The sequence below is a fragment of the Peromyscus californicus genome, unplaced genomic scaffold, assembly GCF_007827085.1.
Source record: "Peromyscus californicus insignis strain IS unplaced genomic scaffold, ASM782708v3 Scaffold_5__1_contigs__length_169319896, whole genome shotgun sequence".
NCBI classification, from domain to species: domain Eukaryota; kingdom Metazoa; phylum Chordata; class Mammalia; order Rodentia; family Cricetidae; genus Peromyscus; species Peromyscus californicus.
The window spans coordinates 136474623-136546711 of NW_026294573.1; positions in this window are offsets into that span (position 1 = coordinate 136474623).

Genomic DNA, 72089 nt, shown 5'->3' on the forward strand with positions numbered 1-72089 from the left:
AAAGTCCCACTGACATTTAATTACACAGATAAGTTGATATTTGCCTTTCCCATTTTCCTGTTTTACAAGAACATGCAAAGAACAAGAACAAGGAACAGAAGAGGATGAAAGTCCATTGACATAAAACACTATGGCTCAGCCAGCAGCCTAACATTTGTAGCTGAAGTTTTTCTGGTCCTGCCTAGCCCACAGTCAGGACAAAGCTCTCTTACCCATCATTCCCACAGCCACTCAGACCCAACCAAGTAAACACACAGAGACTTATATTATTTATAAACCATATGACCATGGGAGACTTCTAGCTAGATGTTCTTATATCTTAAATTAACCCATATCTATTAATCCATAAATTGCCACATAGCTTATGGCTTATCGGTATCTTAACATTGCATCATCTCATGGCAACGCCTGGCAGCGTCTCTCTGACTCAGCCTTCCTGTTCCCAGAATTCTCTTCTCTGCTTGTCCCACCTATACTTCCTGCCTGGCTACTGGCCAGTCAGCACCTTATTTATTAACCAATCAGAACAATACATTCACAGCATAGAGAACATCCCACAGCACTTCAACTTTTCTTTTTTTCAAAAAGGAAGGTTTTAACTTTCACACAGTAAAATTACATATAACAAAACAATTATCAAGCAAGAATTATAGCCATAATATCCAATCTATTTGTATTTGGCAAGCTTAAAGAAAATATTCTATCTATCCTATATTTGTGAGTCTAAGGTTTCATATCTAACTTATCTTTTATCATAACTAAAGAAAATTATACCTATCTAGTCTTCAACTACATCAAAGGCCTCAGAAGGATATAATATTACCTGAGAAATGGAAGAAGGACACAAGCAACGTTAGGGAGTCTTGCAAGAGTAGACAGAGACAGCTGGCAGCCTAGACAGTCACCTAATGTTCCTTTGTAAAGTTGGGGTATCTGTCTTAAGCCCACAGGCCTAGAGTCTCTCAGTCACTTTTCTCTGTGTCCTGTAGAATGCCTGGCAGTTTCTTCTTCAAAGCAGGAACCTAAAGGACCATTTTGCCAAGCAAAGTTCAGGAGTCACCTTCTTATGGGTCCTGCATGTCCAGTTGATCAAACAGTTAAGGCAAGAACAGTTTCTTGCCCAAATGGCTATTTTTGCCAAGGTGAAGATAAACTCCACATAGAGTGTCTTCGATGTCCATCTTTCTCTCTGAAGTAAATCAGTGCTGCCAGAAGCAGACATGTCTCATGGTTCAGAAAGTCTAAATTTTTAAAACATTTTAAATGCCATATTCTATAGATCTTTGAAGTGTTTGAAGATTACCTGTCTATCTGAAATATATCTATGTATACCTAGAAAACTTAACTAACATGCTGCAAGTTTGACAATCATAGAAGACTAATTATTAATCTGCATTTCTTAATTATCCATTGCAATCTAAATGAGTTACATAAATATAATACCTCCAACAAGAGAGTATATATATATATGTATATATATATATATATATATACATATATATATATAGTATAACAGAATTAACTTTAAATTTGCATCATTAAACTAAAATCTATAGCAATGTAAGACATATTTAAACAAGTTGCTCTTTAAAAGTAGATTCAATAATCTACCCTTTTATCCTATCACATCTATATCATATCCCCTTTTCTTCTTTAGAAAGAGATCACATTTATAATCAACCTGACTTAAATAAAAATATTGGTTTTTCTCAATTCCACACCAGAGGGCTCTTCTGATATGGGACACAAGAATCTCTTAACTTTTTCTTTTAGTAATATGCTTGGGTTTAGAGGAGTGAGCCAATTCCATCTCCAAAGCTAGCTTGGTATATTTGGGAATCTGGACATAGCTTCTCTTACTACTTCCTGCTAGAAGGGGGCGCTGTATCTTATGGGGACACAAAGAAAATTTTAGGATTGTGGAGTAGTCTGTGAGGGTGTATCATCTGAGCCAGTTGCCTTGAAACCATTCTGGATCATCTGGGCCATGGTGTCATCGGAGACCTTTCAGGGGGTCTTGGCTGGTCTAACCTGATGTATCTTAATCTGGAAGAAATCCATAGCCTCTGACTTTCAGTAGAAACAAAAGCAGAGCCTCCTTTCCAAAGCAACATATCCTTAGATCCAAATTTTGAAGTCAAGGTACCTTTAAAATATACATATTGGCTTAACTCAACAGCTTTTATGATCAAATGATTTTCTGCAGTTAAAAATCCCAATGACAACATAATCCAGATTCTCTGTGTAATATCCATCCTTATGTGGCTTATTTTTTTATACTACCTTTACTGTCTCTTTAAAGACTTTATTTTTAAAAACTATCTATTTCTTTATACTACTGTATATATTTCTTTTTCTCTTTCTTTCAAGCCACATACATTTTTACAAACATTGTAAAGCATTTAAAGTCTTGTTCCATCTGAATCTGTCTTATTGTTTTAAACTGCAGCATTTCTAAAACTGAAATGGCACTGTGACTGCTGCCTCCACCCCTGTCAGCTTCTCAACATGGTGGTGGTACAGTTTACCAACAGCTCTGGGACTGGAGCCATATGTACCATCTATCAGAAGCAGTTCTATCAAAGTAGCTTGTAGCCCAAAAACCTTTTTTTTTCTTGTACTAGCAAAGGCTAAACCCAGCACAGAGCAGTGTAATGTGCCACTTGTAGATGCTTCATTCCTGCCATACTGCTGGTCAGACGCACACACCAGGAACCCTCCATAGTAACTCAAACCAGCAGGCTGCCACTAATTTAAGAGAGACAACTAGAAAGCTGTTTTTAGCTCTGTTTTAGAAGCTTTTTTCTCAGGTTTTAGGTGGAAACTCTTGCCAACCTGTTGGGCACCATTTGTAGCTGAAGTTTTTCTGGTCCTTCCTGGCCCACAGTCAGGACAAATCTCTCTCACCCACCAGTCCCACAGCCACTCAGCCCCAACCAAGTAAACACACAGAGACGTATATTATTTATAAACTGTATGACAAAGACAGGCTTCTAGCTAGCTGTTCTTATACTTAAATTAAACCATATCCATTAATCTATAAGTTGCCACATGGCTCATGGCTTACCAGTATCTTAACATTATCTCATGGTGGCAGCTGGCAGCATCTCTCTGACTCAGCCTTCCTGTTCCCAGAATTCTCTTCTCTGCTTGTCCCACCTATACTTCCTGCCTGGCTACTGGCCAATCAGCACTTTATTTATTAACCATTCAGAACAACACATTCACAGCATAGAGAACATCCTACAGCACAGATTTTAGGACTTGAATTGTTTTTCACATTTGGAGGTGAAAACAAGAGTGGAGGAAGGGTTGCTACTTCTAAATAACTTTGGTGTTTTGCAATTAAATTCAATGTAGCATTTTCTAAACTCATCAATTTAAACCTTGAGCCTATTATATTTTAAAACACCATTAAATGTTATAGATAGTTTAGATTCTCCAGTCAAATCATTTTAAGGTATTACAGTTATTTTCTTGATTTTTTCTGAGGTTATTTTGTTTTTGTCTTTGCTTTTTGATAGATTTTCCAATGATGATTAAATTTCCTAAGCACCTTCTGTGATTCAGGCATTGAATGCTCATTAACACACAGGTGTACAATCTTTAAAGATGATGTCATTATATTTTACAGTAAGCATCACTGAAGTCCAGAGAGGTTAATTCAATTTCCCTAATCAGATTCTTTGCAAGTCCACATTCACATTCATTCCTGTATATGTTAATTCTTATATATCTGGTGGTAGCACCATTTACTCTTATTTTGTTCTAGCTGTAAAATTTTGTGGATTTTTGTCTTTGAGGAATTGACTATTCTAGCAGTAGAGGTGAAGTTGTTATTGTTATTGCTATTGTCCTTGTGACTGTTGGGGACTTCATTAACATATCCAACAAAATGATTCAATAAAGTTGAAATGTAAGTAAATTTTTAAAAAAAGAAATATAACTCAAATTACAAGAAGAACCAATATTTTGGAACAAATTCATCCAGAATTTTTTTTTTTAAAAAATCATTGCTAAATAGCCCTCTCTACTTCTTAAGCACACACTGTGCTAGCAGCCTATATCAGGGGGAAGTCACTTATGTAGGTTCTCTCTTTTCATAAGAAATTAGCATTAAACAAGCACCAGTAAAATAATTAGTTATCAATGTAGTAAGAGTTATGAGAAAGACTTAATAAATGCCCAACTCCTTTGGGAAGCATTTGGTGCTCTGAATTCAAACTAAGGTTGCTAGACTATAAAGAAACAAAATGCAAAGACAGGGCCAAAGTAGAGAATTCACTGGAGCATGTATGAGCCTAAGAGGCACACAGACAATTCTGAACTTCCACTCAACTGAAAAGTATGGGCAGGAATGTAATATCACACACACATTTTTGCTTCCTTTCTTCTTGTTTTGTTCTGTGGAATAAGGTCTTACTGTTAGAATTCTGCCCTCACTCCAGCTACATGACTACACATGCACAGTTCAAGAGTAAATCAAAGGGTTTTGTGTATTACATCATCACTGTACACTGGTGATCATGTACAAACTGCATGGTTGCACAATCTGCGCATGGTGATGTGGTTCTGTAATTCCATCTGTGCCTTAAAAATCCATGACTCAGACCCGACCCTTTCTCTCCCTGCTCTGCTCTCTCTTCTCCCACCATCTTCCCTCCCTCTCTCTGCACATGCTTTCCTCCCCAGGCCTGGTTGTCTTGCCGCACCCCCACTTCCTCCTAATAAAGTTCTCTGCTACTAGGTAGCCATGGCTCATGACTCGTGGTCTTTCTACACAGTAACTAGCACCACAACCAGTGCCATTTATCATTAATATCACTTACTCTGTTGCCCAGGCAGATCTTTAACTTGTGCACTCAAAGGATCTTCATCCTTCAGCCAGTTAAGCATCTGGAGTTATAGGTATTGGCTATCAGGCATGAATCAATCACATATGCATTTTTAAAATGATTGTGATGATGATGGTGTCCTTGGCCTTGCTGTGGCTAGGAGTCATATGGATGTCCATGACCTGTATTATCATTGAAAGCCTTGTGGATATTCATGGTCTATAATGTAGCATGAATCCATATTGATGTCTGTGGTCCATAGTGCTGCCAGAGATCATATTGGTGTCTGTGACCTTGCTTCAGCAGGGGGGCATGTTTATGTCCATGGCCTATGTTACCATTAAAAGCCATTGGGATGTCCCTAATGTGTATTGCTATCTGAAGCCATGTTGATACCTGTGGCTCATGCTAATAACCCAGAAACCATATGGAAGTCCTTGATCCATGCTGTCCCTGACTATAAAGGGCAAGGAAACTTCTTCTGCAGTGGTATCAATGACTACAGACTCACAGTAAGAATGAAAGACAAAGAAACAGTCTGGACCCAAAGCCCTTTAAGAGAACTCTTAAAATAGTAATAAGGAAGCTGAAATGTACCTCTTCATAGTTGATGGCTTCTGGCAGGTATCAGGGTAGGCAAGGGCAAGTTTTCTTTAAGGGCTTGCCCACTGGGAATTTGACCATGCATCACAAATTATACCTTTTTAAAATTTTTATCTTCTTTCTTATTCTTTTGTTTTATGGGAGGTCACAAGTTTGGGGGTGGACCTGAAAGTACTGGGAAGTAAATGTGTTCAGGGTGCATTATGTGAAAATTTCAGATAATCAATAAAAATATTATGTTAAGAAAAATAATAATATGGAGTGACTCTTTTCCCACCCAGAGATTTCTGCTTCTAAAACCTAGGCTCTGAGGCAAAACCTGTGCACCCATACCCATTGCTCCCCCAGTTGCAGGCAGCAGGGAAGACTTTTATGGGCAGGCTTCCCCAACAACACCCCTGATCAGACCATGAAATCTACAAGACCCACCCCCTACCTCAAAGCCACCCATCCCCCTGCAACCTCAGCTGCTCCCTGAGACACAGAATCTGCCAGCTTTGTTTGGACCAAATTGTGAGTGAATCTTCTCCCACTCAAAGAGTCCTACCTGTAGGACCTAGGCCCTGAGACACAACCCATGTCCCCCAAGTGCCACCCATTGCTGCCACAGTTGCCAGCCAGTAGGGAAGACTCCTGCAGGCAGGCTTCCCCACCAACACCTCCAATCAGACTCTGCAATCCACAAGACACATTCCCTACACCAGACCCACCAATCCCCCTGCAACCTCAGTGACTTACTGTGACAGAGAGTCTGCCATCTCTGATTAAACCAAGATGTGAGTAACTCTTTTCTCACCCAGAGAGTCCAGCCTCTAATACCTAGGCTCTGAGGTACAATCTGTGCCCTGCTACATCCACCCATCACTGCCCAAGTTGCAAGCCAGCAGGGAAGATTCCTGTGGGCAGGCTTTCCCACCAACACCTGCATTGGAACCTGCAATCTACAAGACCCACTCCCTATCACAAACCAACCCATCCCTCTCTGACCTCAGTGGCTCTCTGAGACACAGAATCTGATGGCTCTGATTGGACCAAGAGTTACAATTGGACCAAGAGCAGCACCCTCAGACACAGACACAGACATAGATACCTCTTGTACCTATTGGAGGAATAGATGGGTAGACACCAATGCAAAAATACATACAACAACATAAAGAGCAAAATGGCACCACCAGAACCTAGTGGTCCTTAAACAGTAAGACCTGAACATCACAGTGTAGAAAAAGCAGCAAAAAGCAACCTAAAAATAATTTTATTAAGATGATAGAGGTCTTTAAAGAGGAAATGAAAAATTCCCTTAAAGAAATTGAGGAAAAGACAAATGAAATTAGAAGAAATCAATAAATCTCTTAAAGAAAGCCAAGAAAAAACAAACAGGTGAAGAAACCAGTTCAAGACTTAAAAAATTAAAGCAGAAGCAATAAAGAATATACAAACTGAGGGAATGCTGGAAATAGAAGACCTGAGTAATTGAATAGGAAGTACAAATGCAAGCATAACCAACAGAATACAAGACATGGAAGAAAGAACCTCTGGTGTGGAGGATACAATAGAGGAAATAGATTCATCAGTGAAAGAAAATACTTAAGTAAAAAAAAAAATTATAACAAAAATGTCCAGGAAATCTGAGACATCATGAAAAGGCCAAACTTAAGAATAATAGGGACAGAACATGTGGATATTGCTCTATATAAATAAAACACTGATTGGCCAGTAGCCAGACAGGAAGTATAGGCAAGACTAACAGAGAGGAGAATTTAGGGAACAGGAAGGCAGGGGAGAGACCTGCCAGACACCACCATGACAAGCAAGATATAAGGTACCAGTAAGCCATGAGCCACATGGCAACTTGTAGATTAATATGAATGGGTTAATTTAAGATAAAAGAAATAGATAACAAAAAGCCTGCCATGGCTTTTTGTTTATAAGTAATATAAGTTTATAAGTAATATAAGTGTCTGAATGATTATTTTATATGTGGGTTGTGGGACTGTGGGGGCTTGGTGGGACCTGGAGAGAAGCTCTCCGGCTACAAGAAGAAGGAGAAGAATGCCAACTCAAAGGCACAAAAAATATATTCAACAAAGTCATAAAAGAAAACTTTCCCAACTTAAAGAAGGAAATACCTATGAGGATACAACAAGCTTATAGAATATCAAATAGACAAGACACCCCCCCAAAAAAAGCCCCCTTGCAACATAATAATCAAACCACTAAACATACAGAATAAAGAAAAAATATTAAGAGCAGGAAAGGGAAAAGGTCAAGTGACTTTCAAAGGCAAACCCATCAGAATAACACCTGACTTCTCAATGGAAACTCTGAAAGCCAGAAGGTCCTAGACAAATGTTATGCAGACACTAAGAGACCATGGATGCCAGCCCAGACTACTATACTCAGAAAAACTTTCAATCACCATAGACAGAGTGCACAAGACACTCTAAGACAAAAGCAGATTTAAACAATATCTATCCATAAATCCAACTGTACAGAAAGCAATGAAGGAAAACTCCAACCTAAGGAAGTTAAATGCACCCAAAAAAACACAGGCAATAGATAACCACACAGCAGTAAATCCCAATGAAGTGAAATACACATACACTAACATCAAAAGATAACATAAATTAACAATCACTGGTCATTAATAACCCTTGATGTCAATGGATTCAATTCACCTATAAAAGGACACAGGCTAATAGAATAGGTAGGAAGACAGGATCCATGCTTCTGCTGCATACAAGAAACACATGTCAACTTCAAAGACTGACACCACCTCAAAGTAAAAGGCTGGGAAAAAATTTCTATTCAAATGTATTTAAGAACCAAGCTGATGTAGCTATCCTAATATCTAACAAAATAGACTCCAAACTAAAATCAATCAAAAGAAATCAGGAATGACATTACATACTTATCAAAGGGAAAATCCACCAAGATGAAGTCTCAATTCTGAACATTTATGCCCCAAATACAAGGGCACCCTTATTTGTAAAAGAAACATTACTAAGCTTAAATCATACATCAAACACCTCACACTGATAGTGGGAGACTTCAACACCTCACTCTCACCAATGGACAGGACTGCCAGACTGAAACTTAACAGAGAAATAAGGGACCTAACAGATTTTATGACTCAAGTGGACTTAATAGACATCTACAGAATATCCAACACTAACAAAAAAGAATATACCTTCTTCTCAGCACCCCATGGAACCCTCTCTAAAATTGATCACATACTACGTAACAAAAGCAAATCTGAAAAGATACAAAATAACTGGATTTTATCAGACCACCATAGGTTATAGTTAGATTTCAACAAAAATAAAAATTACAGAAAGCTTACATTTGCATGGACACTGAATAATGCTCAACTGAATCACCAATGTGTCAAGGAAGAAATAATGAAAGAAATTAGAGACTTCCTAGAATTCAATGAAAATGTATGTACAATGTACTCAAACTTATGGAATACTATTAAAGCAGTGCAAAGAGGAAAATTCATAGCATTAAGTGCCCACATAAAGAAGTTGGAGAAATTTCACACTAGCAAATTAATAGCACATTTCAAAGCTCTGGAGCAAAAAGATGCAAACTGACCCAGGAGGAATAGATGCCAGGAAACAATCAAATGGAGAGCTGAAATTAGTGAAATATAAACAAAAAGAAAAATACAAAGAATCAATGAAACACATGGTTCTTTGAGAAAATCAAAACCACAGACAAACCCTTTTCCAAAGTAACCAAAAAGAAATAGGAACATCCAAATTAACAAAATCAAAAATGAAAAGGGAGACATAACAACAAACAATGAGGAAATCAAGAGAATAATCAGATAATACTTAAAAAATCTGTACTACACAAAATTGGCCTCGAAATATGGGGTTGTAGTCTGGTTATCTAGTATCCACTTATGGGTGAGTACACACCATATTTGTCCTTCTGAGTCTAGGTTATCTCACTCAGGACTACATTTTCTAGTTCCATTCATTTGCCTGAAAATTTCATGGTTTGTCATTGGTTTGTTGTTGTTGTTGTTTTTACTGCTGAGTAGTACTCCATTGTGTATATGTACACATTTTCTTTATCCCTTCTTCCATTGAGGGGCAGCTAGGTTGCTTCTAGGTTTTGGTTTATAATGAATAATTCTGCTATGAACATAGTCGAGCATGTGTCCCTGTGGTATGATTGAACAGTCTAAATCTAAAAGAAAAGGACAATTTTCTGGATAGATACCACATACCAAAATTAAATCAAGATCAGATAAACAATTTAAATAGACCTCTAACCCCTAAGGAAATAGAAACAGTCATTAAAAGTCTCCCAATGAAAAAAAGCCCAGGGCCAGATGGTTTCAGTGCAGAATTCTACCAGAATTTCAAAGAAGAGCTAATACCAATACTCTTGAAAATTGCTCCATAAAATAGAAACAGAAGGATCATTACTCAACTCTTTTTATGAAGCTACAGTTACTCTGAAACACATACTACACAAAGATGCAACAAAGAAGGAGAATTACAGACAAATCTCCCTCATGGACATTGATGCAAAAATACTCAATAAAATACTGGCAAACTGAATCCAAGAACATATAAAAAAAATTACCCACCTTGCCCAAGTAGGTTTCATCCCAGAGATGCAAGGATAGTTCAACATACAAAAATCTGTCAATATAAACAAACTGAAAGAAATAAACCACATAATCATTTTATTATATGTTAAAAAGGCCTTTGACAAAATCCAACACTCATATATGTTAAAGGTCTTGTAGAGATCAGGAATACAAGGAACAACCAAACATAATAAAGGCAATTTCCAGCAAGCCAACAGCCAACATCAAATTAAATGGAGACCCCATATCTGATAGAGATCTGATCTCTAAAATACATAAAGAATTCAAGAAACTAGACATCAAGATACCCAACAATCCAATTAAAATATGGGCTATATATCTAAACAGAGAATTCTCAACAGAAGACTCTCAAATGGCCTAAAGACATTTAAAGAATTGCTCAAGATCCTTAGCCATCAGAGAAATTCAAATCAAAATGACTCTGAGATACCATCGTATACGTATCAGAATGGCTAAGATCAAAAACATTGATAACAGCTTCTGTTGCAGAGGATTTAGAGCAAGGGAAACACTCCACTGCTGTTGGTGGGAGTATAAACTTGTATAGCCACTTTGGAAATCAGTATGTTGGTTTCTCAGAAAATTAATCTACATAAAGACCCAGCTATACCACTCTTGGGCATACACCCAAAGACTGTTCAATTATACCACAAGAACACATGCTCAACTATGTTCATAGCAGCATTATTTATAATAAACCAAAACCTAGAAGCAACCTAGCTGCCCCTCAACCAAAGAATGAATAAAGAAAATGTGTACACAATGGAGTACTACTCAGCAGAAAAAGAAAAAAAAAAAACAGAAAAAGAAAAAGACATCATGATTTTTTTTTTGTTTGTTTTTTTTGAGACAGGGTTTCTCTGTGTAGCTTTGCGCCTGTCCTGGAACTCACTTTGTAGCCCAGGCTGGCCTTGAACTCACAGGGATCCACCTGGCTCTGCCTCCCAAGTGCTGAGATTAAAGATGTGCACCACCACCACCCAGTTCATCATGAAATTTTTAGGCAAATGGATGGAACTAGAAAATATCATCCTGAGTGAGATAACATAGACAAACATGGTGTGTACTCACTCGTGAGTGGATACTAGATAACCAAACTGCAATCCAGAGCTCCAGAGAAGTTAACTAACAAGGAAGATCCTTAGAGGGATGCATGGATTACCCTGGGAAGGAGAAATAGATGAGATCTCCATGATTAAATTTGGGGGTGGGGAGCATTAGAGGGCAGGGTGTGGTGATAATTTATTTGTACTGAAATGTGATTTTGTTTGTATGTTAATAAATATAGTTTGCCTGGAGGTGAGCAGATGCATAGTGAGGTCACACAGTGAGCCATAAACAGAAGTCAGGTGGTGTTAGCACATGCCCTTAATCCGACCACATGGCAGGCAGAGTCTCTGTGTGGTCAACGACACAGCCAAGGTTAGTGACATGAGCCTTTAATTCCAGTACCAACCATAGAGACCTGGAGGTCTGTATAGACAGGTAGTGACAAGGAAGTCATGTGGCTGGGCTTAGAGCCAATGGGAAGACAGAAGAGGAAAGCAATAAAAACACAGGTTAGATGGGAAGAAGCTCTCTCTGGGGAAGGATGGTGGCAAGGTGGTAAGATAAGGCTAGTCATGGCTATTCGCTAATTCTCTGATCTCTTTGACTATTACCTCTGTATTGGGCTCTGTATTTCTTATTTAATAAGACTGTTTAGAAATTCATCTACAGCAGGGGATGGGCAATGAGGAAATAAGGAAATAGGATGGTCAAGCTGGAACAGGGACAGAGTGGGAGATCAATAAAAGAGATACCATAATAGAGGGAGACATCATGAGGATAGTAAGAAACCAGGTCCTAGGGAAATAAAGATGATTCCAGCTTAGACTACTAGCAGTAATGGAGAGGGTGCCTGAACTGGTTTACCCCAGCAATCAGATTGATGAATACCCTAACTGTTATCATAGAGACTTTATCCAGCAACTGTTGGAAGCAGATGCAGAGATCCACAGCCAAGCAACAGGCCGAGCTCCAGGAGTCAAGTCAAAGAGAGAAAAGAGGGAGTCTCTGAGCAAGAGGCATCAAGATCATGATGGAGAAACCTACAGAGACAACCAAACCAAACTAGTTAGAACTCATGAACTTCAGACCAATAGTTGTGGAGCCTCCATGGGACTGGAGTAAGCCCTCTGCATAAATGAGACAGTTGTGTAGATTGATTTGCTTAAGGGACTCCCTGGCAGTAGGGTCAGGATGCATCCTGGTGCATGAGCTAGCTTTTTGGAGCCCACTACCTATGGTGAGACATCTTGCACAACCTTGATGAAGGGGGCAGGGGTGCTTAGACTGTTGTATGAATTCTAAAATGGTCTTTTAATGAAAAACCCAGAACCAGATATTTGGGTAAATGCTAAAAGAGCAGATAGACAAAAAAATCAAGGCACAGCTACTTCTCATCTCACCAACTCCAGGAACCCTCTGATTGAATGTCTCTGAGTCCTCAGCCAAAAGGGGGCTTCAGCTAAAAAAAGACTTGAGTTCCTGTCTCCTCATCTCTTATAAACTGTTCTCAGTCCAGCTATATTACTTCCTTCCTAGTGTTGGAATTTAAGGTGTATATGCTTCCCAAATACTGGTAGCAAAGGCATGAAATTTCAAGTGCTAGGATTAATGGTGTGTGATTCTCAAGTACTGGTATTAAAGTTGTGTGCCACCACTGCCTGGCTCTGTTTCTCTCCTAGACTGAATCAATCTCATGTAGTCCAGGGTGACTTTGAACTCACAGAGATCCACATAGATCTCTGTCTCCCAAGTACTAGGATTAAAGGTGTGTGGCACCACTGCCTGACATCTATGTTTAATCTAGGGGATTGTTCTCTTCTCTGATGTTTAGGCAAATTTTATTAGGGTACAACAAAATATCACATTTCCCTCTTTTTGTCTAAAATAATAAAATGTTATATTATAAGAAAAACTATAATACATATATATAATACTTATATATACAATAAGTATAAACAATATATACAGTCAAAATTTACAGTAACAGTGTCTGGTCCATTAACATTTGACAGAATCAGAGAAAATATTCCATTATTTACCCTATTTGGGGGAATCTAAAGTGTTGTACCTAATTTACTTTCTATCCTAACTTGTATTACCACTGAAAGCTATCTTTTGAGGTCTTTCAAATTTATACACTTTATACCTCTTTAGTGAGTTTCTTTTTCTTTGTTAACAAAGAAAACTATAACTGTAACTATCTAGTCTTCAACTCCATTAGAGATCCAAGAATGAAATAATATTACCTAAGGAAGCAGTAAGTACAAACAAGTGACTCCAAAAATTGTGAGAAATGACAGAAACAGCTGGCTACCTGGACAGTCACCCAAGGTTCCTCTGCAATGTTGTGGCATCCATCTTCAGCCTTCATGCCTAACATATCTTACAGACTCATCTGTGAATCAGGATTTTCTGAAGGGCTGTCCTATTTTGTATTGGCAAGGTTTGACAGTCCTTTCTTTTGTGCCCTGCTTGTCCATTTTGGACAGCATACTGTCAGCAATCAAGGAAAGGACACTTTCTTGCCCAGTGGCCACAAAGAAGCTAAACTCTGTATGGAGTTTCCTCAATGTTCATCATCTTTTCTGAAGTAGATTGGTGCTTTCAGGAGCAGACATGTCTCATTGTCATAAAAAAAAGAATCTATGTTATTAAAACATCTTTAATGTCATATTCTGTAGATCTCTGAAGTGTTTGAAGATGACCTGTTTATCTAAAATATATCTGCTTGACCTTGAAAACATACCTAACCTCACTATAAGTTCAACTGTAATGGCTAACTGCTAACTTGCTTTTCTTTATTATCCTAATTAGTGAGTAATAACTTTCAAGGACTAGCAATGTGCATTTCATTGTTAAATGAGCTGTATAGATACAACACCTTGAGCATATGTACAGTGTGTTGTATCAATATTTATCTCAAGTTTGTAACAATATAAAAATTTGTATACAATATATACAAATACAATCCAATATAAAATATTTGAAAGGAGTACTTGCTTTTTAAAAGTAGATTCAACAATCTACCTTTTTATCTTATCATATCTATATCCTCCCTTTTTTCTTTTCAGAGTAGATTCAATAATCTACCCTTTTATCCTATCATATCTGTATCTAATCAATTTTTTATCTTATCATATCCATACTCTCCCTTTTTTCTTTTCAGAGCAGATTCAATAATTTACCCTTTTATTCTATCATTTCTATATCTTTTTTTAGAATAAATTCAATAATTCACCCTTTTATCCTATTATATCTATATCCCTTTTTTTTTCTTTTCAAAACAAGAACCCTGAATCTAACCTTCTTTGTTTAGCCTTTTTCCTGACCAGTAACAATTAACACCTTATAACCAACCATCCTAAATAATGATAATTATCCAAAATCCACTGCATAACCAAAAACCACCCACTCCACCTCTTGGGAATGTGAGTATGGTGTTCTTAAAATTACTTCCTGCTATCTTGGGGTGAAGGAATCTTTATGGGATCCTGAAAAGAAAATTTTGGGTTAATTGAAAGTCCTGGGAGAGGCAGTTGTATCATTTCACCTAGCAATCTCAATATTGTCTTGATCAGTTTGTAGTCCAAACCTGACCTTTGGGTGGTGTTTGTCAGCTTAATGGCATTATCATTGTCTATGTGGAGTTGTCATTGTGGGATCGCATCATCTTTTCAAAGACTTCAAAAGTCACCATTAGGCATGGTCATAGTTCACTGCAGAAAATATTTTTTGTGGGATATTTTTTCTGGATGATTTGTCATTTTTCTTCAGACGTCTCATTTGTCCAGTGTTCTTGAGATTTCTTAGCCTTTATTCTCCTGAAAGACAAAAACAAAACCATTTCTCAACCCTAATTTTGAAGAGGTTCCTTTTTGGCAAGTTATATCTGATCAAATAAAAAGCTTTTGTTATATAAGTTAATTTAAATTGAATTGTCATGCTGGTTGATGAAATCTTAACCCCTCTAATTAAGAGGTCTCTTTTGTTCAAAGCATACCATAATTATTTTGATGGTATCCATAACTTTTCTTCTCCTGTGGAAACAAAATCAAAACCTCATCCCCAATGTAATGCATATCCTGGTTTCCATTCTGAGATCATCACATCTTTAAAGTACACAGGCTGATTTAATTCTGTAGTTTTTTTCCTTTATCTAATGCCTCTCCAAACCTGTTGTTCCTTTCTCATTACCATTGAGAAAATTCAAAGTTAAAAAACCTTTATGAAATCTATTTCTGGGGGTCTTTATTACCCCTTTCTGGTTTTTTAGGGTATCCTTTGCAGTATTATTTGATCTATCTATGACTGCTTGGCTTATAGGATTGTGTAGTATACCTGTAATATGCCTTATATTGCAATAAGCAAAAAATATTTCATTTTAGCAGAGACATGTGCTGGAGCATTGTCAATCTTAATTTGTACAGGTATGCCCATGATGGCTATAACCTCTAGCAATTGCATGATTACAGAATCAGCATTTTTGGAACTCAGAGCAGTTGCCCATTGAAATCCTGAATAGGGAACCCCCTGTGACACCAGTGAAAACCAGAGTCACAAGCCCAACATGCACCTAGTGGGAACAGGTAAGGCCTCATCTCTGGACTTGGCAGAACAGGTCCCTAGCCTCTAGGCCTTGGGGGCACATCCTGTGCCTCTCCCCCAAGCCATTGGAGCCTCCATGGACCAGCCATCTGCTCCTTCCCCCATCCCCTCACCAAGAAAATAGCCCCTTGTGAAACCAGTGAAAACCAGAGTCACCAGCCCAACATGCACCCATTGGGAACAAAAATCAGTCCCTTGCAACACTAGTGAAATCCAGAGTCACATGCACAATCTGCACCAATTGGGAACAGAAAGCAGCCCCCTGAGAAAATGGAGACATAAGCACATCCTGCATCAATTGGGAACAGCACAGATTGGACCAAGAGTCCAGATTAGACCAAGAGCTCCCATTAGACCATGATTATCAGCTAGACCAAAAGAGGCTCCTCAGACACAGAAAGCACTTGCATGGAGTGGAGGAAGAGATGGGTAGATGCCAGTGCAAAAATACAGTCAACAACATAAAGACCAATATCTAGAGAACATCCCACCCTAAAACAAAAGATATACCTTCTTCTCAGCACCCCATGGAACATTCTCTAAAATTGACCACATGTGGAGCCACAAAGTAAATCTCAACAAATTCAAAAAAATTGGGATAACCTCCTGTATTTTATTGGATCTCCATGGTTTAAAGTTAGATTTCAAAAACAAAATTTACAGAAAATCTACAGTCTTATGGAAATTGAACAATGCCCAAATGAATCACCAATGGATCAAAAGAAATAAAGAAATTAAAGACTTCCTAGAATTCAATGAAAATGAAAGCACAACATACCTAAACTTATGGCACACTATGAATGCAGTGCTAAGAGGAAAACTCATAGCACTAAATGTCCACATAAAGAAGATGGAGAAATCTCACACTAGTGACTTAATAGCACACCTGAAAGCTCTAGAACAGAAAGAATCAAACTCACCCAGGAGGAATTGATGCTAGGAATTAATCAAATTGAGAGCTGAAATCAATGAAATAGAAACAAAGAGAACAACACAGAGAATCAATGAAACAAAGAGTTGGTTCTTTGAGAAAATAAACAAGATAGACAAGCCCTTATCCAGACTAACCAAAAGGCAGACAGAGGGCATCCAAATTAACAAAATCAGAAATGAAAAGGGAGACATAACAACTGACAATGAGGAAATCCAGAGAATCACCAGGTCATACTTCAAAAACCTGTACTCTACAAAATTAGAAAATCTGAAAGAAATTGACCATTTTCTGGAGAGGTACCACATACCAAAGTTAAATCAAGACCAGATAGACTATTTAACTAGACCAATAAGCCCTAAGGAAATAGAAACAATCATTAAAAGACTCATAACTAAAAAAGTCCAGGGCCTGCTGTGGGATGTTCTGTATGGCAAATGTGTTGCTGATTAGTCAATAAATAAAACACTGATTGGCCATTGACTAGGCAGGAAGTGTAGGCGGGACAAGGAGGAGAATAAAGCTGGGAAGTGGAAGGCTGAGTCAAAGAGACACTGCCAGCCGCCATGATGAGAAACAGCATGTGAAGATGCTGGTAAGCCACGAGCCACGTGGCAAAGTATAGATTTATAGAAATGGATTAATTTAAGCTGTAAGAACAGTTAGCAAGAAGTCTGCCATGGCCATACAGTTTGCAACCAATAAAAGTCTCTGTGTTTACTTGGTCGGGTCTGAGCCGCTGTGGGACTAGCAGGTGAGAGAGATTTGCCCTGACTGTGGGCCAGGCAGGAAAACTCAAGCTACAAGGACCAGATGGTTTCAGGGCAGAATTCTACCAGAATTTCAAAGAAGCGCTAATTCCAATACTCTTCAGGTATTTCCACACAATAGAAACAGAAGGAACATTACCAAACTTTTTTATGAGGCTATATTTACCCTGGTACCCAAACCACACAAAGATGCAACAAAGAAAGAGAATTACAGACCAATCTCCCTCATGGACATTGATGCAAAAATACTCAATAAAATGTTGGCAAACTGAATCCAAGGACACATCAAAAAAATTATCCACCATGATCAAGTACATTTCATTCCAGGGATGCAAGGATGGTTCAATACATGAAATCTGTCAATGTAATGCACCATATAAACAAACAAATAAAAAAACCACATGATCACCTAATTAGATGCTAAAAAAGCCTTTGACAAAATCCAACACCCCTTCATGATAAAGGTCCTACAGAGATCAGGAACACAAGGACAATACCTAAACATAATAAAGGCAATTTACAGCGAGCTGACATCAAACTAAATGGAGAGAAACTCAAAGTGATTCCACTAAAATCAGGAACAAGACAAGGCTGTCTTCTCTTCCCATGTTTATTCAATATAGTACTTGAAGTTCTAGCTAGAGCAATAAGACAACAAAAGGACACCAGGGGGATACAAATTGGAAAGAAAGAAGTCAAATTTTCACCATTTGCAGATTATATGATAGTGTACATAAGTGACCTCAAAAAAATCTACCAGGGAACTCCTACAGCTGATAAACATCTTCAGTAATGTGGCAGGATACAAGATTAACTAAAAAAAAAAAATCAGTAGCCCTCCTATATACAAATGACAGGCTGAGAAGGAAATCAAAGAAACATCACCCTTTACAATAGCCACAAAAAATATAAAATACCTTGGAGTAACTCTAACTAAGCAAGCGAAGGACCTTTATGAAAAGAACTTTAAGTCTCTGAAGAAAGAAATTGAAGAAGATATCAGAAAATGGAAACATCTCCAATGCACATGGATAGGTAGGATTAACAGAGTAAAAATGGCGATCTTACGAAAAAACAATCTACAGATTCAATGCAATCCCCATCAAAATCTCAACACAATTTTTCACAGACCCAGAAAGAACAATACTCAACTTCATATGGAAAAACAAAAAACCCAGGATAGCTAAAAGAATCCTGTACAGTAAAGCAACCTCTGGAGGGATCATGATCCCTGACTTCAAGCTGCACTATAGAGCTACAGTAATACATCTTGGTACTGGCATAAAAACCAACATGTGAACCAATGGAATTGAACTGAAGACCCTGACATTAATCTGCACAGGTACAAACACCTAATTTTTGACAAGGAAGTCAAAACTATACAATGGAAAAAAGAAAGCATCTTCAACAAATGGTGCTGGCATAATTGTATGTCACCATGTAGAAGACTGCAAATAGAACCATATCTGTCACCATGCACAACCTTATGTCCAAGTGGATCAAAGACTTCAACATAAATCTGGTTACTCTGAACCTGATAGAAGAGAAAGTAGGAAGTAGTCTTGAATTCATTAGCACTGGAGATCACTTTCTAAATATAACACCAGTAGCACAGACACTGAGAGCAACAATTAATAAATGGGACCTCTTGAATCTGAGAAGCTTTTGTAGGGCAAAGGACACAGTCGATAAGACAAAATGACAGCCTACAGAATGGGAAAAGATCTTCACAAACCCCACATCTGACAGAGGGCTGATCTCCAGAATACATAAAGAACTTAAGAAACTAGACATCAAAATACTTAATAGTCCAATTTGAAAATGGACTATAGAGCTAAACAGAGAATTCTCAATGGAAGAATCTCAAATGGCTGAAAGACGTTTAAGGAATTGCTCAACATCCTCAGTCATCAGGGAAATGCAAATCAAAATGACTGTGAGATACTATCTTATGCCTGTCAGAATGGCTAAGATCAAAAACACTGAAGACAGCTTATGTTGGAGAGGAAGGATGTGGAGCAAGGGGAACACTCCTCCACTGTTTGTGGGAATGCAAACTTGTTCAGCCACTTTGGAAATCAGTATGGCGTTTTCTCAGAAAATTGGGGATCAATCTTCCTCAAGACCCAGCTATACCACTCTGGGGCATATACTGAAGTAATGATCAATCATACCACAAGGACACATGCTCAACTATCTTTATAGCAGCATGATTTGTAGTAGCTAAAACCTGGAAACAATCTAGATGCCCCTCAATTGAAGAATGGACAAAGAAAATGTGGTACATATACACAATGTAGTACTACTCAGCAGAGAAAAACAATGACATCATGAGGTTTACAAACAAATAGATGGAACTAGAAAATATCATCCTGAGTGAGGTAACCCAGACTCAGAAAGACAAACCTGGTATGCACTCACTCATCAGTGGATACTAGATGTGGAGTGAGGGATAACCAGACTGCGACCTACAGCTCCAGGGATACTGGCTTGTAGGGAGGACTCTGGGAGGGACACAGTGATTGCCCAGCTAGGGAGGGGTGGATAAGATGTACGTTAGCAAGCTGGAAGTGTGTGGGGGTAATGGAGGGTAAGGGATGGAGGAATGAGAGCTTAGGTGCTGTGGATATCATTTTGTATAAATTTGGGCAAGAAACTGTTCTTGCCTGGACTCCTTGATCGACTGGACATGCAGGACCCATAAAAAGGTGACCACTGAACTTTGCTTGACAAAATGATCCTTCAGGTTCCTGATTTGCAGAGAAAACTGCCAGACATTCTACAGGATACACACACACACACACACACACACACACACACACACATGACTAAGAGACTCCAGGCCTGTGGGCTAAAGACAATTGCCCCAACTTTACAAAAAAAAATTAGGTGACTGTTCAGGCTGCCAGCTGTCTCTGTCTACCCTACAAGACTCCCAAAAATTGCTTCATCATTTTCCCATTTCTCATATAAAAATATATCCTTCTGAGGTCTTTGATGTAGTTAAAGACTAGAGATAATTATAATTTTCCTTAGTTATGATAAAAGATAAGTTAGATATAAAACCTTAGACTCACAAATATAAGATAGATAGGATATCTTCTTTAATTTTGCCAAATAGACTAGTTATTAGAAACAGACTAGATATTATAACTATAATTTTTGCTTGATAATTGTTTTGTTATATGTAATTTTACTATATTAAAGTTAAAACCTTCCTTTTTGAAAAAAAAAGAAAAGGGGAAGTGCTGTAGATAGCGTTCTGTATAAATAAAACACTGATTGGCCAGCAGCCAGACAGGAAGTATAGGTGGGACAAGCAAAAAAAAAATTTCTGGGAGCAGGAAGGCTGAGTCAGGAGACGCTGCCAGCTGCCGCTGTGAGTACATGTAAGGAGCCATGTGGCAAGGTATAGATTTATAGAAATGGGTTAATTTAAGATGTAAAAACTAGATAGCTAGAAGCCTGAGCCATTAGGCCAAACAGTTTAAATAATGTAAGAGTCTGTGTGTTTATTTTATAAGTGGGCTGCGGGACAGCCAGGACTTGGTGGGAGCTGGAGAGAAACTCTCCAGCTACACTTAGGGGAGCGGGAAGTTTGAGCTCGATCAGGAGCAGAGTGAGAGAGCAGGGAAGGAGATACTGCGATGGATGAAGGCACCATGGTAATAGGGAAAGGCAGGGTGCTGGGGGAGGTCCCCAGGAATCCACAAAGATGACTTCACCATAGACTACTGGCAGTGGTTGAAAGAGTGCCTGAGCTGACTTACTCTGGTGATCAGATGGCTGACTATCCTAATTGTCATCATAGAACCCTCATCCAGTCACTGATGGAAGCAGATGCAGAGGTCCACAGCCAGGTCCCAGGAAGAGCTCCAGGGCTCCAGTAGATGAAAGAGAGGAGGGATTCTATAGCAAGAGATATTGAGACCATGATTAGAAGGAGCTTAGAGACAACTAGCCAAACTAGTGGAAATGCATGAACTGTGGACAACTGGCTGAGGAGCCCCTGTGGTACTGGACTAGGCCCTCTGGATAAGTGAGACAGTTGTTTGGCTTGAACTGTTTAGGGGACCCCTAGACAGTGGGACTGGGACCTGTCCCTAGTGTATGGGCCGGCTTTTTGGAGCCCAATGCCTATGGTGGGACACTTTGCACAGCCTTGGTGCAGGGAGGAGGGGCTTGGACCTGCCTCAACTGAATGTACCAGGCTCTGCTGACTGCCCATGGGAGACCTTGCCTTGGAGAGGGTGGGAGTGGAGGATGGGTTTGGGAAAGGGCTTGGGAGTGGAAGGAGGGAGCATGGGGGAATCTGTGGTTGATATGTAAAATGAATAGAAAATCTCTTAATTAAAAAAATGAAAAAAAAAAGAAATCCTGAATAGGTATCAATGGTGTGGTATATATATTTTAATTTTCCAAATTCTACAAAATGAAACACATCCATCTGCCAGATTTCATTCCTTTGATTACTTTTGGTTTACTTCATGCATGTAGTGGAGTTTGATTGCATAAAAAACAAGTATAATTTATAATTTCCTTGGCTTGTTGCCAGGTTATGAAAAAATCCTTTTGCAAATCTTTATTATTGACATGATTTTTTGTGAAATTCCAAGGCCTCCAGCATGTTTCCTATAAATAGTTGATCAGTATCATCATTACCTTGTACTAGAGGGCCTGACTGATTGATATTTTCCATGTAAGTTTTTAAATTTTTCCTCTGTTTATGTGGTAAGAAGATCCATTCTAAGATAATATCTTCCCTCTGCACTAATATTCCTGTAGGAGAATGCTTAGAGGGTAAAATAACCAAAATGCAATATGCATCCTGTATTTTGTTTTCCACCAAAGACAATTTTCTCTCAGCTTCAGATGATAATTCTCTTGGACTACTTAAGTCCCTGTCACACCTATGGTTTTGAATAAATTATTCAGTTCATCATTTTTTACCCCAATAGTGGTCCATAGATAAGAAATGTCTTCTAGTAATCTTTGAAAGTCATTAAGATTTGGTAATTGATCTCTCCTAATTTGTACTTTTGGGGTATAATTTTTTGTAGACCTATTTTATGTCCTAAGTAATTAATAGAATCTCCTCTTTGTATCTTTTCAGTAGCAGTTTGTAATCCCCAGCAAGGCAAAATTTACTTTACTTTTTCAAATATTTTTTTCTACAGTATCTACATTTGAATCAGCTGGTAAAATGTCACCCATGTAATGGTAAACTATAGATTGAGGAAATTGTTTACATATTACATGCAATGGCTGTTGTACAAAAATATTGGCACAGGATTGGGCTATTTAACATTCTCTGTAAGAGAACCTTCCATTGATACCTCTTGACTGGCTTGGAATTATTATAAGTAGGCACCGTGAAGGCAAATTTTTCTGTTTTTTTTTTTCTTGAAACGGTATTGAGAAGAAACAGTCTGTTAATTCAATAACTATAAGAGGTTATCCATTAGGTAACAAAGAAGGCAAAGTATTTCCAGATTGTAGAGAACCCATTGGTTGAATTACCTTGTTAACAGCTCTTAGATCTGTTACCATTCTCCACTTATCAGATTTCTTTTTAACAACAAATATAGGAGAATTCCAAGGGCTGGTTGATTCTTCATTATGTTGAGCATTTAACTGCTCTGGTACCAGCAGTTCTAAGGCATGTAGTTTCTCTGTTGTTAAAAGCCATTGCTGAACCCACACAGACTTGTCTGTTAACCATTTTAAAGGTTGATGTCTTTTAAAGAGCAGCAGCTGTTGTGCCCTGTTCTACAATCTGGATGGTCAATGACTGTTCTTTATATCTTCTAATATTTGTTTTCAGAAACATATGTTAGTTTATGATTTCTTTCTGAGATTGGGGGGAAATGTTCATCTGGGTATGACATTGCTGTAACAAATCACATTCCCATAAATTTGTAGCTATATTAGCCACATATGGCTTTAAATTTCCTCTCTGTCCTTCTGACCCTATATATTCAATACACCTTGCACTCTGTTTCCCTTGATATAATGTTCCAATCCCTGAAAACTGAACATTTATCTCTTGAATAGGCCAATCTGGATGCCAAGATTCTGGTGCAATTATTGTTACATCTGCACCTATGTCTACAAGACCTTCAATGATATTGTTTATTTGTATTTTTAATTTTGGTCTTCTTTCATTTATAGAAGTTTGTCAGAAGATTCACTTTATGGTTTCTTCCAAATTTTTTGCTCTCTCTTCTATAGCTTTTCTATCATCCAGAGAAGTATGGCTTTTTACAATAGGCATTGGGTTCTTTGTTTTGGGAAGGAGTTACCTCCATGATGACAGGAAAGGACTATAGCTGAAGTTTTCCTGTGTCCCACCCAGCCCACAGTCAGGACAAATCTCTCTCACTTGCCAGTCCTGCAGCTGCTCAGACCCAAATAAACACACACAGGCTAATATTAATTAAAACTGCTCAGCCATTAGCTCCGGCTTCCTAGTGACTAGCTCTTACACTTAGACTCAGCCCGTTTCTGTTAATCTGTATGTTGCCACATGTTCCAACGCTTTACCTGTGTGCCATTACATGCTACTCCCTGGATAATGGGCTGGCATCTCCTGACTCAGCCTTCCTCTTCCTAGAATTCTCCTCTCTGCTTGTCCCACCTATACTTCCTGCCTGACTACTGGTCAATCAGCATTTTATTAAACCAGTGAAAAAAAGCATTATTCCACAGCAAAGGACTGAATGGAATTTGACATAGGAGCCTGTGAGAGGCCCCTCAGGGAGTTTCCCAATGGCAAAGGCAAGGGATTATCTTGTCTATCCTTTGTTGATCTACATTCATTACTTCAATGTCTACCTTTGCTACATCTTCAGCATAATCCAGAAGGGAGGGCTGTTCTGTTGGGATTATTCCTTGAAAAAAACATTTTTTTTCTAAGAATGTCCCAATTATAGTTCCTTTTCAGGTGACCTTGTTTATTGCAATTGAAACATTTGACATTACTATTTTTTTCAAACCTCTGGAAATCACTTCTCCTATCCAAGTATCAACATGATCATGAGATTCAATGTTTATTATGTCTTGGATTCATTCCTCCAATCTGCTGATCTTGCCTTTAATGACATAATTACCCTTTTTCATTGTGCATTAGCATTTTCAAAAGCTAGAGATTCAATTATTATTTGTCTAGCTTCTGAATTTGTTATCATTCTATTCACTGCTGATGTCAGTCTTTGTAAGAAATCTGTGAAGATTTCTTTTAGGCCCTGTATGACTTTAATAAATGACTCAATTTTCTTTTCTACTTCTTCACTTCTTTCCCAAGCATTCAAGGCTGACATTCAGCATAAAGCTAGGGTGTGGTCATAATATAAAGATTGTCTTTAGCATAGCCACATTCTCCAGGAAGTTGATATTGAGAAATTTCTATACCTCTAACTCTACTTTGTTGTTCAATGGTCTAAACCTCAACCTTTCACCAGGTACTCCATTGCAATTGGGGACCACACTCTGAGACTGCTGTAACCAAATCTCTCCAATCTTGAGAGATAATTCTATTACAAGTTGATCACAAGTTTAACATTTGCTTCACAAAAGATGAATGGATGCCATATGAGACTATCAATTCCTTGAATCTCCTTAAATCTAACATTCATACAGGAGTCCAATCAGCTCATACACAGTCTTGGGGTTACCTATCATTTGGCAGTTCATGTAGGGTTATTGAATAAATTAAGGTTGTCTGTTTGAAATCTTAGACTGTTTCTCTGTAACTTTATAATGCAATGTTGAGATTGGTTCTCCTTTAAATTTCTTTGTCTGGTTCTGAATATCTCTATGATCTGTTTTAGCAGGTTTTTCTAAAACTTTTGTCTTGGCACTCATATTAACTAACTTTAAATGATAAAACAGAAGGATCAAACAAATAATATTTATAATTGACAGCACATAAATCCCATCAACATTAATTATCCTCTCATTTAATTTTCAGACCATTTTCAGACCATCAATGGTATTATAAAACCAAACTCCCTCCACTGTAAAAATGTTTCCTATTTTTTAATGTGAGAAAATGGTTTCTTTTAACTAATTTCTCCCTTTAAGAAACCTCAATTGACTCACCAAATCTTCCAGCAATGACGATTCAGATGATAGTGTGGCAGTAGCCCAAGGAGGGGTCTCAGAGTAAGCCAAAGGGAAAAAACTAGAGAGACAGCTTTCTGATCTTGGGAATGTGTAAAAGCACCTAGTTCTGGTGTATTTGGAGCCTGAGCCTGGAGAGTTTGCTGCAGAGAGGCTGTAACAGAAACAGCCTGTATAATAGGGATTCCAACCCAGGTTGGGTGGAAACTCTGGCCACATTCAGCTTGGACCTGAGCCAGGGACTGCAAAGCTATAGGCAAGTGGTTTTTTTGTGAATTTGTGCCCCAAAAGTTGGATGCCAGATGTTGTATGAATTCTAAAATGGTCTTTTAATAAAAAAATCTGGAACCATGTATTGGAATAAATGTTGAAAGATCAGAGACACAGGGAAAAGCCACAGCTACTTTTTACCTCACCAACTCCATAAATCCTCTGACTGAATGTCTCTGAGTCCTCAGCTGAAAGGGGTCCAGCTGAAAAGGGGCTTTAGATGAAAGGGGCTTGAGTTCCTGCCTCCTCACACCTCATATACCTTTCTCAGCCCAGCCATATTACTTCCTTCCAAGTGCTGGGATTAAAGGCCTGTGTGCTTCCCAATACTGGTAGCAAAGGCATGAGATCTCAAGTGCTGAGATTAAAGGCGTGTGATTCCCAAGTACTGGTATTAAAGGTGTATGCCACCCCTACTTGGCTCTGCTTCTCTCCTAGACTGAATCAATTTCATATAGTCCAGGGTGGCTTTGAACTCACAGAGATCCAGATGAATCTCTGCCTCCCAAGTGCTAGGATTAAAGGTGTGTACCACCACTGCCTGGCATCTATATTTAATCTAGTGGCTTGTTCTGTTCTCTGATCTTCAAGCAAATTTTATTAGGGTACAACAAATATTACCACACTGAACCTGCCTCAGTTGAACCGGGCTTGGTTCATTATCCATGGGAGGCCTTACCTTGTTGGAAGAGGGAATGGTGGGTGGTTTGGGGGAGAAAAAGTGGGGAGTAGGAGGTGGCAAGTGAGGGGGATCTGTGGTTGGTATGTAAAATGAATTAAAAATTTCTTAATAAAAAATAAAATCAATGTTGTTCACTAAGAAAAATAAAAATGAATAAATAAGTAAATAAATAAAACCATAGCTTTGTTATTGGTTCAGTGGAAAAAAAAAAGAAAAAAATTACAAAATATTTCTCATATAAACCTGCCAAATTCCTTTACTAGAAATGTAGGCAGAAAGACTGAGGCAAAGTTTTGCCTTTAAAAAAGTTTTGTTGTGAAATTATCAGCCTTTTTTTGTTTCTCTAGGAAGGATGCAAAAAAAAATTATCCTGACAAAAGACTTATGGTTTCTAAGAGGTTACATATGAGGGGATGAGAGTAGAGTGATTTTAAGAGTAGTGTAGCAAATCATGACACAGACAAGAGTGCTTCAAACTGATGGGGACTGACAGACCCTTACAAGATGTCATAGGCAGGGCATTACAAACTGGAGTATCTATTACCATTGGACGTGGAACTGTCTTTTCCACATTATGACCACTGATCTGTACTTTATTAGATAGATGTTGAGGCATACATGATGTCATTAACCAACCATGTATTCTTAGATGATATTATATAATTTGGATCTTGATTATCCCAAAGGCCTTTGGGAATGGTCTCCAAGAAGTCACTTTTGGAAGATCCCAATTACCACTGTTGTTTCAGAATATTTGTTTACATTGTAAAGATGTGTCTCTGCCTAAGGAACCTTATGATTGGCTTAATAAAGAGCTAAATGGTCAATAGGCTATGCAGCAGAGAATAGGTAGGACTTCTGGGAAGAGAGAGAAAGAAACTGGGTGGAGGAGTCTAGGCACAGAATTTCAGCAGCCTTGGAGGAAGACAGATGTGCCATTCTAAGTAGGGGTAACCAAGTCACATGGCAAGATGTAAATTTAAAAAGTATGGGTTAATTAAATTACAAGAGCTGGCTGGGAAAAAGCCTAAACTAAGGCCAAACTTTCAAAATTAATAAATCTCCAGGTCACTATTTTAGGCTGTAGGTCCAAAGATAGTCCAACATATAAACTTATCACACACTGGAGGTAGAGCATTACCAGAGTCCTTTGGACAGGAGATCCTGGAACCTGTCTCCTTCTTCACCTTCTCACTTATTGGCCACTAGGTAGATGATTTGCATTCTATCACTCCTGACCTGATGTGCTACTTTACCACACATCCACAGTGCACATAGCCAATCACTGACTGAAAAAAGAACTAAGTTGATGATCTCAGTTACTTGTTATGATAGGAACTGATGATATCAATCTTTAAATTTCTGTATTAGAAAAGAATGACCTGCCTTGTCTGTATACCCTGTGAGTTTTTCCTATTATTTCTTTCTAATAAGTTTTTAGAGTTGAAATTGATGCTTCAAAGGACATAGGATCATTGAACAGTGCCACAAATTACATAATACAATGCATTTCATATTTTCATGTGAGTGTGAGACAGTGACCATTTTATTTTATGTCAGTGTTTTTTAGTTCTCTGATCTTTGCCAATTTGATGGCAATTTTTCCTCCAAAGATTGAGTAGTTTGAGAATCTTGCATTCTTTCTATAACTGATTCTGTCTCTCTCCCCCTCCCTTCCTCCTTCCTTCCCTGTTCTTCAATTGGAAGTTTGATTTTGTTACAGAAAAGGCTAAAGCCTTTTGTTCTAAAGACAGTGACCTCTTCTGGTCACAAATGTATTCCAGGTCATCCCACCTACTTTGGTAGTTGTCTTTGAAATTTGTTCCATTTTTTGGAATTCTGTTAAAATGTGTATATGTAAGTATGTTTTATGTGAGTGTAAGGGAGTGTGAGTGTATGAGAATATGTATTTGTGAGTGTTTTGAGAGTGTGCATGTGTAAGAGTGTGAGTGTATGTGTGTCTCTGTGAGTGTGTCTACATGTGTTTGTGAGTATATGAGAGTATATATGAGAATATGTGTATGAGAGAATGTTGTGTATGTTTTCATGTGAGTGTGTATGTATGTGTGAGAGTTTACATGTGAGTGTGTGGGAATGTACATGCCAGTGTGTGTGTCTGTGAGTTTATGTGTGTGAGAAAGAGTGTATGTGTGTGTGAGTGTGAGAGTTAGCACATGTGAGCATGTCTGTATATATGATTGTTCAGATATAAGTATCAGTTTTTGTGTGAGAGAGTATGTGAATATGTGAAAGTTTGCATGTATAAGTGTGTGAGTATTTGCATGTGAGTGTATGAGGCTATGTATGTGTGGGTATGTGAGCGTGTAAGAGTGTGTGTCCATGTGCATGTGATGTGTGAGTGTGTGTGTGTGTGTGTAACTGAATGTGTGCACACACTCATCTGTGCATTCATGTGTGGAAGCCAAAAGTTGATATCATGGATCTTTCTCAATGTTCTCCACCTCATTTTCTTAAGGCAGGCTTTCTAAACAAACCTGCAGCTTGTCCGTTTGGCTTGACTGACTGACAGTAAGCCCCCAGGATCTATTTACCATGTTTCACTGAACACTGGGGTTATGGACTCATTCAGCCACACCATTTGGACATGAGTACTGGGAATCAGAACTCAGTTCCTTATGTGTGTGCAGCACACACTTTACACATTACACTATCATCCCTGCCCCCATCAAAGAACTTATAGAATCAAACTGCTAAATCTTTCTTGATTCTAACTTTCTCAATAACTTAAGAAAATCTATTTGGGCCTTTTGAATTTAGAAGGAAATTTTGCTAATAACTCCATAGAGACAAAATGGTCAAAGTAATATACATGCATGGCTAAAAGCAGACCCGTGAGTGACTGTCACTTCACTCAGTGTCACTGGTACCATGGTGACCTGTTTCTGCTATTGTTGGGTTTGGAGGGGGAATGTGATTTCCCTCTCCTGCATGTGGCATCTGCAAGTCCTTGAATATTTCTGGTTTGACATATTTCCAAGGTTTGTTTCTTGGCTTCTGGATTTATGGGACTTGTACTATATAGTTTATTCACTGTGAATGCTTGCATTTTTGAAAACATTGCATATTATTCTCAGATATGATAGCTAATCTTGTAAGAATTACCCAAGAAAGAATTCTAGATCACAAATGCTTTCCTGGACTTATAAAAATTCAATAGAAATGCTCTGAATATGTGTCTTTCTCTAAGTCTATACCCATGTCACTGTTACCTTAAGAGAGTGAGCATGGCCCATATACATCTTCTGGTTCTGTGTTTGTCCTGTAGCTAATGTGTTGTGTTTGTGGCTTCTCCTGCCTCCTTCTTTTTAAGGAGCTTTGACATAATTTTGTCTTAAAATTGTATCGATTTCTGCTATATGTTTAGAAAAGTATTAGAAAGATGACTAGGAATTCACTATTTCATGCACACCAAGAAATATAGACACTGTCCTTCAGAATAAAAGTGTCCTTTGAAAAAAGGCATCTTTGAGAAGGGATTTTTATAATACATCCAGAATTAAGAATATTGTATTTCTGTAAAAATAACTTTAAAGTTTTAAAAGTTTGTAAGACAACATATTTGTTGCCATGGTAATAATACATAAATCAGCATCTGTGTTTACTGAAAATACCATTAGTTGCAAATGTTCTTTCTTAAGCTAGAGAAGGATCACAGGCATTGCTTCTTCATGTTCATGACAGCTGGGGAGCCCAGGTTAATGGAAAATTAGGAAGAGATAATTAGAAACATACACTAGACTCTCACCCCCAGCTCTGCAACAGACCACCCACTGCAGCCTTCCCTTACCCCTGTGTTGATGTATTGTGTGCCCCAATATACCATGTCCCCCAATAAAATTTAACTGAGACCAGAGAAAAAAGCCAGCCACTATATAGAAGTCAGGCAATGGTAGCACACACCTTTAATCCTATCACTTGGGAGGCAGGGATCTGTCTGGATCTCTGTGAGTTCAAGGTCACACTAGGCCAGGCATGGTGATATATGTCTTTAATCCCAGCACTAACCATAGAGGTCTGGAAGTCTGTACAGACAGACAGGAATTGACAGAGTTGGGCAGGAAGAGGAAATGATATAGCTGGGCTAAGAGAGCCAATGAGAGAACAGAACAGAAAGGCATATAAGTGTGGGTATACAGGAAGTAGTTCTCTTTAGAGACTGAGGTGTAAGGTGAGATTAGCTTGTGGCTCTTCCTGTTTTCCTGATCTCTCAGGTTTCAACCCTGATATCTTGCTCCATGTTTTTTATTTAATAAGACAGTTTATAAATTTGTCAACATCCCCATCTCCTGTGCATCTCACAGATCTTCTGCATCTAATCACTCACTGTTATATCCCACCCTGGAACACAGCAGGCACTCCTGCTAACCCAAAGGCCACTCTTTCTGCTCCTCCAGATCCAATCACCCCATCTCATCCCCAACTCTGAAGCAGAACACTTGCTGTGGTCTCACTTTCCTGTCATATCCTATCACCAATGGATCACAAAGATCTTCTCTTCCAGACTTTCTTCCCCCAACTCATCCCATTATTCCAGTCTCCAATACTAGCAGGCATTCCCAGGAACACACCAGCTAAGTAGGTCAGGGAAACAGGTTCATAGAAAATTTCCTACCAGGCAACACACAGCCTTTACATTCCCCTAAAATCCAGAAAGGAAATGGAAACTAAAGAACAAAACAACCCCTCAACAAAAACAAAACCAGATATCAGCACATAGACCTATAATCATCCCAATCTCAGATGCTTAGACCCCAGTGTAAAAGCACAAGGACAATGTCTACATTAGAGCCCAGAAACTTTACTCCAGAAGACCCTGAAGATTCCAACATCACCCAATTCTCTTCATGAGGCCACAATTACCTTTATACCCAAACCACATAAAGACCCAACAAAGAAAGGGAATTACAGATCAGTTTCCCTTACGAACATAGATGAGCAATACTCAGTCAAGAACACATCAAAAGATCATGCTCAACAATTATGTAGGCTTCATCCCAGAGATACAGGGATAGTTCAATATATGAAAATCAATGAAGATAATCCACTATATAAACAGACTGAAAAAAAAACATATGATAATGTCATTAGATACAGAAAAGGCCTTTGACAAATTCAACACCCCTTCATAATAAAAGTTGTGGAGAGATCAGGAATACAAGGGACATATCTAAACATAGTAAAGGCAATTTACAGCAAGTTTATAGCCAACATAACTTAAATGGAGAGAAACTCAAAACAATTCACTTTTAAAAGAAAGGAGATATTAGTGGTTGCATCTGCCTCTGCTCTGATATTGCCTTCATATACTAAAGGGTTATCTCTGGCTGTGGCCCTCCAAGGGCAGACAATGCCTCAATTATACTAAAAATGTGTTGCTACTGCTTTAAAGAGAACTTGAGAACTGTTTCCTCTTCCTTTTATTATACATTATAAGGAAGGTAGTCTATTGTTTGCTGAAAATAATAAAATGTTAAAAATTCTATTTACAAAAGAAAATATTGGATTAATCCTTTAAATTTGTATATCTTGTGGTTTAAAAAAGGGTTAAAATTTGTTTTGAATACTTCAGATGACTTAGCAATGTCTTTTGCTGTGTACCTTTTTCTAATGGATAATCATTTTCCTTCCAGTAAACTTACTTATTTTGCATCAAAATATGCTATTCTACTTCCTAAAATTATTTGTATATGCCATAAAAGATGGTACATAGGCTCCCTGGTTTCTAGAGATGCTTCACTGATTTTTATCCACCTAGGTACTTCTGTACAACAGATGGAATTACACATGATTTACATTGCTTTACAACATCACCCTCAACCTCTAAACTTATACTCTGAATAACAATGTTTTTTGATTAACAATCTAAAACAATGTGGATAACTTCATCAGGCACCTCTATTTATGATTTATTACAGACTCAAGAGAATCCACTTTATTTTGGCCATAATTAGGCCACATTCTAATCTTCTAGGGCCTTTGTCTAAGGGAAGTGCAAAGGCAGATTCTCTTTTAACACTATCTCTTTTCCTAGGAACTAACAACCTAAGGGAAGAACAAGAATCTCATACATGCTTTCATCAAAGTGTTTCAGCAGTGAAAAATGTTTTTCCACATGAACTGTGGACCAATAGCTGAGGAGCCCTCATGGTACTTGACTAGGCCCTCTGGATAGGCGAGACAGTTGTTTAGCTTGAACTGTTTAGGGGGCCCAGAGACAGTGGATCAGGTCTCATGAGCCAGTATTTTGGAGCCTAGTGCCTATGGTAAGACACTTTGTGCAGTCTTGGTGCAGGAAGGAGGGGCTTGGACCTGCCTCAACTGAATGTACCAGGCTCTGCTGACTCCCCATGGGAGAACTTGCCTTAGAGGAGATGGGAATGGGGGTGGCTAGGTTGGGAGGGAAGGCTAGGGGGTGGGAGGAGGGAGGAGAGGGGAATCTGTGGTTGATATGTAAAATGAATAGAAAATCTCTTAATAATAATAAGTAAAAAATGTAAAAAGAAAAACATTTTTCACTAACTAAAGAGCAGGGTTGCTTCTGCATGGGACTGACCTAGACTCTCTGGATATATGTGACAGTTGTGAAGCTTGGTCTACTTGTAAGACTCCTAATAATTGGAGCAGGGGCTGTCCCTAATGCTTTGTGTGGCTCTTGGGAACCTATTCCTCATATACTGAATTACCTTGTCCAGTCTTAATACAAGGGGAAGTTCTTAATCCTACCATAACTTGATATGCCATGCTTTGCTGATATCCATGGGAGGCTTGCCCTTTTCTGAACAGAAACAGAGCAGGAGTGAATTGGGTTGGACAGAGTGGAAGGGGAAAGGAATAGGAGGAGAGGAAGAAGGGGAAACTGCCAGGATGCAAAATAAATAAATTAAATTAAATTAAAAGGGCAAGCTCGTTTGATAGTTAAGGAATGCCCTTCTTGCATGTGAGTTAATGCCATGCCTCTAACCACTTAAGTCATGACTCCCCAAGGATTGTTGCCAAATCACATTTGGCACATAGATGTTAATCATATCCTTAGCTTTGGGAGGCTGAAATATGTTCACATCATTGTGGGCACTTACTTATTGCTCTTTTTTTTCCTGTACACATACCAGAAGACACAGTTAAAGACATTATTACTTTTGTACTCAGAACTTTTGCTGTTTTAGGCCCCTGTAAAATGTTAAAAATTGACAATGCTCCTGCATACACTGCCAAGACTTTTCAGGACTTTTGCTAGCAGTTTGGTATAACCCATATCACAGGCATTCCATGTAGCCCTCAGGGTCAATATTTTATGGAAAAAGCTAATGGAAACTTAAACATTTAAAAATAAAGGAGGTGGAGAGCGTAGTATGACTACTTCTTACAATATTTTATCTTCTATTTTATATACTTTAAATTTTTTTAAATTTGGGCACCTAGTGGCTGCAGAGCGTTTTTTGCCCCTCCAGAACAATTCATGGTCATGGTCCTTTGAAGAGGTGTATCAGGTCAATGGAAAAACCAACCTCCAATAATTTATTGGAACCAAGACTGTATTTGTGTTTTTTCCTCAAGGTCCTGAAAAGCTAGTATGGATACCTGAAAGAATGACTCAACCTGTGAACATTGAACAAAGAGGTTCCAAGATCTCTGCAGAGACTACATCTGAAGCAAAGGAAGAGAAGAGGGTGACACCCAGCCATGTGCCACCATTGCCTGGCCTTGATTAAACCTTTTGTACTTTTACAAATACAAAAGAGAATTATCTTTTCTACATTCTTGGAAACTTAAAATATTATTAATATTTTCACAGTCTGATAGATAAAAACTGATATTTCATTATAGTAGTTTTGATAGGCTATTTAGTCAGTACCTGAGGTGGGACACTGGTATTTATTCTGTATATACCTATCTGTATATATTGGTCTATTGGTTGGCTTTTAAATTTTTTGTTGATTACATAACATACTTACATATGCTGTGCATGCTGTATGGTACAAATGTAATTACAAATAATAAAATCAATTATCTAAAAGGATGAATAAATGTTCAAAATAAACTAACAATATTGAAATTATAGGAAAAATGTTTTCTTAGAATTTGCTCTAGTGCCTTCCAATTTCCAACAGAGCTTAAAAGTTGATGATGGTTATTTTTAACTTTCTTCAAGTGTGCTCATTTGAGAGAGAGAATGTGTGTATGTGTGAGGGTGTTTGTGTATGTTTATGTACATGTGACTGTGTGCATGTATGTACATGCACATATGCATATGTTGATTTTTAAAATCTCTGACAGCTTCTTTTGCTGTGTTCTGTGAGCTTCAGTGTGTACAGGACAGTCTATTGTGCAGCACTGCACATTTCCACCCGCCGTGATGCTTGCCCCTGCTCCTTGTACCCTTCTACAACACAGGAGAAACTAAAAGAGCCTTTCAGATTGTTTTCAATGAAACACAGCCTCGCTGAGTTACTTGCTGGTGTTGAATTCATAATGTTCTTATCTTCATCTTCCAGGTCTGGCTTGGAAAAGACTTTTGAAATTGGTTATTAATCATGAGCTATAAAAATGTTAGACAAAATTCTGCAGAGGAGATATGCTTTACCTCTCACATGGTTTAAGTGTTTATTAGTGCCTGAATGAAAAGTACTACAAAACACAGACTCTCTGCCTACAGGTGGTACTTGCTAGTATGATTTATCTTGACTTGTACTAGTCAGAGTTCTCTAGAGTAACAGAACTTATAGAATAAATCTCTATCTATCTATCTATCTATCTATCTATCTATCTATCTATCTATCTATTTATCTATCATCTATCTATTATCTATCTATCTATCTATCTGTCTGTCTGTCTGTCTATCTCATGTGGATGTATGTTACTGGAATTATTTACAACTTGGAGTCCAGATAATCCAACAATGGCTGGCTGTGACTGAAAAATCCAAGAACCCAGTAGTTTCTTAGTCCACAAAGCTGGGTGTCTCAGGTGGTCTTCAGTATATGTTGGAATCCCAATGAAGTAAGCTCTAATACCAGTGAAGGAATGGATGTGCTACCAAGGTGAGGAGGGCAAGCAGGCAAGGAACAAGCACTTCCTTCTTCCTTGTCCTTATATAGGCTTGCAGCAGACAGTGTAGCCCAGATTAAAGATGTGTCTTCCCACCCCAAGATTCAAATCAAAGTTTTATGTCTTCCTTACATCAAAGGTCCAGACTAGAAGTGGATTTACCCACTTTCAAACTTCTAAAAATAAGCTCTCATGGGTGCGCTCTCCATTTCTGGTTCTAGGAAAATGGCCATCATTTTGATGGAGGATTTCTAATGTAGTAATTTTACCTTCTTTCTCCCTTAAACCTTGCACTGTCCTGATGAGCATCGTTCAGATACCTTGCCCAAGAAGTAAATGCTTGCTCACTCCCAATGTGCAAAAGAAGATGAGAAATATAAGAAAGGAAGTCAGCGATTCACTGAAGCCACACTCCCAGCTAAGCCCTAGCCTCAACTTGTTTCACTCTGCTCTGGCACCCTGTGTTCTAAAACATTCTATAAGCCTGACTGACTCTTAAATCCCTTGGGCATGATCCAAGGCTCCTGGGAGCTCACAACCCTTCTCTGGAAATTTTTGCAGTCTTCTCTGTGTTAATCTTTATAGGTTCCATCTGAAAGGTTTTTCAGGCTCTCAAGTAATCCCACTGCATTGCCCTGGTGAGGGGGAGAGGTGTCCAGCCCCTGTCTTTCGCATGAAAGTCACATGAGATTCCTTCATAAAAATGAATTTAGAAAAATATTTTATAAATAACAAGCAAAAAAATGTTGTAATGCATCTTAAATGTCTTTCTCAGCAAGTTATCACAACTATACTATAAGCCATCATTTTTGTTGCAAGGTAAGCCTACCAGAGATTACCACATAGCCACTCTTAAAGCCAAGAAGAGTATCTTTGTTGTTTGCCCAAATCATGCAGCCTGAAGTATTACAACTTTTTGTCTTTCATGCACAAAAACCACATCCTGGCCATAACTCTTTAGTTAGCAAGAAGCAAAATTTCAGAAGCCAAAAAGCAAGGTTAGTACATTTACAGATATTCCTGAACTAAGGACAAGGTCTCAGTTTCCATTCAGGCAGGTGTTGGGGTCAAGTTGATGATCAGAATGGTACCACTCACATGGCATCAGTTTTGCTAAGGTCTTGGGTCCTTTTACATTTTCACAAATTATACCACATATTTTTGTATTAAGAGCAATAAAATGGCACTGATTGGTACACTTAAAATATGACAATGAGACTTAACAACAACAGCAGAAAGAAAGAGTGCCAGTAGCCTAGAGCAAAAACTGTGGCAGGGCATGTGGACTTTGAAGTCAGAACAAACCTGTCCAACTCATCTTGAATCTGACCATTTCATATGTGTGACTTTGAACAAGTTTCCCAAACTCTCCAAGCTGAGTTTCCTCACATTGGGAAAAACAGTGATAGACAATAAGGGCCCATGGTGAAAACTCCAAGTGGCTCAATGTAAGAGACTATGAGTACAGAGTTTAGGACCTTATAAGGGGATGTTTATGAGGAGCCTGCCTGACTCCATTTTAAAGATAGGAGCCATTGTGCTCTATTTTTAAAAATATGTTTCTGTTTACTGTGAGAGTTGAGTAGCTCTGTTTCCTGGAAACTGACATTCCCCAACCCATGACCTTGATTTGTTTTTGAGAACACCCTGACCCTGACCCTCCTTGACTCTCCTAATCACAAGGTGGGTGATAACATGATAGTTGTTTTTTTAGTTTAGTTTTTTTTTAAATTTTGTTTCTGTATTGCCCCATTGTCTCCCAAAACTGCTTGTGATTTTACTCCTTTAAAAGCCCAAGAGAGGTGAGTTCAGGGTTACTCTCTTTAGCCTGGCTTAGGAGGGAGTTGCCAGCCTGATCTTGGTTGTGCCTCAATGAAAATTAAGCTTGCTCCAAATTCAGCACAAACTGTGGTAGTGGTCTTATTCTTGCCATTGGGATTACAATTTTCTGGAGGCCCTGGTGAGATTCAGACCACCCACCCAAATTTTAAAGCTGACCTTCATGTCAGAACTCAAGGGCGATGGGCTGCTTCAGGAGGCACATGCTTTGAGATTTTCCAAAGCTCCAAGGCTGCCTTTAGATTTTGAAATATAGGAGTGAACTGCCATGCTGAGAAATGCAGCAAGCATCTATGGTGAGTTATAATCTGGTTCTGTTTTGTGGGATCCCTATCTGGGATATGAAGGTGGGTCAACAGACCCTAATATATGTATAGTGATATGTCACCCACCCATCTGGTTCTGATTCTTGTTGGAAAGTTTTGTTTGTCTTTTTGGAAAATTTTGTATATTTCTCAAGAAAGTTGTGTATTTTTGTTTTGTTTTTGTTTTTATTTTTCTTTCTTTCTTTATTTTTTTTTTGGAAAGTTTTTCTCTCTGTGTTTTCTGGTGTGTCCATGAATGTTTTGGCCGTTTCTCCCAAGAGTTGTGTCTGCTTGTTTTGTTGGAAAGTTTTGTCTATGTTTTCTGTTGTGTATGTAAATTTTGTTGCAAGCTCAGAGCTGAAACAGAAATGGTTTGGCTATTTTGGCTGTCTCTGCTGCTGACAGCAGCCAGTCAACACCCACCCACCATTGCTGTGGCTGCATTTATGGCTTGGACTCAGAATTGATCTTTCAGCTCTGGTCACTGGAGTAGGGTTAGCAGGAGTTCAGATGTCTTTTTCATGTAGATAATTTTAAAATTGTTTTATGCTATTGTTCTTTATTGGAAAGCTGGCTCTAGAGCTGAATTATGTCTCTTCCTTCTCTAGACTCAGGTACACATATTTAAAAGTTTCCTCTATGTCCTAAGTCAGCCTGAGCCCCTGACACAGTGACTGGGAGAAGAAAGCAAAGCAGAACAACCAAAACAGACTTGGTTTCTGTGAACATTCTGTACCTTGAGATTTATAAGTTTATTTTGCTATATATGGTTAAAAATCTGTAAAACCTGAAGAAAAAGTTAAAACTAGTAACCCTGGTAACTGATAATTAAAAATCTGTTCATGGGTAATTTTAAAGAAACTAATCTATGCATGGGTAATTTTAAATGATTTCCTTTTGGATTGTCACCATTTTCAGTTAGTCACATAGCTGATTGTCATTTTGCTATGGTTAGAGAACGTGGATATCATGTGACTTCACCATCTTTGGGCAGTCACATGTCTGGCAGCCATCTTTACTCGGGTTAGAAAAGATGGATATCATGTGGGTTCACCACCATCTTGATTAAAGGTGACCACATGGAGTGGGTCTACCAAAGAGGCAACAACTGGTCTCCAAGAGAGTGTGGATTGGGACAGATTGTTGTATGATAATTCCTGTCCTGTCCTGAAAAGAAGGTTTATAAAAGATAGGATTTAAAAGCAATACTTGTTTAATGTGGTATTGAAGCTGCACCTCAATGCTTTTATATGCAAGAATGTACCTTGCTCTGGCAGCTAAACTTTGTAATTTAAGAAGCACCCAAGTGATAATGGTTTTAAAGACATGAAGGGATCATGGGGAACAGCTGAGGTTTGCAAATATATGGCAAAGCTTGAGTTCCTAAAGAGAGCCCAATTGTAATGGTGGACCTTTGCAGTTTTGGAAATGCTAATGCCATATGATAGTCACCAAAAACACCAGCCACAATGAAATGGAACAGTCTGAGATCTAGAAGGCAGGCTATATATATGCTGTGGAGGGTGGGGCCAAACCTCTAGAGAAAAGTAAAAAAATTATGAATGAATTCCAAATATTGAGCTTTGAATTATTTGTACTTTTGGAGCTTGGTTTTGCCATGTGGTTGTGTCCTGTTTTCTCTCTCTTGAAACAAGAAAGGATACTTTATTTTTGATATTTCAGGAAGACAACTGAGAGATTTTAAACTTTTTTTTAAAATAATTTATTTAACTTTATTTAATGTACATTGGTGTGAAGATGTCAGATCCCAGGGAACTGGAGTTACAGACAGTTGTTAGCTGCCATGTGGGTGCTGGGTCCTCTGGAAGAGCAGCCAGTGCTCTTAACCGCTGAGCCATATCTCCAGCCCCCAATTTTAAACTTTTTTAAGAGGAAATTTTGAAGTCTTACAGAACTTTAAAACCTGAAAATTTTTTAAGGAACAGTTTTTAAAATATTTAAATTTTCAAGGCTGTGGGACATTTTAAGTTTACAAAATATTTTATGTTATTAATATTTTAACTTAAAAATAAATAAATAAAAGGCTAAAAATTAAGGTCATAGCCATAAGCACCTAACAATAGACACCAGAAACTGGGATATTCATTTCTTGTGCTGCAGCAAGACAATGACCTAAGCAGTCTGGCAAAGGGCTTGGAGCAACTTCTCAGCCTACGAATCTTGGCCCTTTGGGAGTTGGAAGACCTTTTCACAGGGATGGCGTAGGACCTCCTGCACGTCAGATATTCACATTGAGATTCATAACAATAACAAAACTGCAGATGGGAAATAGCAACAGGAATAGTTTTGTAATTAGGGGGTCATCACAATGTGGGGACCTATATTGAAGGGTTGAAGCACTGGGAAGGTTAAGAAAAGCTGGTTTAGAGAATGTATCCTTATCTAAGATATGTATGTATGTCTAGCCTCCTTATCTTTGCTAGCTTTTTAAAGCTTAAGCTATTTTGATAAACTGAGTCATATAAGAGACTGTTACATTCTGCAATGGTGTACTATAAAAAGATCAGAAAATTTTCCTGTCTCTCTGTGGAATATGTTTATGAGTCAAAAGGTTTATTTCGATACTAAGAGGAGCTTCAATTGACATATTGTTTTTTAAGACTCAAACTTAACAGAGATAAAGCTATAAAGTCCTTTTCCCAAGGTCAGGCATTTAGACAAAGCTCCAATTCTCTCAGGAGCTTGGAGGAAGTCCCTGCTTGCTAAAAGTGGAGCCACTTTCCTTATGTGTGGCAAAAGGAACTTAGAGCTCTTCCATTAACATATGGCTATGGTGCCTATTAACTTGTCAAGGCCAATGCTAGCCTCTAGGCTCCCTCAGTTCCTGCTCACAAACCCTGTTCCATAAAGTCCTAGTCTTATGAAAGCTAATAAGTTATTGTAAACTGTTAAGGAAAATCTGACTAAATTAAAGTCAGAACAGCAGCTGCCAAAAAACATTGGATTATGGAAGGAACTGCTAAATTAAACCAGCCTATATATTTTAGGATGTCTTAGCCTCAGAGTAGAAGTTGGAAAACGTGTTACATTGGGGAAAAGGTTGTGTTTTTGTTTCCACAGGAAATGAAAAACTATGGATTCCTTCAAAATAAAGATCAGGTTTGAATGAGGGAGACCTCCTGAGGATCTTGGCAGCAGATCTGAGGGAGGAAGCCAGGAAGACCAAAGGACAGGTGACATGCATGCTGATTGATCCTTCTGCATGGGAACAGTTCTGAGACTGGACAACAAATGTTACAACTAGTTTTCCTAGGATAACTTGACCATTATCCCAATTTTTTAAAGGTCCCCTGGAGATGTCATCACCCCCAAACAATAGCAAACATTCTAGAGAACATGATCATGACCCCACATTCCCAAGAGGTGGGATGGAAGGTTTCTAGTCATTTGGTGGGTGTTTGTCATTGTTTAGAGTGGGTTGGTTATAAGTTATTATTGGTTATGGTCAGGGTTCTTTTTCCAAAAAATGGGGGAGGTTATAGAAAATGTTAGATTATTGCATCTATTTTTAAACTAAAAACAAACAAAAAAAAACTAGTCTCAAATATTTCACATTGGTATAGATTTTATATATTCATACAAATTTAAGGTTAATTTTGTTATACTATATATATGTTTCTACTCTTATCTATTGTATTGTGTCTATGCGGCTCATTAAAATGTAATATATAAAGAAATACAGGTTAATAGTCACCTATAATAATCAAACTTGTAGTCATGTTAGATATATTTTCAAGGTTAAGCCTAGGTTTGTTTAGCTCAGATATCCTTAATAGATAATGGTCCTCAAACTTGTTAGAGATCTGGTGACTATGGCATTTCAAATGTTTAATGGTAAAAGCTTACTATGTCAGATAGAGACTCCCAGATCCTGGAAGTGACCCAGAGGTCTTCAAAGAAGATGATGGGGCACTATGAGGTCTCCACCTGGATTATGGCAATGCTAACCACTGGGCAAGAATGCCCCAATACAGAATCTGCTGCCAGGACCAAACCCAAACTGTGGACAAGCAGGACACTGAAGAGTTGATTTCTTCACTTTGCCTAGACAAAGTAAGATCAGTCTCCCTCATGTTCCTCCTTTATAGGAAGAACTCTCACTTTTTGGGCCTGGCAGCTGAGTACTAATACTGTCTGATACCTCTGCATACAATGCTGTGGAGACAACATGAGCCTGGGATGTCTATTTAGGTAATGGACTAGTATCTGTCATTTTAATTGTTGCACAGGCCATTTTTATTATACTTCAGGTTATAATTTATCCTTCTCAGATCTCTGATGGCATTGACAGCTAGGCTAACTATAACTTTGTCATCTTAGCAGCATCAGGCAACCAGACTCTTCCACAAGGCTATACCCAGCTTGTTAGCTAATTTCATATGTAAATTTCAAGCCTTGCTTTTTCTAAAGCCTCTTGGTCTCCTGTAGAGAAAAGGTAAACAAGTTTGCCTTGCTATCAGCCTTCATATTAAAAGATAAACAGGTTTTAGATGTAACTTTCCACTAAAGGCACTTGATTTGAAATGACTGCTCTCAGTAATACCTGCTTGTGTATCTAGTAAATGACTAAATGAAAAAAGGATTAAAGTCTATGCAAGTTTTGAGGATCTAAGACTGTTTTAAGACATAAAGTTCTGAGGACAAGAAAGTCTATGTGAGTTTTGAGGGTCTCAAGTTTTGAGGGTCTAAGACTGTTTGGGGATATATAAAGGTCTGAGGATGTGAAATCTTATGAGTTTTGAGAGTCTCAGAAGATGATTTGAGATATATGAATGTAAGTTGTAAAGATATAAATAAATGATTTAAGATATGAGAATTGTTTCAGATTTCTTTCCCCTTCTTTGCTACAAAAAATCAGAGCTTAACATTGATATGCTAGTAGAGCAGTGACTACTTACTGTTCAGTCACAAGCTGAAGATTTTGTATTTCTTTTGGTTGTCTTCTAAACATAGACTTAAAGATACTTTTCATTGAGCTCAAAACATTTCAGTTCAATCTGTATCTGGCTCTCTGGACAGAAGAAAATGTTCATGCTCTTTAGCCCTTTTTTTAGGCTAGGACTCAAAGGTATGAGTCTACTCCTGCTGTTTTAAAGATACCTATTACCTGTTTTTTCTACAATATGTATTTCATACAGATTGGTAATGATACTATATCTAAAAATTTTGTTTCTTTTTGTAAACTAAAAATTCATATAAGCTTGAGAGTATTGAGAGAGCCATAAAACATGGATCTACTTCTTACAAGTCAAAAGGATTCCAGGTAAGTAGAGCCTAAGTTTCCCCACCTGTCTATTCCTGAGGATGGCATTTCTTTCTCTCCCCTGGTCTTGGGACTCCTCTCTGTCCTCAATTACTAGGACTATGGGCCTGAAAGTTCCAAATGTAATGTTTTCCTGTAAGTTCATAAATTTTAACTTCTTTCTCTAGTCTATATCTATATTTCCACTTGGCTGATAGACATATCCAAGCATCAGCTTTTGAGTATAACATAATTCAAACTACAGGCCCTGGACTTGCTAAAGCCTGATGTGGACCAATCCAGCTTATGTAAATGCTCCCTATCTCTTCAGCTGGGTCATCGAACCAGATGCTTCTGATAAATGCCCCATTGCCCCCTTCCCCCAACAGGGTATCATGTTAGATCAAAAGGAAACTCCTGTCAAAGAGGACTTGAGATGAAACAAAGAACTGGTCACCATTCTCACTTCCAGATTCCTTCTAGAAAGAAAGTCAATTGGTCACCACATGGCCTTTGGCCATTCTTTTTCTGCTATTGTTGTTGGTTCTTGCATCAATGATGCCTTAACTAAATGGTAATTCCTGTCTGGGTAAGATCTCTTCCTCAAAATTACAATGATTCCTTGCATCTACTAGATCCCATTATAGTTGCTGCTTTCTGTTACCTATCCCAGGACTTGTCTTTGTATTACAAAAAGAGGTTTGTAAAATAGCCTGTCTAATTTTAAAAACTAATACTATGGCAAAAAATATTAGCAGAAATTAATCAAGAAATGGGAGAACTGAGAACAACTGTTCTTCAAAATGGAGCTACTATAGATGATCTATTACTTAAACATAACCCTGGTTGTCAGTAATTTAATGGAATATTCTGTTTCAATATCTCTGATTTCTTTCATACTATTGACAACCAAATTGATAATCTGTGTAAAAAAATAGACAAAATCTCTCAAACAAATTTAGACTGGCCAATATGGATAAAATAGTTCTCCCAGTACCCTCCAACGTGTCACTAGCTTGATCACCCATCAGATAAACAGTTCTAGAATCATTGATCATATTATTAACACATTTTCCTATCAAAAATTTGACAGGGAAACATTAGTCAAGGGGGGAGTGGGGAACCTGCCTAACTCCATTTTAAAGGTAGGAGCCATTATACTGTATTTTAAAAAATAAGTTTCCATTTACTGTGAGAGTTTAGCAGTTCTGTTTCCTGAAAACTGGCCTTCCCCATCCCATGACCTTGATTCGTCTTTGAGAATATCCTGACCCTGATCCTCTCTAACTCTTTCTGGCCCCTCTTAATCACATGGTAGGTTATCACATGACTTTTTGAGTTTTTTTTTTTTAATTTCCTTACTGCTCCATTGTCTCCCTTCTATAAAACTGTTCGTGATTTTACTCCTTAAAAGGGGCCCAAGAGGTGGATTCAGGGCTGCTCTCTAACCCAATTTAGGAGGCAGTCACTGGCCAGATCTTGGGTGAATCCCAATAAAAATCAAGCTTGCTTCAAATTTGGCTCAAATTGTGGTAGTGATCTTATTCTTGCCATTGAGATTAATAATTAGTGTTAAAATGATGTGGATGAGAGACAATGCAGATTGCAGCTTGGTGTGAAATATCCAAGTGGTCTTGATAAAGAGACACAGATAGGCTCTGAGAAGCGCAACCAGTGTCCCTGTATGCAACCTAGCTGGCTAGTTTCCATGAAAAGCACTCTCCTGTGAGTAATATATGCTCCTCACCACTGCTCTTTCACATATCCTTATTTTTAATGCAGCTAAGTATAAGATAATTTCTCAGAAAACCTAAACTTATTTTTAGGATAGACCCTAAGCCACTCAGTAGACAAGAAGTTAACTAAGATTAAGCAAGAATGATTAAAATTACTCTTTGGTAGCTGTAAAAGCAAGAGCTGAGTACAGCATTTGAGTGAGACATCTACAAAGACAAAGGTAGCAATACATCCCAATAATTGACAGCTAACAGACAAGTTGGTCAACAACTAACACCAAGTTGTGTTCAATCACTGTTGACTAGGTGAAGAGAGTGAAGTCCTCTGTCTTCTTGGACCAGAAAAGCATGAATGGAATATGAGGTATTCTAATTGACCATAATAATGTTGCCTCAGTGTTTGGTCACAATCCCTCAAAATGCAATAATTAGCTTGCCTTAGCAACCTACTCTAGACCTCTAGAACTTTTCCTTCCTTCTATACAAAATCTTTATATCTTAGGCATGTCCTTCAATTTTCCTTAATTTCGTTTGTTTACATAATTTTCTAATAAGGTCTGTTCTCATTTCCCTTCTCCCCCAAACTGTCTAGTAGTTTGAAAGAGAATGGGCCCCAAAATGGAGTGGTACTATTATGAGATGTGGCCTTGCTAGAGTAGGTGTTGTCTTGTTGGAGGAAGTGCATCACCAAGAGGGTGGGCTTTGAGGTCTCCTATGTTCAAGCTACTGCCAACGAGATGACTACTTCCTGTTTCCTGCATATCAAGATATATCACAGCACCATATCTGCCTGAAAATTGCTATGCTCACCACTATGATGATATGCACCAAACCTCTGAAGCTGTAACTTGCCACCTCAATTAAATATTTTTCTTTATAAGAGTTTCTGTGGTCATGGTGTCCCTTCACAGAAATAGAAACCCTAACTAAGACACTCTCTAATCTATAATCTTCATCAGCATGTGACAACAAACTCAGAAGACACTGTCCCATTTCAGTCTTTAGTGACTGTGAATATTCAGCATTCTAAGTCCTTTGGTCAAGCAAAATCGGTCCAAGAAAAGTCCCATTGCTCTCAAAAATTATACATTTCTTAGGAAAATTTGAAAACTTCAGTGAAAGAATTATGTAAATTACTAAACCATAAATTACAAGAAATATTTTCCTGATCCTCACACTGGATTATCATTTGTGTGTGTGTGAGTGTGTGTGTGTGTGTGTGTGTGTGCGTGTGTGTGTGTGTGTGTGTGTGTGTGTGTGTGTGTCTGTGTGTGTACTCATGTATGTGTGTGTATGTGTATATGCATGTATATGTGAATTCCACATATAAAATTAATAGTAATACCTTGCAGTGAAAATATAAGCTGTTAGATTGTCAAGTACAGCACCAATTATCTCTAAAAGTATTGATTACTTATATCTTTGATACCTTGGAAAATACGTTTCCCACTGAGAAGCAAAAGCAACAGTGATACCAGTGTGCCTTATGTCTAAGTGACCTTGTACTTGTGAGTCAAAAATAAAAAAAAAAATATGGTTCGTAGAAAACTGTATCCTCTTTTCACACTTCCTGTCGCATAGCCAGTTTTGTTTTTGTTTTTGTACTGCTTTGGTTTCATTTGGTTTTCAGCTATAGGCATGTGGCTATGTTTTCCACATTATTGGGAAGACCCTCAGTTTGGTTGGCAAGCTTGTTTTTTACATTGTTTTCCAAGTACACATAAGAACTTATTACATCCCTTTCCACACTTCATGGAACTAACCTCCTCAAATTATTACAGTAAAACAAAAGTGAAAGATAAGAAAGTCAATGAACAACACACCTGCCAACATCTGTACAGTAATGAAACACACTGATTAAAAGAGCCAGGTTTAGCCGGGCAGTGGTGGCGCATGCCTTTAATCCCAGCACTCAGGAGGCAGAGGCAGGCAGATCTTTGTGAGTTCGAGGCCAGCTTGGTCTACAGAGTGAGATCCAGAAAAGATGCAAAGCTACACAGAGGAACCCTGTCTCGAAAAAACAAAGAAAAAAATGCCAGGCTTAGTTTATGTTTTTCATTATGATATATAAAATTGTATTTTCTCAAGACCCAGTAGTCTTATAAATAAGAAAGCTTCAACTATAGCGTATTAAAAATGGTTTTTGTATGAATAGCCACTACATTCTATTTAAATATGCACATCAGACAATGCAAGTCACAAGTGAATGTCACTTCTTGAAATATTACAACTATTTTGTAGATTATATAAAACCAAATAAAATTATAACTATAATTTGCATTTAATGTACACCAATGAATTTTATAAATTTCTCCTTTCCATTCTGTTTTTATTCTTTTCCTTTATCCACATTTATCTTTAAACCACAAAGAATCTAATCTAAATGTATTAGTTCTAGATTGCCAATCCCAGAGGTTGTGGAGGGGAAGAATAGCCTCCCCTACTGTGTGTGATACCACATGACTCATAAATGAAAGTTACAGGCCCTAGAAGTGATCTGTTTAATTTATACTTACGTCTTCAAGTAAAGTCAAGAAAAGATTTTGTGCATAACAAAAGCTCCATTATGTCGGCTCCATGGATGAGATCATAAAGCCTGAATCACTAAGTTCATTGTGAGGCCATAATAAGCAAGGTGCCAGGAGAGTGTCTAGCACATAGCAAAGATAAAAGGCAGCTGATGTTATATTTTTTCACTGCAAACAATTTGCCAGGAATTAAACAATAGAGCTGCAAATAACAGACTAATTGCTTATAATGCAATGCCAGATAGACTAAGCAAATCGTTTAGACTCATGTGCTATACTTCATTCTCAGTCAGACTGACATAGACCCATCTTTACATTCTAAGGTTATTCCTTATATCATTGACATTGATGTAGGATAAAATTTCTTATTTAAAATGTGGAATTCAGTGGAATTTATATATTCACACAGTATGCTATCATCACAGTATGATCTTAGAATGTTTCCATCATTCCCTAAGGGAATGCCATATGCAGTAGCATCCATCTTCAATCTTCCTGATCCTAACCTTAGAAAAATATTAATTTACATTAATATCTTTTAGTCCCAATTATCTTCTAATATGTCTATGCTCTAGTCCTGACTCTACAGAATGTCTGTATTGAGTACTTAGTGAAAATGTAGCCACATAGCATATGATTTGGTGATTGGCCTCTTTCCTGATATAATGATTTCTTAGTTTACCCATGCTTTATTACCACCTTTTCTATACAGGTAATTCATTACTATTTATGGTAAAATAATATTCCATAGTAGAGCTATACCATGTTTTATTTGTTATCTTTTTTTCAGCTGATGCCCTGTTAGGTTGTTTTAGCTATAGTAATAGTGCTGGGGTTTTGTATATATTTAATTTTTAATTGATTTAAATTATATTTTTAAATTTTGTTAATGTGGCATTATACTTATAGATAAAATTGCTACGTCTCTTGGTAATTGTATACCTAATATTTAAAGGAACCACCAAACCTTCTTCCAAGTATTTGAATCATCATACAAGCCCATCAGCAGTAGACTAGGGCTCCAACTTTTTTAAATCTTTGCCATTGGTTTTCCTTAATATATATCTAATGAGTGGGGAGATGTATTTTTGTTGTTGTTTTACTAAATCTCAGTCATTCAATTTTACCAATAAAGACCTGAAAGCCAGATGCTGGAGTGAAAGTTTGCTCTCTCTGAGAGGCAGAGAACACCCTTCTGACATTCCTCCTCTGCCAACGTCACAGGAAGAGATCTTTTTCCTATGCCATCTCAAACAAAACTCTACCAACTGGATGTCCCTTCTTTTGACTTCCTGTACATCTCTGTCTCTCTGTTACTCTGACTTCCTCTTCTCTCTATAGTTATCTCTGTCAACTAGTTCCTTGTTCTGCCTCTTGACCTAAGGTTGATTTTACTTAACCCTGTTTCAAACAGGAAGTTCTTGGATTCAAGGCATATGCTGGAGTGAGACATACCATAGCTAGAAGCAGATTTTTCCAGTAAATAATGCAATCTCAGAGTTCATAGTATGATCAAATACCTTCCAACATTTCCCCCTTTTGGTTTAAATAAAAAGGAAAGGTTTTAGCTCTAACACAATAAAACTGTTTACAACAATGAAGCTATTCTGTCAAGCTTTCCATAATGACCATCTTCGCTATGTTTGGCAGTCTTAGGACTAAGTATTTCTGAGTTCAGTGTTCTGTAAGATATTCCAGTCAGTCTTATATGAACTCAGTGATTTGAATGTCCTGAGCAGTTTTGTAGTCTGAAACTGATCTTTGGAGGGTGTTTATCAGCTTAGTGGCCTTGCCACAATCCAGGTAGATTCCTCATTGCAGGACTCCATCATCTTCTTGAAGTCCTCAAAGGTTGTATTTTTCCTGGGACACCTGACAATACATCCTTTTTCTTCAAACATTTCACCTGTTCAGTGCTCTCCAGATCCCTTAATTTCATGCTTTCATTCTCCTGGAAAGATAAAATCAAAACTGTGCCCCAACCCCAACTCTGGGTGTTTCATTTTTTGACAGGTTACATTTTTTCTATGGTAAAATATTTTGGGCAACAGAAAAAGTATTATCTTTTAATTAAAAAATTCTTTTGAAATTTTGAAACTATATATACATTAGCATATGTAGATAAATATAGCCTATATTTCCCTTTCTCTTCATATATAAATTTAAGGTTAAATTGTATTTATTTTTTAGATCACAAAGGACATTCACTTTGAATTTTAGTCTGCATTTTGCAAGTGGTTTTAAATTTAAATCACTGTAATTATTATAAGTAATTCTTACCTGCCTCTCAAGTATTGGGAGTAAAGGTTTGTGTCTCCTAAGTGCTAGGATTCAAGGTGTGAACAATCACTTTGCTATGAATTCCTTGTAGTAGTTATTTTCATAGGGTTGTCCTAGTTTAATTTGGTTCTCCATTTTCCCTTAGTTTTTAGTGTTAGGGGTAAACTTTCAAGTTTGTTGAATATATAATCTATCATTCTTCTTGACTTATTCTGAATTTGTTTCCTGGCAAATTTTGATATTCTAGGCTTAATTAAACATGATGCTGATTTGTCCATTATTTCATTGTTTTCAGACATTTTGTCAGTCTTGTCTGTATGAACTTACATAAAAATTTGATATCTTTTTAAGTTTTGCCATTTCCATTCATGCCTCTCTCATGACCAGATACCTTTGCTATTTATCTACCAGTTAGTAGGTTTTCATTTTGATGACCATATAGCTATACCATTGCACATGCACCATAAATTGAAAAAGAAATAGATTTTTCCTTTTTCCTTTCTTAGATGTTTGTCTTATAGACAATAGTGCTGCTATTACTTTAGCATGTTGTACTAATTTGATGGTTCTTTCCTCAGTAGTAGCCATTCCATGCCCCAATTTACAGGTTGCTGCTTTCCAATACTTTGTGGTTGATGAACCATCAGTAAACCATGTGTTAGCCAAATGCTGTGACCATTCTCTTGGTTCCCGCTGTGCAATGGTGCCTCTTTTAGGGGAGGGGTGATTTTTAGGGGAATGGGGATTATAGGCAACTGAGCTGTTTCCTCAATGTGAGAAGGTACAGACCCATTTGCTACCACCTCCTGGTCACAACGAAATTCAAATAGTTACCAGTTCTACTATGATACCTTGCCTTCCATGGCTAAATCTGCAAAGGGCTCTGCCTTCAAATAGATCTAATCCATCATATTTAGGGGCACTCCTATGACCATAGGCTTATTGGCAATGACTAAATATAAGGTTTTAAATGCCTCATAAGATGTCCAGATTTGTTTCTCAAAGAGAGAATATTTATTCTCCATATATGGAAAGTGTTTTTGATAGAAACCAACAGACAAACGTTGATGGACTACTTTTTACTTTATTTAGAGTTCCCAGTTGCCAATTCACCAAAAATATGATATCCATAATTAGGTATCATCTAGTTCAATATTGATTAGGATTGCATGCACAGAGAAAAGCTTACTGGCAGTAACAAAAGCTGTTCGTTGTTCCTGTCCCCATTGGAAAATAGCTGATTTGCTAGAAAAAGTTAGCTTCCATATAGAGGGTTTTTATAATAATCTGTAAATATGGTAGGTAGTTTCTCTAGTATGCAAACATACTAATTGGGAACTGTATCTGAGTTTTGTCCCTAGGTGGTGGGATTAAAGGCACGTGTCACCATGACCTTGTTTATTGTAACTCTAAAATTTAGAAAACAACTAACTTATAGAGATCCCCCTATCTCTGCTTAGATTGAAGGCATGGGCTACCACTGCCCTGATCAAATATTTCATCTTAGCTCCAAATTACTCCAAATCTTAGAGATTTAGAAATCAAGTTAGAAAAATCATTCTTTGAATTTACTTAAAACATTTTGAATTGTTTAACTGTGCTTTCAATATCAAATAACAAAAATATCCTTTTTATTTAAGAAGAAAAACCAAAAGCTGATGTTCAAGATGGCATGGGCCATGTTGCAATCTAGAGTTTAACATTCTACCATGAAATTAAGACTCATGATTTAAGAAAACCAATTTTACTTTTATGCCAGTAAGACAAGTATGCCTTTGGTAAATTATCATTCAAAAATATTATTATTTATTTTCATTTTTTCTTACCTGATCAAGTAACAGGCATTTGTTAGTCTTTATGAGTTAGTCTGGATTGAATGACCAAGCTGTCTCCTGTTCTAATTTAATGTATATCAATCTTGATGGCATCCATGGTTTTTCCCTGTGGAAACAAAAACCAACATAACACATATCCCTGTTTCAATTCTAAGGTCAACATATATTTAAAATATACAGATGATTTAATTTAGCATTTTTTCTACTATCCAAGGTCACTCCACAGCTGTTCCTTTCTCATTAGCACTTAAAAAAAACTTAAAGTGAATAAAGCACTGTGCAATCTGTCTCTGGGGATCTTTTTACTCCTTTCTGTTTATTAAGCAAATCTTTTTCTATTTTAATTTTTTATTTAAACTTTCTTTATTTTATATACCAATCCCTGTCTCCCCCACACACCCCTTTTCCAGCTTCCCCACCTCTCCCCATCCCACTCCCATCCCCTCCAGATGAGAGTAATGCCTCCCTTGGATAGTCAACACAGGCTGGCATAACAAGTTGGGAACAGACCAAGCCCCTCCCTCCAAATCAGGGCAGGGTAAGGCATCACACCATAGGGTATGGGCTCTAAAAACCCAGCTCATGTACCCTGGATAAATTCTGGTCCCATCACCAGGGGACCCACAAACACATCAAGCCACACAACTGTTACCTACATTCAGAGGGTTTACTGTGGTCCCATGCAGGCTTCCCAGCTGTCAGTCCAGAATCCATGAGCTCCCACTAGCTTGGGTCAGCTATCTCTGTGGTTTCTCCATCATGATCCTGACCCCCTTGCTCCTATAATCCCTCCTCACTCTCTTCAACTGAATTCTAGCAGCTTGGCCAAGTGCTTTTCTGTGGGTCTCTGTATCTGCTTCCATCAGTCACTGGATGTAGGTTATATGATGACAATTAGGGTAGACACCAATCTGAATACAGGGGAAAGGTTAGTTCAAGCACCCTCTCTACCACTGTTATGAGTCTTAGCTGGGGAGATCATTGTGAGTGGAAGGCTAGTTCAAGCACCCTCTCTACCACTGTTATGAGTCTTAGCTGGGGAGATCATTGTGAGTTCCTAGGGACTTCCACAGCTCCAGATTTCTCCCTAACACCTTAATGGTTTATTCTGTTAAGATATCTCTTATTGCTCTCCCTCTCTGTCCCTTCCTCAACTTGACCACCTCGAACCCTCATGTTCCCACCTCCTATCCCTCTTCTTCTACTCCCTCATCCCAGTTTACCCAGGAGATCTTAACCTTTTCCCCTTCCTGGGGTGATCTGTACATGTCTCTCTTAGGGTCTTCCTCTTTACCTAGCATCTGTGGGGTTGTGGATTGTAGCCAGGCTATCCTTTGCTTTGCATCTAATATTCACTTATGAGTGAGTACATACCATATTTGTCTTTCTGGGTCTGGGTTACCTCACAAAGGATGATTTTTTTTTCTAGTTCCATCCATTTGCCTACAAATTTCATGATGACATTGTTTTTTACTGCTGTGTAATATTCCATTGTGTAATTGTAACACATTTTCTTTATTAATTCTTCAGGTGAGGAACATCTAGGTTTTTTCCAGGTTTGGGCTATTGTGAATGATGATGCTATGAACATAGTTGGGAAAATGTCCTTGGGATGTTGTTGAGCATCTTTTAGGTATATGCCCAAGAGTAGTATTTCTGGGTCTTGAGGTAGGTTGATTCCCAATTGCTGTGACCTGAATAGACTGGGACTGAGAACTAGAGAGGGATGTCGAGGTTAAGCAGCACTCAGGACACACCGTGGTTCGTCATTCAAAGAAAGCCCCTTTATTGACTATCCATCAGCCTTATATACCCTGCTACTTCCTACTCTCCATGGGGGGTCAGGGTACAGTCCTCAGGTTCCCATTCACATCCCAGCAGCTCAGCCAAACAGGAAAACCACAAGTGAATCAGCAGAGAGCTGATTCTTGAAACAATGTTCCAGCAATAGCTATATCGTAAACATCCTGTGACTTACTGACCACAGGAAAAGAGGAAGAACAAAAGGGCACCTTAGGGCAACTTATGGCAAGCAAACAGGCTATGCACAAGGCCTGTTCAGCATCTGCTGCCAACATGTCCTCTCCTTTTCTTTTTTAAAGCACACAGATAGCCCCTGTCTTAGGTCACCTGTAGCACCCTGTCTGACTTACCCGTCCTCAGGGAGGCTCTTCTATCCCCTGTCTGAGGTCATCAGCATGGCACAGGAGTTGCCCATCTTTTCCAACATATGTAACCACACCTGAGCAGATTCAGGGGGCTGCATAGCTAATAAAGCTTGCTTGGTTGCCCGTTGGCCTCAACTAAACTGGAGACACCATCAGTACATGATAAAGAATCCGAGACCAAGACCCAATATACACAGGATAAGTAGGGAAACAGACCCTGACCACCTAGTAACCCATCCAGCAATTTTTTGACATAGCTTGCCACCAAACATTTTCATCAATAGGAGTGACTGTAGTTTCATTAATACGAACAATGGCATGAGCTAATTGCAAAGTAAAATTTACAAAAGTTGCATTTCATGGCCCTCTTAAGTAATCATTCAATTCTTTAACCTTAGCAGATGCATTCACAACAATATGAGGGGTTACACGTATTTCAGAAAACCCATAAGCACATAACATATGTTGTCTAATTGTCCACTTAAAGTCTGTTGGATGTCCAAAGCACCAGCCACTCTTTCCGACAGGACATTAATAGTAGTAGCCTGTCGCACTCCCTAGGAAATAGCCAATCCAGCTGCAATGGCTGCAACAGCCGAATTTGCAATGGCAGCAATTATAGCAGCAGTTATGCCAAGGTCCCATCTGCTGTGATGAAGTTGCAAGGGAAATTCTGCTGCATTCTGTTCCAGCGGCATCATGACAAAGGCAGGAATTCTCACTACCACAGCATGTGTGACATTAGGACTCCAACAATTACTTAGGCTGCAATTCAAAGCTGAACAATTTAACTCCTCCCCTCCCACACCCGAGCCATTCCAGAGAATAAAGAAAAAAATTGGTATAATTGAATCCTGCAGTAACGTTTCGAGCAAAGCATAAGGAATTACATAAATTCATGGTGACATTTATGCTTTGCACATCATGTTTAACATTACTAGCTGCAGTTCCAATAGTCCCATTAGAGGCAAAGACAGCAGGAAACACAGAGCTTTCAATACTTACTGGCAGCAAAACTGGAGGATTCTTAACCAGGCTCCATGAAGGCACTGTGTAGACCCAAGGGCTAAGGACCATCAGCACTGTCAGAATCATGAGGTTCTTCATGTTGAGATTTCTGTGTCTGTTCCACAAGCCGAACACAACGTTCTGGTATCCAGATTGGTTTCTCAGCACCTGGAGGGTATACACAAACTGCTCCCCTCACCCTAGCCAATAGCGGCACCGGGGACTGCCATGTGCCAGTGGAAAGATCCTTCCACCTGACCAGAACCTCAGAGGGAGAGGGGCCCGAAAAATGCCGTTGAGCAGCAGTATGTCCCCATGAACATCCACAAGCAAAAAATTTAAAATAAATAAAGTAATGGAAAGGAATAATTGTGGTCCCTGTACATCCCTATACATCTCACCTTCTTTTGTTTACTGCAAATAAGTCTTTAAATGTTAATGCGCTTGTTCAATTATTGCTTGTCCTTGAGGGTTATAGGGAATGCCAGTTTTATGAATTATATTCCATTGTGAACAAAATTTCTGAAAATTTTGGCTGGCATAAGCTGGCCCATTATCTGTTTTAATACACTGTGGAACTCCCATATAAGAGAAAGCAGCCAAAAGATGTTTAATTACATCTTGTGCATGCTCCCCCTTGTGAAGGGTGGCTACTATATAATGAGAATACATGTCCACAGACACATGTGCATATGATAAAGTTCCAAAACTTGAAATATGTGTGACATCCATTTGCCAGATATTGTTGGGACGTAGGCCATGAGGATTAACACCTAATGATGGTACATGGATGAAAGGAGCACAAGTGGCACAAGTAGATACAACTTTTAAGGCCTCAGTGCGAGTACAGCCAGTACGATGCTGTAAAGTTTGCACATTGAGATGGAATTTCTGATGTAATTGAAATGCCTGATCAAAGGTGGTGACTACACAAGTGAAATGAGTAGCTACATCTACAGTGGCATTGCCTTCTGCAAGCGCCCCTGGAAGACCAGAGTGCCCTTGAATATGGCCCACAAACAGAGAATGTTTTCTAGCCCAAATTAACCTTTGAATGGTCTGTAATTGAGAATGTACTGTGGACTGTTTTCCAATGTATGGAGTGGTTTCAATACTATGCATCATTTTGGCCACATAGCAACTATCAGTATAGACATTTATAGGTTCTAAAGAGTAAACTTGCAAAGCCAATTGTAAAGCTGTAATCTCAGCTTGTTGTGCAGACATGGAGGGCACTGCCACCCACGTTACCTCATCCCCACTGATAGCCACAGCAAAACCTCCTTTAGATGCATCAGTAAAAATTAAATGAGCACCCTTAATAGGTTCCTGTTTTACAATATGGGGAAAAATAAAACTATATACTTTAAAGCTTTCTATAAGTTTATGTTTTGGATAATGATTATCTATATAGCCTGTGAAAGCACACAAGAAAAAGCAACAAGCTTCATGTTCTCTTTGCAAATAAGTTAACACTTCTTGTGTATAAGGGAGTACAATGCACTCAGGAGATTTTCCAAACAAGGATTCCCCCATATATTTAACCATAGGAATTGAATTACTAATTCATAATATGCATTCAAAGTTTTAGATGGGGATGCAGATAAATGCACCCAAAATATGGGCCCTGTTTGCCAAAATACTCCCGTAGGTGAAAATTCAGAGGGAAGAATTAGCAATAATAAGGGTTTGGTATAATCTATTTGTTGCACTTGGAGTTCTTGTAGTGCTTGTTCTACCTTTCCTAAAGCGACCTTGGCTTCCACTGATAGGGTCCTTAAGGAAGTCAGAGAAGAATCTCCTTTTAAAACATCATGGAGAGGCTTAAGTTCTCCGGTGGGTATTTAGAATGAGGGGTGGAGCCATTGAATTTCCCCTAAAAAACCTCTGCTAATGATGCAATGTCTTTAATTCTGCAATGTGAAATTGTAATTTCTGTGGAAATATCCCTACAGAATTTATAGTATATCCCAAATATTGATAAGGAGCCATATTTTGTACCTTTTCTGGGGCAATCACTAATCCTGCAGCTGCAAGTGCTTGTTGCAAATCTGCATAAACTTGTAATACACAGTCTTGGGTGGATGCTGCCAATAATATATCCTCCATATAATGTATAATATATACATATGGAAACTTTGCTCTAATGGGTTGTATGGCATCTGCAACATACATTTGACACATAGTAGGGCTATTAGCCATTCCTTGAGGTAAAACAACCCAATGATACCGCTTATATGGTTCTTTATAATTAATAGAAGGAACAGAAAATGCAAAACACTGGCAATCTTGGTGGGCCAAAGGAATAGTAAAAAAAGCAATCTTTCAAATCTAGCACTATCATATGCCAATCTTTGGGAAAAGCAACTGGGCTGGGGAGGCCTGGCTGCCCCCATTAACTGCATAGTGGCTTTTACTGCACGTAAATCTTGTAAAAGTTTCCATTTTCCAGACCTTTTCTTGATAACAAAAATGGGAGTATTCCAGGGGGACGTGGAAGGGACAATATGCCCTGCCAACAATTGTTCCTGCACTAACTCATGGGTGGCCCTCAATTTTTCTGGTGGTAAGGGCCACTGATCTACCCACACAGGCTCATCAGATAACCAAGTAATAGGTGTGGGAGAAGGCCGCACACCTGTGACCCATACTAAAAATGCCCTAAGCCTCTCCGATCTCCAGGTAGTCTGATGACCTCATTGGCAGCAGTAAGAGCAGCAACACAACCCTGCTCTGCCTTTCCCAGTCCTTTTCCTGGTGTCCATCCCATACCCATCATTATGTTATTAATGAATGGATTTTCTCCCTTTAGAGCTTGAGTAGTAAGAACCGCTCCCATGATTTTTAACACATCTCTTCCCCACAGGTTAGTAGGTAAACCTAATACAACTTAAGGTTGAAAATGTCCTTCATGCTCCTCCTGATCACTCCACTTCAGTATGCAGGCACTTTTCTGTGGTCTGGTCTGACCTATGCCCTGTAACACTGCTGTAGAATCCTCCAGAGGCCATCGTGCAGGCCAATATTCTTTGGATATAACAGATACATCTGCCCCAGTATCAAGAATCCCCAAAAAAGATTTACCTTGAATTTTTAATTCTAATTTAGGCCTAGAGTCTAGGTGGGCTACCCAGAACACTTCAGGAGTACCAGTGGACCCGAAACCTCCCTTGCCCTGGGCTACACATAAACTTCTATTTTTTGTAGAAACAACAGGAAGCAGAAGTAGCTGAGCTATACGCTCCCCTTGTGGGATCACTAAGACCCCCTGTGTTGCCTCTGCCATGATTTTTATCTCTCCCTCGTAGTCATTATCTATCACTCCAGGCAAAATCTTTATGCCCTTCATATTCGCACTACTTCTACCCAAAAGCAGTCCCACAGATCCTTTTGGTAAGGGGCCATAAACTCCAATGGGTAGTCCTTGAGATCCCATTTGAGGGGTTAAGATTGCTCTGGCGGCAGAACTGAGGTCCAGTCCTGAACTTCCTGGTGTTCTTCAACTGAGTTGGCCAATTGAAAGGGGTTGTTTTGTGGAATGAATCGGAGGCAACCACTGCCTGGGATTACTGTTTGGGTCTGCATAGCTCCATACACTCTGGCTTTTGGGGCCCGGAGAGGGCCCCATCCCCTGTTTCCCAAAGTTAGTGGGTTACCCTGTGCGTCAAACTTAGATCTACATTCACTACTCCAGTGCCGACCCTTTTTACATTTGGGACATATTCCAGGTGACTGGTTTGGATTGTTTTGTGGGCAATTGCGTTTCAAATGGCCTTCCTGCCACACTGGAAACATCCTTTAAGTTGAGCACCTCGGCCATTCATGTCTTGCAAGCCATGTCTTATGGCAGCAGCTAAAACTTGTCCAGTAATATGATTACCATCTATGTCTTTGCAGACACAAAGCATGTCATTCAAACTCTTGCCTTTGCTCCCTCTTAATGCTTCTTTGCAATACTTATTTGCATTCTCATATGTCAACTGTTTAACTAAAGGCATAGCCTGATCAGAATCTCCAAAGATCTTTCCTGCCAATTGCAAAAGCTGTGACACAAAATCTGCATAGGGTTCTGAAGGACCTTGCAAGACCTTTGAAATTTGTTCTCCTGCAGCAAGGCTTGGCAGAGATTTCCAGGCTCGGACAACTGCATTAGCTATTTGAGCATACGTGCCAGGGTCATACATTATTTGCTGTTGAATATCAGCATATTGCCCTGCACCTGCCAGCATGTCATAATTCCTCTGGGGTTGAACAGCCTGCGCATTAATGTGTGCCAGCTCTAAGCATCTTTCATGATTCTCACTTTTCCACAAGAGATAATCTCCTCCAGACAAGGCAGTATGGCATAATTGCTGCCAATCGCTAGGTGTTAAATAACTAGCTGAAAAGGACTCAAAAAGTGTTGCAGTGAATGGAGCCTGCGGACCACAATTGCTCACTGCTTCTTTTAATTGTTTCATTTCTTTAAATGTCAAAGGTACATGATTCCTGATGGCTTGTCCTGCAGCATTAACAGTTTCGGAAATGGGATAAGCCTGCACAGTATCCTGCCAGATAACTCCCCTCTGTTTCCCTTCCTCCTTATCACCCTGATTGTCCCTATCCAACCAGTATGGATTATGAAGAGGCGGACGACAGCAGATTGGAGCCGAAGGCTCTTTATGTTTTACTTTCGTTTTCTGCAGCCCCCGTTGTAATTCTTTGATCTCTTTCTCTAACTGCTCCTCCTCATCCAACAACTCATATATAGACTCAAGGTCACTCTCATCATCTTGAATTGCAAGTTTCTTGTGGGGTTTCATAGCCTTCTCTTCCTCTTTTTCCCCTTTTAAAGATTCATTAGTTTCAGCTTCCTGGGCAGTGGCAAAACCTGCTCACATTCTGCTAATTGTTCCTTCACTTTCATCTTGTCAGTTAATAATGCATCCTTTACCAGCCTCCAAAGAGAAAAGGCTGCAATAGGAAACTCCTCTGGTCCCTTGTCCTGCAATACCTTCTGTAGATCACATTTCACCCGCTCTCAATCAGGGATATTCAACCCTCCTCCTGTCAGAAACCATGGCTAGCTTCAGCTACAGTGTCCACAAATGTCAGTGTAGTACTATACTTAATACCTGTTCCTTGTTTCTGCAACAGCTCTCTCAACTCAGTGGCCAACTGAGCCTTAGCTGTGGAATTCCCCATGGTACGTACCCTATTTTACTCTGTTACATCCAGTCCTCCCCCTTCCTTTGTAAAGGTGAGCCTCATATGCTTACCCCTTCTTTCCAAGTCTGAATGGAACCTCCACTTGACACAACCCGTACGGCCTGAGACCGAGAACTGGAGAGGGACGTCGAGGTTAAGCAGCACTCAGGACACACCATGGTTCATCATTCAAAGAGAGCCCCTTTATTGACTATCCATCAGCCTTATATACCCTGCTACTTCCTATTCTCCATGGGGTCCAGGTATGGCCCTCAGGTTCCCATCCGCATCCCAGAAGCTCAGCCAAACAGGAAAACCGCAAGTGAATCAGCAGAGAGCTGATTTTTGAAACAACGTTCCAGCAATAGCTATATCATAAACATCCTGTGACTTACTGACCACAGGAAAAGAGGAAGAACAAAAGGGCACCTTAGGGCAACTTATGGCAAGCAAACAGGCTATGCACAAGGCCTGTTCAGTGTCTGCTGCCAACATCAATTTTCTGAGATACCTCCATACTGATTTCCAGTGTGGCTATAAATGATTGCATTTCCACCAGCAGTGGAGGAGTGTTCCCCTTTCTCCATATCCTCTCCAGCATAAGCTGTCATCAGTGTTTTTGATCTTAGCCATTCTACAGGTGTAAGATGGTATCACAGAGTCATTTTGACTTGCATTTCCCTGATGGCTAAGGATGTTGAACATTTCCTTAAATGTTTTTCAGCCATATGAGATTCTTCTATTGAGAATTAGATCTGCATCCCAGTTTTTAATTGGATTATTTGATATTTTGATGTCCAGTTTCTTGAATTCTTTACATATTTTGGATATCAGCCCTCTGTCAGATGTGGGGTTGGTGAAAATCTTTTCCCATTGTGTAGGCTGCAGTTTTGTACTGACAGTTTCCTTCACCTTACAAAAGCTTCCCAGTTTCAGGAGGTCCCATTTATTGATTGTTCCTCTCAGTGTCTGTGCTACTGGTGTTATATTTAGGAGGTGGTCTCTGGTGCCAATGTGTTCAAGGTTACTTCCCACTTTCTCTTCTATGAGGTTCACTGTAACTGGATTTATGTTGAGGTCTTTGATCCATTTGGACTTGAATTTTGTGCATGGAAATAGACATGGATCTATTTGCAATCTTCTACATGTTGACATCAAGTTATGCCAGCACCATTTGTTGAAAATGCTTTCTTTTTTCCATTGTATAATTTTGGCTTCTTTTTCAAAAATTGGGTGTTCATACATATGTAGATTAATGTCAGGGTCATAAAGTTGATTCCATTGATCAATGTGTCTGTTTTTATGCCAATATCAAGCTGTTTTTATTATTATAACTCTATAGTAGAACTTGAAGTCAGGGATGGTGATACCTCCAAAAGTTCCTTTATTGTATTGGATTGCTTTGGTTATCCTGGGTTTTTTTTTTTTTGTTGTTTTTCCATATGAAGTTGAGTATTGTTTTTTTTTAAGGTATGTGAAGAATTGCATTGGAATTTTGATGGGGATTGCATTGAATCTGTAGATTGTTTTTGGTAAGATGGCCAATTTTTGCAATATTGACCCTATCTATCCAAGAGCATGGGAGATCTTTCCATTTTCTGATATCTTGTTCAATTTCTTTCTTCAGAGGCTTAAAGTTCTTGTCATACATGTCTTTTACTTGTTTGGTTAGAGTTACCCCAAGATATTTTTATGCTATTTGTAGTTACTGTAAAGGGTGATGTTTCTATAATTTCTTTCTTAGCCCATTTATCATTTGTATATAGGATGGCTACTGATTTTTTTTTTTAGTTAATCTTGTATTCCACCATGTTACTGAAGATGTTTATCATTTGTAGGAGTTCCCTGGCAGAATTTTTGGTTTCACTTGTGTATACTATCATACCATCTGCATATAGTGAAAGTTTGGCTCTTCCTTCCCAATCTGTATCCCCTTGTTCTCCTTTTGTTGTCTTATTACTCTAGATAGAATTTCAAGTACTATATTAAATAGTTATGGAGAGAATAGACATCCTTGTTCCTGATTTTAGGGAAATCACTTTGAGTTTCTCATCATTTACTTTGATGTTGGCTGTTGGCAAGCTATATATTTCTTTTATTATGTTCAAGTATGTTCCTTATATCCCTGATCTCTCCAAGACCTTTATCATGTAGGGGTGTTTGTTGGATTTTGACAAAGGCTTTTTCAGAATTTAATGAGATCATCAAGTGGCTTTTTTCTTTCAGTTTGTTTATATGGTAGGTTGCATTGACAGTTTTTTGTATGTTGAACCATCCCTGCATCTCTGGGATGAAGACTACTTGATCATGAGGGATGATTTTTTTAATGTGTTCTTGGATTTGGTTTGCCAAGACTTTATTGAGTATTTTTGCATCAATGTTCATAGGGGAGTTTCGTCTGTAATTCTCTTTCTTAGTTGCATCCTTATGTGATTTGAGTATCAGGGTAACTGTAGCCTCATAAAAAGACCTTGGCGATGTTCCTTCTGTTTCTACTGTTGGGAACAATTTCAGGAGTTTTAGTATTAGCTCTTCTTTGAAGTTCTGGTAGAATACTGCACTGAAACCATCTGGCCTTGGGCTTTTTTTTCCCTTGGGAGACTTTTGATAGCTGCTTTGATCTCCTTAGGGGTTACAGGTCTATTTAACTTGTTTATCTGATCTTGATTTAATTTTGGTACCTATCCAGAAAATTGTCCATTTCTTTTAGTTTTTCCAATTTTATGGAGTACAGGTTTTTGAAGTATGACCTAATATTTCTCTGGATTTCCTCAGTGCTGTTATTATGTCCCCCTTTTCATTTCTGACTTTGTGAATTTGGATATTCTCTCTCTGCTTTTTGGTTAGTTTAAATAAAGTTTTATCTACCTTGTTGCTTTTCTCAAAGAACCAGTTCTTTGTTTCACTCATTCATTGGATTGTTCTCTTTGTTTCTGTTTTACTAATTTCAGCTATCAATTTGATTATTTCTTGTTATCTCCTCCTCCTAGGTGAGTTTGCTTCTTTTTTTCCTAGAGCTTTCTTTTTTTTATTTTATTTATTATGTATATAGTGTTCTGTCTGCGTGTATGCCTGCAAGGCAGAAGAGGGTGCCAGATCTAACTACAGATGGTTGTGAGCCACCATGTGGGTGCTGGGAATTGAACTCAAGTCCTCTGGAAGAACAGCCAGTGCTCTTAACCACTGAGCCATCTCTCCAGTCCTTCCTAGAGCTTTCAAATGCTCTATTAAGTCTCTAGTGTGAGATTTCTCTGTAGCTGTAAGTTTTTCTGTGTCCTGCCTGGCTGAAGGTTGGGACAAATCTCTAACACTCACATCCTCTAAGTAAATACACAGAGGCTTATATTAATTATAACTGCTTTGCCATTAGCTCAGACTTATTAGTGACTAGCTCTTATGATTAAATTAACCCATAATTCTTATTTATATTTAACCATGTGGCTTGGTAACTTTTCTCAGTTCTGCCTTGACATCTTGCTTCCTCTATGTCTGACTGGTGACTCCTGACTCAGCCTTCCTCTTCACAAAATTCTCCTTGTCTGCCTATCCCACCTATATTTCCTGCCTGGTTACTGGCCAATCAGCATTTTATTTATCAATCAATCAGAGCAACACACATTCATAGCATACAGAGTGATATTACACAGCATTTATCCAACTTCTTTATATGGGCACTTAGTAATATGAACTTTCCTCTTAGCACTGCTTTCATAGTGTCCCATAAGTTTTGGTATGTTGTGCATTCATTTTCATTTAATTCTAGGAAGTCTTTAATTTGTTTACTTCTTCCTTGACCCAGTGATGATTCAGTTGAGCATTGTTCAGTTTCCATGAGTTTGTAGGCTTTCTGCAACTTGTATTGTTGTTGAAATCTATCTTTAAGCCACGGTGATCCAAAAAGATAATGGAGGTTATTCCAATTTTTTTCTACCTGTTGAGATTTGTTTTGTTTCTAAATATGTGGTCAGTTTTGGAGAATGTTCTGTAAGGTGCTGAGAAGAATGTACATTCTTTGGTGTTTTGTTGAAGTGTTCTACAGATGTCTATTAGGTCCATTTAAGTCTTAACATCTATTAGTTCTTTTATTTCTCTGTTAAGTTTCTGTCTGGCAGACCTGTCCAGCAGTGACAGAGGGATGTTCAAGTCTCCCACTATTAGTGTTCAGGGTTTTATGTGTAATTTAAGATTTAGGTATGTTTCTTTTACAAAGGTAGGTGCCTTTGTATTTGGGGCATAAATGTTCAGAATTGAGACTTTATCGTGGTGAATTTTTCTTGTGATGAATATAAAATGTCCTTCTCCATCTCTTTTGATTAATTTTAGTTTGAAGTCTATTTTATTAGATATTAGGATATCTACACCAGCTTGTTTCTTAGGCCCATTTGATTGGAAAATCTTTTCTCAACCCTTTACTCTGAGGTAATGCCTGTCTTTGAGGTTGAGGTGTATTTCTTGTATGCAGCCAAAGTATGGATCCTGGTTTTGTATCCATTCTGTTAGCCTGTGTTTTTTTTAAGTGAATTGAGTCCATTGATATAAAGAGATGTTAATGACCAGTGATTGTTAATTCTTGATATTTTTGGTTTTGTTGGTAGTACTGGTCGAGTGTGTGTTTTTCCCTTCTTTGGGATTTGCTTATGGGATTTGCTTATGTCTGTGCTTTGGTGGTTGCAGCTGACTTCCTTGGGTTGGAGTTTTCCTTCTACTTCTTTCTGTAGGGATGGATTTATGGACATGTAGTGTTTGAATCTGGTTTTGTCATGGAATATCTTGTTTTATCTATCTATAGTGATTGAAAGCTTTGGTGGGTATATTAGTCTGGGCTGGCATCTGTGGTCTCTTTGTCTCTGCAGAACATCTGTCTCAGATCTTCTGGCTTTCAGAATTTTCATTGAGAAGTTGTTTGTAATTCTGATAGGTCTGCCTTTATATGTTTCTTGAACTTTTTCCTTTGTTGTTCTTAATATTCTTTCTTTATTCTGTATGTTTGGTGTTTTGATTATTATAAGGGTTATTATATTTTGTGGTCCAGTCTATTTGGTGTTCTGTATGAGTCTTGTACCTTCATAGGCATGTCATGTTTCAGATTGAGAAAGTTTTCTTCTACTATATTTTTGAATATATTTTCTATGCCTTTGAGTTAGATTTCTTCTCTTTCTTTTATCCCTATTATTCCTAGGTTTGGTCTTTTCATGGTATCCCAGATTGGCTGGAAGTTTTGTGTTAAAATTTTGCTGGAGGGCTACAGAGCTTAACAGAGAATTCTCAACTGAAGAATCTCAAATGGCTGAAAGGCATTTCAGGAATTGCTCAACATCCTTAGTCATCAGAGAAATATAAATCAAAATGACTCTGAGATACCATCTTACACCTGTCAGAATGGCTAAGATCAAAATCACTGAAGACAGCTTATGTTGGAGAGGATGTGGAGCAAGGGGAACACTCCTCCACTGTTGGAGGGAATGCAAACCTGTGCAGACACTCTGGAAATCAGCATGGCAGTTTCTCAGAAAACTGGGAAGAAGTCTTCCTCAAGACCCAGCTGTAGCTTGAGAGTTTTCTCTCTGGGTCCTGCCAAGCCCTAGCAGTCCAACAGCCCATTTATAAAATAAACACACAGATGCTTATGTTACTTATAAAATGTATGGCCATGGCAGGCTTCTTGTTATCTACTTCTTCCATCTTAAATTAACCCACTTCTATTAATCTATAAGTTGCTACATGGCTCGTGGCTTACCTGTACCTTACTTCTCACTTGTCATGGCAGCAGCTGGCAGGTCTCTCTGCCTCAGCCTTCCACTTCCCCCAATTCTCTTCTCTTTGTCCCACCTATATTTCCGCCTGGCTACTGGCCAATCAGTGTTTTATTTATTACCCAATCAAGCAACACATGTAACATAGAGAAAATCCCACAGCACCCAACTATACCACTCTTGGGCATATAACCAAGGAATGTTCAATCTTAACACAAGGACACATGCTCAACTATGTTCATATCATCATTATTTGTAATAGCAAGAAACTGGAAACAACCTTGATGTCCCTCAACTGAAGAATGGATAAAGAAAATGTGACACATATACACAATGAAGTACTACTCAGTAGTAAAAAACAATGACATCATGAAATTTGCAGGCAAATGTATGGAACTAGAAAATATCATCTTGAGTGAGGTAACCCAGACTCAGAAGGACAAACATAGTGTTTACTCACTCATAAATGGATACTAGATGTGAGGTAAGGGATGGCCAGACTGCAACCCACAACTCCAGAGAGGCTAGCTAACAGGGAAAGACCCTAGGAGGGACACATGGATGACCCTGCAAAGGAGATGTGGATGAGATCTACATAAGCAGACTGGGTGGGGGGGTGGTAGAAAGTGAGGAGTGGGGGTTGAGAACATAGGGAAATGAGAGTGTCAAGCTGGAACAGGGACAGAGTGGGAGGGCAGGGAAGAAGATACCATGATAGATGGGGACATCATGGGAATAGGAAGAGGCAGGGTGCTGGGGAGGCTCTCAGGAATCCACAAGGATGACACCACCTTGGTCTGCTGGCAGTGGTCCAGAGGGCACCTGGACTGGTCTACTCTGGTGACTGGTCTAGTGAATAACCTAGCTGTCATCATAGAACCTTTGTCCAGTGACTGATGGAGTCAGATGAAGTGATCCATGGCCAGGCACCAGGCTGAGCTCTGGGAATCCAATTGATGAGAGAGAGGAGGGATTCTGCAGGTGGAGGACATTGATATCATGATGGGAGGACATGCAGACATGACCAACCACACTAATGGAAAACAATGAACTGTGGACTAGTGGCTGTGGAACCCCCATGGGACTGGACTAGGCCCTCTGGATATGGAAGATGGTTGTTTGGCTCAAACTGTTTGTTGGGCACCTAGGCAGGGGGATTGGGATCCATCCCTGGTGCTTGGGCAGGCTTTTGGGAATCTGGTACCGGTGGTGTGACACCTTGCGTGGCCTTGGTGCAGTGGGAAGGGGCTTGGACCTGCCTAGGCTCAGTGTGCTGGGCTCTGCTGACTCTCCATGGGAGATCTCGATTTAGGGGATGTGGGAATGTGGGGTGGCTTGGAAGAGAGAGCTGGGGGCGGGAGAAGGGAGGAGGTGGGATCTGTGTATGGTATGTAGAGTGAGTAGAAAATTTCTTAATAAAGAAAAATGAAAAAAACAAACATTAAACTCCCAGTACCAGGAAAAAAACTTTTGCTGAAAAGAAAAAGGGAAAAAAAAAAAAACATTTTCTTTGACTAGTGAATCTATTTCCTCTGTCCTATACTCAAGGCCTGAGATTCTTTCTCCCATCTCTTTTATTCTGTTGGTTATTCTTGTCTCTGTAGTTCATGCTCATTTATTCAGATTTTCCTTTTCCTGAATTTCCATAGTTTGTGTTTTCTTTATTGCCTTGATTTCAATTTTCATGTCTTGAACTGTTTCCTTCACCTGTTTGTTTTTTCTTGGGTTTCTTGGCTTTCTTTAAGGGATTTCTTGATTTCCTCCAATTTTTTGTTTGTCTTTTCCTCCATTTCTTTAAGGGAATTTTTCATTTCCTCATTTAGAGCCTCTATCACCTTCATAAAGTTGTTTTGAAGGTCATTTTCTTCTGGATCATCTGCTTTGGGATGTTCAGGTCCTGCTGTTGTAGGATCACTAGGTTCTGGTGGTGCTATATTGCTCTTTATGTTGTTTAATGTGTTACATTTCTTCTTTTAATCCATAAAGTGGAGCTCCAAGTCACTCTTCTTCCAATTGGTACACATGGGGCCTGTGACTCTTGTGATCGCTCTTCTCAATTGGTGCAGGTGGTGCAGGATCAAGGCCTTACCTCCTCACAATCAGTATGGAGGGGGTGTATGGCTCCAGTTGTCACTACAGGAGATGGTTGGTAAGGAGGCTGCTGCCAGGTCTTTGGAGCATCAACAGCTGGGGAGGGGGTCATCAAATGTGCCCCTGGGGCTTAAGGGCTAGAGAACTGGGCTCTCTGGTCCAGGGATCAGGATCTTACCTCTTCCCCATATGGCTCTGGTGGTCACTGGTGCCTGAGGGGGTAGTTTGTGAGGGCCCAGGGGAAGAGGCTGTGGCTTGATCTCTGGAGCTGCAATGGCTCAGAAAGGGGTACAGAATGTGTCCCCACAGCCTAGAGGCTAGAGAACTGGGCTGTCCTGTCTGGGGATCAGGGCCTTACCTCTTCCCAAGTGGTGCAGGGGGGAAGCTATTAAGCATATGTTTTAAAGTGTGATTAGATCTTTCTATAATCGCTTGTCCTATAGGATTAGTTGTTATACCTGTAATATGTTTTACATTGTAATATGCAAAAAACTGTTTCAGTTTACTAGAGACATATACTGGAGCTTTGTCAGTCTTAATTTGTATAGGTTTCCACATAATAGCCATAACTTCTAATAGATACATAATTATATAATGGGCTTTTTCATGACTTAAAGCAGTTGCCCATTGAAATCCTGAATATGAATCTCTGGTATAGTATGCATACTTTAATTTTCCAAACTCTGAAAAATGAAATACAATCCCTTGCCAAATTTCATTTTCTGGGTACTTTTTGGATTACTCCCTGCATGTAGTGGAGTTTGGTTATACAAACAACAAGTAGGACATTTCCTTCTAAATTCCTTGAATTGTTGCCAAGTGGTAGAAAAATATTTCTTCAAGCATTTGCTATTGTTAACATGGTGATTCTTATGAAATTCTGAGGCTGCTATAGTATATTTTCTATTAACAGCTGATCAATTTCATCATTACCTTGTGCTACAGAGTCTGGAAGACTCATGGAATCTGATATGTGTTATATATAATAGATGGTTTCTATTTCAGATTACTTGTAGTTGAATAAATAGTGAAGTTAATTCTGAATCCTCTTGAACAAGTTCAGTGGTTTCAATATGTAAAACAACTCTTTCTTCACATTGACAGTCAGTAACTATATTGAGAGAATCAGGAAAATCCAATAATACCATAAGAATGGCATATAGCTCTGATCTTTTTTAACGGAATCATGAGGGCTTTGAGTCACTTCACTTGTTCTTCCTGACTTATAACCTGCATTTCCTGATTTATTTGCATCAGTATAGAATGAAGGGTCTCCAAAAATTGGTGCCCCACATATAGTATGATGGAGAGTCCACTTAATTTTTTTATAAACTGAAGTCTCTTGCTTTGGGTTTATTTGTTGTTAATTTCTCCAAAAAAAATTATTGCAAGCTCTTAGCCAATGTTTGTTTTCTGCCCACAATAAGATACTTTCAGTATTAGTAAAAGGTATCACAATTTCTTCTGGGTCTATTCCTGCTAATTGACAGTCTCATTTTTCCTTTCAGAATAAATTCAGAAAACTTTTCTACATAGATGTTTAGTTTTTTTACTACTTATGTGCTAAAATATCCTTGCTGAGATATCATCTTCTGTATGTATAAGAATTCCTGTGGGAGGATGAGTAGAAGGCAAAAACAACTAAAATACAATCAAGCTTGGATCCAAGCAATCCACATACGCATCCTGTAATTTCTTTTCTACCAGATTCAATTCTCTCTCAGCCTCAGCTGTTAATTTTCTTGGACTATTTAAATCCTTATAACCTTGTAAGGTTTGAAATAAGTTACTTAAGTCTTGAGCAGTTAATCCAATTGTGGGTTGTAGTCAGTTAATATCTCCCCACAATTTTTGAAAATCATTAAGAATTTGTAATTTATCTCTACTGATTTGGACTTTATATAGTTGAATTTTCTGTAAACCTATCATATCCTAAATATTTAATAGAATCTCCTCTTTGTATTTTTTCAGGAGTAATTTGTAATTCTCAGCAAAGCAAAATTCTTTTTACTTTACCAAATATTTTTTCTATGGTATCTGAATTCTGAATCATCCAGTAAGATTTCCTTTATATAATGATAAATTTTAGATTGAGGAAACTCTTTATGAATTATTTCTAATGACTGTTGTACAAAATACTGACACAAGATGGGGCTGTTTAATATTTTTTGTGGAAGAACTTTCTACTGATACCTTTTAACAGTTTGAGTATTATAGTTGGCACTGTGAAGGCAATTTTTTTTTCTATTCTATTCTTTTAAAGGTATAGTAAAAAAGCAGGCTTTTAAATCAATTGTTATAATAGATCATCCCTTAGACAATAAAGAAGGCAAAGTAATTCCAGCCTATAAAAAGCCTATTGACTGAATCACTTTACTTATGGCTCTCAAATCTGTTAACATTCTCCATTTTCTGGATTTCTTTTTTATTGACAAATAGAGGAAAATTCCAAGGATTGGTCGATTCTTCAATATATTGAGAATTTAGCTGCTCCTGTAACAGCTGTTCTAGTGCCTGTTATTTTTCTGATGTCAAAGGCCATTGTTTGCCACTCACGCAGGTTTGTCAGTTAATCATTTTAAAGGTAAGATGGTTGGTACCTTTGGAAGATGAGCAGCTGTTGTGTCCTGCTTACATATAATCTGAATGATCTGTGATTGTTCTTGGTAATACCTTTTAATATATTTCTCATAGACATTTTGTATTTTATGGTTTTTTTCTGGTATTGGAGAAACATTAATCTGGTTTTCCATTGCTGCAACAAGTCATGTCCCCATTAATTCATTGGTATATTAGCCAAATATGACTTTAATTTTCTTATATGTCCTATACACTTGACCTGTCTTGGACTTTGTTTTTCCTGCCATAAAGTTCCAATCCCTAGAAGCTGAATATTTACCTCATGAAGATGGCAATCTGGATGTCAATATTTTGGTGAAATTATAGATGCATTTGTGCCTTTGTCTAGTAAGTAATTTTTAGCTTTGGTCTCTGATTATTTTTAACAGTTTGCCAAAATACATGTTTTCTGGTCTCTCCTGAATTTTTTAAATCTACTAAAGCTATTCTGTTCTTGACTACATCCAGGGCAGTGTTGCTTTAACAACAGGCATTAAAGCTTTTAATTGTTCTGTGGAAGAGTTTCTCTGACACTGATATGGATTTAATTGAATTTGATATTGGGCCTGTGATGGTATCATTTGGGAGGTTCCCAATGACAAAGGTTGTCTTGTCTTTCTTTCGTTGATCTGCATTCATTAGTCCAAAGCAAGTCTGTCATACCTTCTGCATACTTCTGTTTGGATTATCTCTAGAAAAAAAAACAGTGTTTCTCGGAGTGTCGTGCCTACAATCTCTTTTTAGAAGACCTTATTTATCACAATTAAAACATTTGACATTTTAATTTTTCTTAAAATTTTTAGAAATCACTTTGATAAAAGGAGCATTGTCAGGATGTTCTCTGTTGCATGTATTGGTTGAAGAAAGGAGTCACTACAAGATAAAATTTTAATGTCTGTGTGGCAGCAGGAAGGTTCAGCCTATGATTAACTGAAGTGAATTGAACTGAACCTTGGAGAGCTATACAAAGGCATATTCAGTGATTGTTACCCAAAGTTAATTGGGGGGGTAAAGTATTTCCACATACCAAGGTTCTATCTACTCTATATGTCTCCCTAAAGGAAAACATCACGTGCTGGCATGACTTTGTCCTTTATATTGTGTGTCATTTGCAATATGCAATAATCCAAGAGCCTCAGGTGTGTCAGAGGAATCTTGTAACAAAAGTCATGCAAAGGATACAATGCTCCTTTGGAAAAACAATTCTGCAAATCATGGAAAACAATCATTGTTTTCTACAATGATTCTTCAAGGTCAGTGTACTTCTAGAAAACATCTACTTACTCTACTGAATACAGTGAAAACTATTCATTCTAATGTCTTCCCCAGATACACCTACTCTGCTAAATTCCTACAACATAACATCATAAGTGTGAGCTCCATTATCAGCTGTGTTTCAGATCCATTCATCAATGAGTGCTGATCTTACCTTTAAAGACCTAATCACCCCTTTACATTTTGAATTAGAATTTTCAAAAGCCTAAGATTCAACTAATATTTGTCTGATCTCTGGATCTGATACTATTCTATTTACAGCTGAAACTAATCTTTGAAAAAAAAAAGTGAAGGCTTCCTTTGGACCTTGTATAATTTTAGTAAATGACTCAGATTACTTTCCTGATTCTTCAATCTTGTCCCAAAAATTTAAAGCTGCTAAATGATACAGCATCATGATGTAAAATGATCAAATTCAAACTGCCTTTGTAATTCACCATATTGACCATGTAGAAATTGATCTTGGAAAATTTTAATACCTCTATCTATATTTCATCATTCTATAAACCTAGCTTTCAGTTTCCACCATGTTTGCCATTATAAATGAGGACCAGCTTCCACTATTGCTCTTTCTAAATATTTTCAGGGGATAATTCTGTTCTGAGTTGCCCATGAATTTAATTTCTGCTTCATGTAGGGTGA